This window comes from Brachionichthys hirsutus, chromosome 10 (assembly GCF_040956055.1).
Source record: "Brachionichthys hirsutus isolate HB-005 chromosome 10, CSIRO-AGI_Bhir_v1, whole genome shotgun sequence".
NCBI classification, from domain to species: Eukaryota; Metazoa; Chordata; class Actinopteri; order Lophiiformes; family Brachionichthyidae; genus Brachionichthys; species Brachionichthys hirsutus.
In genome coordinates this window covers 1,573,057-1,629,521 of record NC_090906.1, presented here as the reverse complement: position 1 = coordinate 1,629,521, position 56,465 = coordinate 1,573,057, and the positions used below count along the sequence as shown (strand labels likewise).

Sequence of the window (56,465 nt, the reverse complement as noted above, 5' to 3'; positions counted from 1 at the left end):
CGAGTCCGACATGCGAATTAATGAAATAATTTAAAATAAGAGATTATTTCCGGAGGATTCGACGCTGTCATCTCGCACTCACTGCCATACATTACATGACGACAGCACTCGCCTCTCTGATTGGCTGAGCGCCCTGTCAATCACAAACACGCCGTCCAATGGCAGCGAGCGGCAGGCGATACAAACAGTCAGCCGCCATGTTGCGTCTCCGGGGGGCTTGGAGCAACGTCCGCCAGTAAACGCTAGATGACGTTACCGACCGTCCGCAGGCTGCAGGAACGCGACTCCGGCTAGAAGCCATGAGCCGTCCGTCTTCAACCGGAGGTGGAGGGCTAGGGGCCGTGAAAACAGGCGGGGGGAAGCACGGCGGCTCGGGAAGCGCCGCCGCCGCGGTGGCGTCAGCCACCGGCGCGGGCTCCGTGGCCGGGCCGGGGTCCGGCGCCGCTTCCTCCGGCGCGTCCCTGACTTCCACCGGTCTGCCCGGGCAGTCCCCGGAGCTGACGGCGCTCTTCGAGTGCCCGCTATGCTTCGACTACGTCCTGCCGCCCATCCTGCAGTGCCAGGCAGGCCACCTGGTGTGCAATCCATGCCGCCAGAAGATGAGCTGCTGCCCGACCTGCCGAGGCCCGCTGACCCCGAGCATCCGGAACCTGGCCATGGAGAAGGTGGCCTCCACGCTGCCGTTCCCCTGCAAGGTAAAGCGCACCGGGACGCGCCTGTTGGCCGGTTAAAACGCGAGCTAACTGGCCCATCCAGCCTGTTTTTTGTTGTTGTTGTTGTTGTTTTTTAGACAACTTTCGAATTTCGAAAGTGGCTAACGGGAGCACGCGAGTGAGTGCGCGTGTTTCGTGACGTCACTGGGGCGCCGCAAGGTTTTGGCTGGGTGAAGCGAGGCTTCGTTGGCTTGTTTTAGGAGTCTGGCTTCCTTATCGATGGGTTGCGCTGCCCACAGGAATCGACGTGGTGACGTCACAGTTTGGTCATGTGATGAAAACACCTGGTTACTCATAAAAATGTATCCCAAAAGTGTTTTTAAAAAGCAGCTGGAGCATCCAGAACACGGAGGAAATGGCTAAACGTTTATCCGGATCAAAAGGCTCTAATAATACAATTCAGGCTGTAAATGATGACGTCAGCATCCAGCAGGCAGACAGCTGATGCGAGCAGTGATGCTGCTCTCTGTCTCTCTTTAATCTGCTTGTTTTTTTTCCTGTGATGCATTCAGGGACTCGGGATTCAGGTCTGAGTTCAGCAGTTTCTCAGACCAATTTCTTTTCTCACGGCTCTTTTCTCTATTGATGACTCAATGATACACTCCTAAATGAATGATTTGTTAAAATCAATAGGTGTGTGTGTGTGTAGATATTATATGTGTTTCTAAATACTCATGCATTTAATTATGTAGAAAGAAAATGTGTTCAAGGCTGGAAATGGTGGTTTATTTTCCTTTTTGTCCCTGGAAGGAGACGCTCAGACGTAATTTATCCGTCAGGCGGCTGAATGTTTGTCTCTGCCGACGGAGAAACCAGAACCCCTTTCCTGTTCTGCTACTCTGCTCCCGCCAGGCGTTGTTGATGGAGACGAGCTCCTCTTCCTCATTTACATTTCAAGCCTTGATCTCATCTGCGTTCGCACGGCGACCTGCAGCTGTGTGTCGGAAACTGTTTGTGTGGCGACGGCGTGTTCCGCCGGGATGCAGATGTTGCGTGTCTGTAAACAACCGAGCGCTGACTGCCACCAAATACGGGAGAGAAAAAGTCTTTCACATAAAATGCCTCACATCTGTCTGTAAGGTCAGAGCAGGACGCACGCACACGCGCACACACACACCGAGCCATTTATGTGTGATGTAAACAGCAGTGTGTTTTTCTACGCTGCTGGGAGGAGGATCACACTCTGCCGAGCGATACTCCCTTCTATTCTCTCTCTCTCGCCCAGATTTCCTTCTCCCCGCCCCCTCTGTGTGTGTGTGTGTGTGTGTGTGTGTGTGTGTGTGTGTGTGCGTGTTAGTGTGCTGCGCGGTCAGTTTGAGGCTGGATGTTGTTCTTGTTACTCGCTCAGAGAAGGGTCGAGAGACGCTTCCCGTAAGCAAAGAGAGGGAGTGTGTTTCACCTTGAGGAGTGTTTGTGTCGCTGGTCTTCACTGCCGGTGAGTCGGATGGACACACACACACACACACTCAGCAGTGTGTGTGTGTGTGTGTGTGATGGTGTTTTGGTTTTTTTTTACCATAGAAGAAGAAACCTTTTCTTTTTTTTTGCTGCTGCAGCAGGAGAGAGAGAGGGTGAGCGAGCGAGCTGCAGTTCTGCTTCATCCCTTCAGGTGTCCTGCAGAAGCTGGTATGTCTCTGTTTGGATTATTGATAATCGGTTACGAGGATTGTTGATCAGATTTTTAGGATAATTAATGGTTTATCTCAAAGTGGGCCGCCGATCCTTTTCTTGATTTGCGTCTTTCGTGTGTTGATTGGATCCAGATTATTTCTGCTCATTCGTATCGTGTCAGGAATAGTCAAGTGGTCGATCGTTGGTGCAAATCCTGTTATTAGTGTTATTATTAGAGGAGCAGCTTCGCGGGTCTGAAATGCGATCGTGCGATTAGCATTGAACACGCATCGCTCCTGATCATTTCATTGATCGGTGACTGAAGCCAGAATTTGTTTACTTCGTTTACTTTTATGTGATTCTGTTCGCTGCGTTGCTGCAAACGATGCGGTTCCTGAACTCGCCAGAAGTTCACTTTTAAATGACGATGATGATCAGATTTGACGAGTTCATTTAGGATTTATTTTTTATAGAGGCGAGTCGTCTGACTCAGAAACTGGAGCTGCTCTGGCCTTCATCTCAATCTCTCTTGCTATGTGATCCCGTCTGCCGTCTGTCTGAACAGCTGCTAACCAGCCGTCTGTCTGCCTGCTCAAAGTACGGAGGCCCGAGAGGGACAAATGTCATCGATGTCAGCCTCTGACCCGAGAGAATGGAGCAATGAATGCTTTAGTGGATGGATTTTAATATTATAACGGGACAATTGCAGAAACGACGAGAAAGTGGCAGGTTTGTGCTTTTCTAAACGACTTTACGCATGAATTTTGTATCATCATAGGTAAATAATAAATATCTTGTAGGTAAATAATAAATATCTGCGTTTGGCTCCTGTAATTAACATTTTAATCATCATCCAAACACCAAAGGTGGCCTTTTATTTCCATGCTTGTGATTGAATCACTCAACTGGTCCAGATCGCTTCATGATGTAGCTCTGAAATCTATCTGGAGGTGTTGCCGTAGCGACAGATCCTTGTACCTAAAGTTAGTTTGTTGGCTCATGGATGAGATTAAATCCATAAATAAGTCCAGTAGCGATGGTAGAACTTTCTACTGTGCTTTATTATAGGAGGACATTTATAAACCCAGACTGAGCAGATGGGAGGAAACCTTAGCTGACAGCAGTTGACTGTAAAGTAATGTGAAACGTGTGTGTGTGTGTGTGTGTGTGTGTGTGTGTGCGCGCGTGTCAGCGGTGTGGATCTGTGTTTGATGTTGTGTCCGGCCTCATGCCTGCCCCTCCTCAGGGAGCTGGCTCAGTGGCGCTGCTTGCTGGGCTGGCATCGCCGCCAAGGAGTCGGTTCGGCTAGTGCCCCGGGACCGGCCGCTAGCGCTGGGCAACAGCAGCAGGGGTCGGAGGTCAAGGGCAAAACCGGCCGACCTGTCGGGAAGACCAAGCCGCTGCCGGGCAGCCAGGTGAGTCCTGGACCTGAGCTCGTCCTGCTGGCCAGCTGCCGGCGTCCTCTGAGGGAGTCCGTCTTTGACTCGGGGTGTTTGCTGTTTCAAGTCGCTGTGATGTCACGGTGATGTCACGGTGATGTCACGGTGATGTCACGGCGACGTCACGGCGATGTCACGGCGACGTCACGGCGATGTCACGGCGACGTCTGGAGGTAGAGATGTGAACGTCGTGTTGATGCGGCGGTTTGGTCCTTTGTCCTCCGCTGACACGGCGGTTATGTGATCGCCGGCGTTTGTTTGTTTTTACGGATTCAAGAATCAGTTAAAAACACATAAACTCTGATTCACTTTTACTCTTCACGGTTGGTGTATAAAGATGGCAAGAACAATCCAGAACCTTTTGGTGCTGATCCAGATCACCGTGTGGACGGTGCAGATCCGGTCAGGAGGGGAATGAGCTGCTTGGGGGAGGATTGTGCTCTGAGTGCTTTTCTAGTTTTAGTTGCTTTATCTGAAATGCCCGATTCGTCGTTTTCTTTCTTGCGCGTTAGCGTCTCCTTCCAGCTCTCATTACTTATCTTTGATTTGATTGGTTGATTTTACACCCTCCGTCATCCTTCTCTGATTTCGTTACTGATCCGATCCAAACTGATTTCCTACCAGTTAAAGCCTAGAGACGGCGGCGTGGTGGAGGCGTGTCTCGCCTCTGACCCGTTTACCAGCCCGTCTCGCCACACGCTCCGTCTCTCAGATCTCTTATCCTGATTGTTATTGATCGGGGCGATGCGCTCAGTCGGGTTCAGGCACTCTATTCTTTATTCTATCAGTTCCTCTACACGAGCACACAGGTTTGTATCCATGGAAACCGCTTTGTAACACGGAGTAAGCCAGTGAGCGTGAGCATGTCCTGCTCTTCTGATTGGATACAGGTGAACAGATGTGTAAACGCGAAGCAGACTGTTGACTCTTCCTCCTCGCTAGCTCGGTTTTGGCGTCGTAACCTGATACGGGGCTCGGCTTCTCTTCTCTCGAGCTGATGAATATTTAATGAGACCAGCGCTGACCCGCCTGCTGTTTACATCACGTGATTTACCAATCATTCTGATCGATGCGGCAGTTCTCTGTCCCTCGACTTGTTAGGCTGCCCTGTCGCTGCGGTTCCTGTCCGTTCGGAGAAGGATGAGGCAGACCGCGTGTTCCTCTCGCATCTTGTTATCCGGCTGAAGCCCGTCGTTTCCAGAGGGGCGGAGGACGCCACGGAAACGGGCTGGAATTACATATTCATGAGCAGATGAAGGCATCCATCGCCGAGTTCAAACCAGTTGGTCCTCTGGTACATTCGGGTGTCGACCCCCAAATGCTTTCAACAATCTTCAAACGCGGATCCTCATTTTATTCGGGCTAATATTGCGTCTCATTTCACTGCCCGTCGCTTCACATGACGAGATGGACAGAAGAACGTAGCGCAACATGAACACAACTTTAAACGGTGTCTTTTATTTATTGTTTATTTATTCAGTTATTATCAGAGATTCTTCCAGCAGAAAGTAAAAATGTATTTGTTGATTTTAAATGGTTAGAAAACATAGAATATAATCCTGTGTCTTTGCAGAGTAGAATATTGTCGGCACATAAGACTTTTATTTATGTTTTATTATCAAATGCATCCTTTTATTCATCTTCTGGAATATCTTCTCTCCCCTCGTGGTTATGGATGCTCTCTCTCTCTCCGTCTGTCTCTCTCATTCCCTCTCTCTGTCCCTCTGCTCCTTTGCTGCCCCACAACTTGTAATAAAGTTATTAAATGTTTATTACACCAATATCTACCGTACTCAAGCACATTTGTTGGAGTTGTGGTCTCAATAATTGTCCTCGTTTGCCCTTCATGTTGACCTTTTTTCATTCATTTAAATTCCAAGTTCTTGTCTTTTAATCCAGAGTTCTTGATGTTTGTTTTGAAGCGGAATTGAAGGCTTCATTGCCTGGTTTTCTAGCTTATGTATTATATTATGCAGAGAGGACTTGGTGCATGAGTCACCCATAGATGAACCCGTGTTTTAAGCATGACTCCTGGTGTTGTCTCTTACAAGAAGCGTTATTTTCTTGGAGGTCGTCGACTCCTCTTCTGTTGGTCTTTTACAAAGAAGCCCTTCAAAGACGTTTGTTCTTTACTCAACTTCGCGAGTTTACGGCTTTATTTTTTTTGACTGACGTATCACGTGATCAAGAAGATTCACAGCTGGCTGTTGCACCAGTTAGAATCTAATAATCAATACAGAGGAAATTATGTAAAATAATGCATTTCCGTGTGGCCCGGTGGTAGACTGCATAGTGTGCATACTTGTTTGTGTACTATATATACATTTGAGCTGATCTGAGTCCTTACGAAGGTCAAAGCTACCAAATACCGTGTATACTGTACAGAAGAGCTTCAGGCGTCAGGGAGGCGCTGGAAGAACTGTTTGCTCTGCCCTGTTGACCCGCCCTGGACCTGCGGACTGTGTTTAACACTCGGCCCGTGTCCGTGTCCTCCCTCCAGTACACGCTGGCTGGATGTCTGCTGACTCTTCACCACACAGAGAAGCCTGACCACGAGGAGGTGTGCGAGTTCAGGCCTTACACCTGCCCGTGTCCCGGAGCCACCTGCAAGTGGCACGGCTCGCTGGAGGCCGTCATGCCTCACCTGATGCACGCCCACAAGTCCATCACCACGCTGCAGGTCGGCAACGCCGCTTTCAGATTACAATGCTGGGCTATAGCGAACGCCAGGGTGTTTGCGTCGTCACTGTTAATAGCTCGTCTGCTCCACAAGCGTTGTGGAAGCGGTTCGACTGATGAAAGCTACATCTGTCTCGTCGTTTCTCTTTTCCCCCAGGGGGAGGACATCGTCTTCCTCGCGACGGACATCAACCTGCCGGGGGCGGTGGACTGGGTGATGATGCAGTCCTGCTTCAGCCACCACTTCATGCTGGTTCTGGAGAAGCAGGAGAAGTACGAAGGCCACCAGCAGTTCTTCGCCGTCGTGCTGCTCATCGGGACCCGCAAGCAGGCCGAGAACTTTGCCTACCGGTTGGAGCTCAATGGCAACCGACGGCGGCTCACCTGGGAGGCCACGCCGCGCTCCATTCACGACGGGGTGGCGGCCGCCATCATGAACAGTGACTGCCTTGTGTTCGACACCTCCATCGCCCACCTGTTTGCGGACAATGGCAACCTGGGGATCAATGTCACCATCTCCATGTGCTGACCGTGGGGGAGTCGGCCGCCTGTTCTTTCTGTGGTTACACTGTAAATGTTCCGAGGCTACGTCGGTACAGCTGGAGGTTCATTCCACTTTGTGTTCGCCCTAATTATTCACAATATCCTAATCTCTGCCAGAAGTTCCGGTGCTTTCTGTCAGGGGTCTAGTTTGTGGCCTTCACTATGAGAATCCATCGAGGTTTTCATTAGCGAGATTAAGTTGCCTTGTTTCAGGCGTAAGAGAAAAGATGTAGAAACTCCAAACCCGGTTTTAGTCGAGCTCGTAGTTTTCACCCAACTTTCTTCGTTAATCATATTTTCCACCAGTAGCTGGACCTGGTTTCTGGTACATCTGCCGGATTCAACCGAACGGTTTGGAGAATACAGATTTCTCAGGAAATAAAACGAAACGCTGTGATTTAACTCTCGAGGCCTTTGAGTGTCACTTGATAAAGGCTACAGGAAGTAAAACGGAATAATGTGAACACACCTGATCAATAATTCCATGTTTTACTGAACGGAGCATTAGGATGTGTGTGCGTGTGGCCGAGTGGAGGGTTGCAGGTTCCAATCCCTGCAGCAGCGTCTAAGCCTGGAAAGCGACTGACGGCATGTTGATGTAGGCTTCTCTCCCGTTTTGGAGGTCGGTCTTTGACCTCTACGGGGACCGGCAGCACCGTGGAATCCAGTAAAGCCTCAGACCTTAAATTGAAGATAAAAGCAGTAAAATGTAGGAATAATCCTCAGATCCTTCGTCCTGCAGTCTGCTTAGCCGCCAGCGCCTTAATTTTCTACCGGCAACCTCCTCCTCTTCTTGATGAAACTTTCTGAGGGAGTCGTGGTGCTGATGTTCTTTATTTGCTTTTAGTTTTCACTGGAAAAACCTCCCAGGGAAATACAAATTCATGTTTTTTGCAGAACTGATATTAAAAAAATAAAAAATATTTTAAAAACTTAACGCCAGAGTGACGTGATGGAATGTCATCTTCGTGTGGCATTATGGGTAAAACATTCCTTGTCTTTGAGCATTTGTAGCATACGACGAAGTTCACCAGATACCTCTACAACACAAACACCGGAGCCACGTTGAAGAATTTTGTCAAAAATAAATACTTGACAGTCTTTTCTTAACCATTATAGAAACTACTGTTAGCAGCTAAAGCTATGCTAACATAAACTGGCATTAATTACTTTAAAATATGAGCAAGCTGTTTCTGAACTGCTAGTAAGCTAACCAAGCCAGCCTGAAAATGACAACACTGCATATGTTGCACAAACTCAACAGCTAGTTAACAAGCTAAAGACAGGAAATTATAAATTATAAATCCAACAGTTGCAATTAAACTTCCACACAACCACAATATATGCTTCTTTTACGATGACGTTTAATTGTGTTGAACAGGAAACGGCTGCAGAATTCACGAGTGATCATTAGATTCTATCCAGATTATCAGTCTCTGTTCCGCTTTGGGACACATTTTAATCACTTCCATGATAACTTGGGAAGAAACATTTCTTTAATCGTTAGCAAAGAAGTTTAGATGGAGCCTGTCCATTGATCCAGGTTTAATGGAGTCTATTCTGATCTAAAAGCCGTTTGAAATGCTTCGCCAGTTTTAGTGTGCTTCTTTAGCGCTCCTGTTTTTTTTCCGTAAATCGGCCATTCTGAATTGTGATCGGTGGAGTTTCGTGGCGGCACATCGTTATTTTAATCACTGAATAATAGACACGGAGGAAAAGCTGCTCTGATTCTCACTTCCACTTAACTCGGTGACTTTTTTAACTGTTTGAAAATATTGTAAATGAAGTTAACAATATATTTTTTTTAAACTAAAGATTGTAGCATTTATTCTGTTTCAACATGTAACTGTGTTGCCGTTTGTTCAGCTGTACGGAAATTTTGAAAGGAATTTTCTAATGTTTCCATTATCTGATGTTAAAACGTCAGATAATGGACCGGAGGAAACTTTCCTCCCCGAGTAATCAATAAAGAAGTTTGAAAAAAAATGTCTTTGCTTCTTTGATTTTAAAACCTCTGCGCATAAAGAAACAAACATCAACAGTCCAATATTCCTGTTTGTTAATTGGATGTTTTACTTGCAAATTACTTTTTCAGCTAATGCTATGGAGCTAGAAATGCTAGCATCCTGACACAACTATATCTTATCGAACAGTACGTTCACACGACCACAAAGCACATTTTTCATGCATGTTTTCAGATTAAGTTCGTGCAAAGCCGTGAGTAGATGCTAGATTGTCCTGGCCAAAGCGTCCAACTGAAATGACGTGAAGACTTGTTTGTTATTTTTGTCTTTGAGGTGAACATTTTCAGCTTTGTAACAATGCTGATCGCAATTAATTTCAATCACTTGATTGAAACACAGCTGAAAACATCTGTTTTTGGATTACAAGACTTATTCATTCAATACAAACATTTCTCATTTCTGGATCGTAAAGGACCACGAGCAAAATGGAAATACAACATCCAAGTTCAAGAGAACCTCCAATTAGCAGAATAAATCCTGTCACGGATAAACATTTAAACAACATTAATATTTCACTAATGGGAAGCATCAAATTAACACAATCTGAGTTCTGGACTAACCCAACCCTTTACTCAGCGCCGTCTGCTGTCCACTCAGAATAAAATCCGTCTGTATGTAATAACCACTGCAGCCTTTCGAGGGCGCCATTACGAGTAACTCATCATTAATCTGGAGAATTAGGTCAAATCAGTTTTTCCATGATGATCTAGCGGCTGAGATTTCAGCAGGTGGTCTCAGCGCTTAGAGTAACGCTCTCGGTCGGCCGCCTCTCTTCTTCTATCGTCCCTTTCCCAGTCATCTTCTCTTTTCTCTCCATCTCTATCTCTCCTTCTATCACTGTCTCTCTCCCTATCTGCCTCTCTTCTTCTGTCGTTATCGCTGTCCATCTCTCTTCTTCTATCATTGTCTCTGTCCATCACTCTTCTTCTATCATCTATGTCCACCTCTCTTCTATCGCTGTCTCTCTCCGTCTCTCTCCTCCTGCCTCCCTCTCTTTCACCATCTCTGTCACTCCTCCGCTCTCGATGGCCCCTCCTGTCTTCCTCCTTCTCCCTGTCTACTTCTCTACTCCTCCCCTCCTCCCCTCGGAGTCTCTCGTTCTCCCTTTCTCTTCCTCCATTCTGTTGTCCCGCTGGTGGTGCCCCCCTGTGGTGGTACTTGTCATAGGCTACGTCCTCCTCCTCCTCTTTGACTTTGACGACAGGAGGAGGAGATGAGGAGGAAGATGAGTGCGGTGCTCGGCTCCTCTCCTTCTTCTTCTTTGCCTTCTTTTCTTTCTTCTTTTTCTTCTTCTCTTTCTTGTCTGAAGCAGAGAGAATTTAAGATGATTGCAATGTTACTTTGTGAAATAAACTGTTTGGACCCGACATGCTCTCTGCCCTACGTTTCAAAAAAAGCACGACTGACTTTAGAGTTGGATGAAATCAATGTTACCGGTGTTGAAACTTGGAACCTTGCTTATCGAACAACTCGGTAGTCAAACAAAAAATAAACAAACTGAACATAGAGTTCAAACCCACGAGTGGAGCCGAGGCGAACCGAAGAAACGCAAACGAAGGCGGAGTCTACCCGAGCAGGTTCCGTTTGAGCCGACCTGCCAGAGGAGAAAGACTGTGCTAATTTTTTTGCTTTGTGTGCAAGCCTTACGGGTAGCACAGGTACTGCGGTTAGCAGGAGCTAACGTAGCATTGCCAGTTTCTCCCGTGTGCCGGTCTCAAGCCCGGATTAACGCAGAGGATTGCATCAGGAATGGCATCCGGCGTAAAAGTTTGCCACGATAAATTATGCAGATCAACGTAAATAAGAAAGACATACCGAATCGGTCGAGTCCCGGGTTAACAACAACCGCCAGAAGTGGCTTTATTTAGCTTTACAAAGCTTTTTTATTGTGGAATACCCGATGCGGCCCGACCTCACCCAGACTCTGCTTCCTGACCCCCCCCCCCCCCCAAGTAATTTGAGTGTGAGACCCCTTTAAAGTCTGCCAGAAGGTAAGGATCCAATTCATGACAACAGAAGCTGGCCGCACCTCTTTTGGGCTTCTTCACGGGAATGGCGTACTGCTCGTCTTCCTCGGAGGAGGGTGCAACCTCAGCGGCTTTGGGAGCGCAGCCCTCCTCCCTCAGGTGTTTGGTGACATCGTCGATATCCTCCGTGTCTTTGGGAGGACGATAGTTTTTGACGTGATCCACGCGAAGGGTCCGACCTTTGATCTGGTAGCGGGCAAAACACACAAACAATAACTCTATGATGATGATGAATGATGAATATATTTATGAGATAGAATGTTAGAGTACAAGTACAGTCACACAGTAGCATGTATTACAGTACAAGTACAGTCAAACGTCCTGTCTAAGAGGAGCATTTCAAAAAAGCCCTTGCGGTCTTGTTTCCGTTGAAAGTCCTTCGTACATAAATCATCCACAATTAACAATACAAATAAAAATAAAACCAATATTCAGTTACTCAATTGATGCAACGTAACATTAGAAAAATAAAATAATTTTACACCACCGATGCAAACTAACAATAAATTTAAACTAAATTACACCACTGATGAAACCATACCGCCCGATCAGCAGAAAAACAACTGGATGGATGACAGAATGCATCTCGCTCGGGCTGGGCAGATGCAGAAAACGTTTTTACTTGCGTAATTTGCTTCTCACCTTGATGCCGTTGAAGTTGTCCACAGCGAGGATGGTGCTCCTCTGGTCCTCGTAGCAGATGAAGCAGAAACCTTTGGACTTCCCCGTCTTCTTGTCCCGCACCAGGTTGATGTTAACAATCTCTCCATACCTGAGAGCATTGTTTGGAGAAAAGGAAAGTCACTTTGACAGTTCTCGGACCGCTTCCATCACTGCCGAGCGGTTTCGCGGTGACTGAAAGGAACTTACTGAGAGAAGACACAGATGATGTCGCCTTCACTCAGATCAAACGGAAATCCTCCTGCAGGAAAACACACAAGCAGAGCGCTCAGGGCTCGTCTCGCTGTCCATCGTGATATTAGTCACGAAGAACGCAGCGTCTCACCGACAAATATCCAGGCGCTGTCTTTGTACTCCGTGTGCCAGGAGGCCGACTCCTTCATCCCAAGTTTGGCCTCACGCTCATTGAGTTCATTGATCAGCTTTACCTTTGTGAGTGGACTGGAAATAGAGAAAACGGTTTGAAGACGGATCAGCCATTTATCAACACCGGGAACAATATGGAAGAGTCCCCTCAGTCTTGTTGAGATCCAACATTTTGATTCAACATTCTGCAATTTTAGAGCAGCTGCCTGATAGTTCGAGAAATTATTGAGGCGAGTTTGAACACAACATTGTTTTGCATACATGAAAACGTAGATTTTCATTTTGGGAAGTGACCTAGAAATGAACCCTAAACCTCTGACAACATAATTAATGTGTGAAAGGATTGTACTCGAAATTCAATCTGAATACATAAACTATGAGACGCTATTGTCATCATGGCGAGACCTTAACGCTCGTGTCCTCTCAGATTAAGTCCAATTTTATGATTCCCATTTAACCGGAAGTGGAGCCGAGAACCACACAGCTACATTTCGCTAACTGTGCAGTCGATGGAGCTTCAAATGTTGTTCCGCAATATTTCGGCTGATTATTGACCGATGTTTATGGAATTTGACACAGTCGTGTAGGGTGGGGGGGGGGGGGGGGGTGTCCATCTCACCACCGAATTTCTTCCGGATCGGACCCAGGATGGAGTAAGTAAAAAAAGTATACATTTTAACATTGAAAACCGCATCTACGGATTCAAAAATCAGGTACAAATACACATAAACTCCGATTCACTTTGACTTTTCATGGTTGGTGTATAAAGATACCAAGAACAATTAAGAACCTTTTGGTGCTGATCCAGATCACCGTGTGGACGGTGTAGATCCAGTTAGGAGGGGAATGAGCTGCTTGGTGGAGGTTTACACGCTCCGAGTGATTTTCTAGCTGGAATCTAGTTTGATTTGTCATTTAATGGTGGTTAAATTGTGAGCAAACAGATTGTATCGTGGGTGGAGGCGAAGTTCAGCTAACAGCGCTAGCTGTAAACACAATTAGCATAAATTGTACGTGTTATGCCCAACCAGTAAAGTGAGACAGACGACCGTAGATAATTATTTTTGATGTAAAATGTTTACTTACTTCATGGTAGCGAAATGCACCACAAGCTCTCGCTCCGGCGGAAATAATCGTCCTTCAAAACATGAGCAGCTTCCGTCTCTACTGCCATCTACTGATCGGATGACTTCACTACACGATTTGTTTACGTGACCAAAAATGATGATTGTTCTATTCCCTTCAGATTCTATATATATATATATATATATATATATATATAAATCATAAAAAAAACATGAAACAAACAATAATAATAGGACCAGTTTTTCATTTTTAAGCATTTGCCCAGCTATTCATTTTACCTACTGGTATTTCTTTAACAACATGCAATTCCCCTCCTGTACAACAGGGGCCGCTGTGGCGCTCTGCCTAAACGTCAATCCCGTTTGTAAACAAGCTCCCGTCGCGGGGCCGACGGCGAACGCCATTCATTTAAATTAGAGTTTAGTGAACGCTCGACTGCTTCCCAGCGGCTCCGTTTGTGTCGACATGTTACCCGCTTTGATGAAGGAGCCACGGACGGCCAGTCTTTTATTGTGTCGTGCTAGCTGAATAGTCCTTTGGGCGAGTAAGGCTAGCTTCCATTTAGCTAATATATTAGTGTCAGTGAGACCAAAATATTTTAAGTGCTTTTCGCTACTTCTCTTTTTCTTCAAGCTATCTACGGGTAAGTAAATATCCAATCGCTGGACTGAGGAGACGTAAGCAGCTACTTTTAGCATGTTGCATCATATTTGTTAGCTCAACACTTTCAGTCAATTTAATGTCTTGACAGAGCTTTATTATCTTTCTATGATTTATTTCCGTGTCGGGGATTTTTTTTTTTTTTTTTTTACATCGAATTTATTTACAAGTTGGAATCAGAAATTTTGCTTTGTTCGCCATTTGTCTTATTTAGTCGATTATTCGTGTCTATAGAAGGACACGTGGCAGATAAAATATCTACAGTAATTATCTGCGTTTTTAAATGAATTATATAAATATGTTTCAAAATTATGTTCAATTATCAGAAGCTAGTTTTACTATCAATTACCACCTGCAGGGGGAGCTGCTGAATTCCTGCTGTTGGACTGTAATCTGGAGATAAAACTCGTGTTGTTGTGGTTTTTTAATCACTTTGAGCTTCGGCTGATTCTTTCACTTGTTTGCTCTCTGCCAGTCAGGAGGATGATCTCTCAGATCTTCATCTTGTCTTCAAAGGGTGATCACCTCATCTACAAAGACTGTATCCTCACCTCTAGACCCTCACTTGAAAATAACTGAAGTTAAAGTGATTAAAATGTTTGTCCCAACTACTTTCCTACCCAACTGCATATCTCCACACATTTTTTTAAAGTGCTGCGTGTATATACTACATTACTACATAATTTTAAATGTAGTTGCTCGTTACATTTTTATTTTATTTATCTGTTTTCTGCTGTCAGTGTTTTGAAATAGTTGAGAAAACAAGACATGTTTCCCTGTTGCTGTGGCTTGATGTTAAAATTAAATAGTTCCCTTAGTGGGGATAATCTGAGCATCTGATCAACGAACATGAATCAACAATGAAGCTTCTTGTTTTGGATTCTGTTCATCATGCCCTTAACGTCACCATCAGTCCGTGGAGAAGCAGGGAGTGACGTCCAAAGTATTTTCTATGAGAAGGTTACAGCTCTAGCTGGAGACCAGCCTCCGGTTGTCATGGTAACGTCTTGCCTCGTGTGTGCAGAGGGACTTTTTAGAGTCATTGATTGATTTTCAGAGGTTCTACAGCTACAGATTAAATTAAAAATCTTCAGTAAACGCGTCTGCTGTTTGGATCAGGCGTTTAAACAACAACTAAAAAACATGTAACAACATCCTGTGTTTTTTTATTTATTCTGCAGAGTCACAAAGATCTTCACTTTATCCACGTCAGGCATGGAGGATTGTACTGGGTCGTCACGACTACAGCTGACGCGTCCCCTTTTACCATCATTGATTTCCTCAACAGGTAAAGCCGCATTTATCTGCGCCGAGGCAGTCTGTTAGCAACGGTCTGCTAGCAACGGTCTGCTAGCAAGATATCTCAAAGGTTCTGGATGAATCTTGATGATATTTTCAGGAGGTGTTGGGAATGTTAGCAGGAATAGATGCTAAAATTTTGGTGATGATCCCGAATAGATCCTGGATTATGGATCACTTTGAAATCTCCGTTAACATTGCAGTCAATGGGAAAATATATATTTAATTTTAACATCAAAACCCATTTATGGATTCACTTTTACTTTTCATGGTTGGTGTATAAAGATACCAAAAACAAGTTAGAACCTTTTGGTGATGATCCAGATCACCATGTGGACGGTGTAGATCCAGTTAGGAGGGGAATGAGCTGCTCGGTGGAGGTCTGTGCTCTCTGAGTGCTTTTCTAGTTTCAAATATTATTATATCTTCCATGTGACATACTGGAACCTGAAGGAAATACAGAATACAAACTTTCAATATTTGGATTTAAAAGTCAACACAAGATTAAAAAGCTTCTGGAGGAATCCAAAGTGTTGAGTTGATTGAAGGAGTGAAAATAATTACCGTAAATTCTGGACTATAAGCCACAACTTTTTTCCCATTCTATGAACCTTGCGGATTGTGGATTTTTCCCGTTTTCACTAAACCAATAAAATTGCCGAACGGGTCGAGTGAAACAACGTAACTTTTTAGTTTACAGTTCAGGTTAAATCGACTTAAACAACCAAAACAGTCAGACTGTAAGACGGGCGATGCTCTCCAAGTTGAGCTTTTCTCGTGTCCGTAAATCTTTTGGCTTTATTCACTATGAATCGTACCCTTAGCAAGTTGTTTTTGGCACTTGATGTGATGTTAGTCAATAAACATTTTTTTTACTGTTTACCATATTTTTTTTATTTTTGTTACAAACATCTGTCTGTCTCTCAGGGTAGCAGCGCTGGTGAAAGATTACTGCGGCAGTCTGTCGGAGAAGTCGGTGCAGATGAACTTTGCCCTCATCTACGAGCTGCTGGACGAGGTGGTGGTGAGTCTGCTTCTCTGGAGTCCTCCTGCTTACAGGCTCCCACTCGGGTTCACGTCACAGCCATGTTGTCAGCGGGACTCTCGAGATGTGCTGCCCTCTGCACCGGGCAGCGATAACAGCTGGACCACAGATAAAAGTGTGAAACGTCTGTGTGTGTCAGGACTACGGTTACATCCAGACGACGTCCTCGGATGTCCTGAAGAACTTCATCCAGACCGAAGCCGTCTCCTCCAAACCGTTCAGCCTGTTTGACCTCAGCAATGTCGGTTTGGTACGTTCACACCAGCGGCACCGGACGGTTCCTGACAAAATGCACCTAAATGTGAATCTGCGCAGTGTGTGGGGCTGTTACCATGGTTTCTGGGGTAACGACAGAGGGGACCGCTCGAGAGGAAGCATCATTTGGAGGTCTCTGAGCTTTGATTGGTCAGGCAGAGGGAGCCCCTCCCATTACATATAAGTTAAATCTTTCTATGATCTAGTTGTGTGTGTAAATCTCAGCTGTCACACAGGAAGTGTTACGTATTTAATGAGAATGTGCGTGTGTTGATATTTTTGCTGCAGTTTGGAGCGGAGACCCAACAGAGCAAAGTGGCCCCGAGCTCTGCGGCCACCAGACCCATCCAGTCCAGCAGAGAGCAGGTGCAGGATCTCTTACCTGTCGACCTCATCGCCATGACAGCAGCCTTCTTAACTTTAACGCAGCTGCTCAGGAAACCTTTTTCGGATTTTCATTTTGCCATTCATTGTGTGTTTTTCGAGGGAGGGAAGAGCGAGATCTTCGTGGATGTGATTGAGAGGATGTCCGTCATCATCGGCTCCAACGTGAGTAACGTTGCTCCAGACGCCGGGGTCTTTGTCCCGCTCACGTTCTGATCTGTCGTCTCCGCTGGCCGATGCTTTGCGCTGCAGGGAGTTCTGATGAACGCCGACGTCGAGGGAGAGATCAAAGTGAAATGCTACATGCCGAGCTGCTCAGGTGAGTTTCATCTCAGGAACGTCACCATCGTTAGCCTCGTGTCGCTAGAACCTGAGAGGAGGTGCATTCGTTCTCCTCACAGGTTGTCGGAGTAATGCTTTATAAAAGGGTTTGAAACAAGTCAGAATCTCTGACATAAAAATGAGTGATAATTTCTCATAGATTTCATTTTTTGACGGGATGTAACTTTTAAATTGAACACGATGTCTTTGACAGAAATGCGAATCGGTTTGAACGAAGAATTCAGCATCGGCAAGTCACAGCTCAGAGGTAACACGCACGCACGCACGCACGCACGCACGCACAAACACTTGGAGGCCCTGATAGAGAAGAGAAGTACGGTGGCCAGGCATGTAGTAGCTGCGGGTAACAGGCAGGGGGCGCAGCATGGACTGTAAATGAGCTGAACCGATGATCTCAACTTGCTCTTGTGATGCAGCCGGAGGCCTCAAGCTGCTTCTGCTCCCTGACCTGCAGCGCTTCTCATATTCAGGTTACGGGGCCGCCGTCCGCGTCGACACGTGCAGCTTCAACCAGGCGGTTCGACTGGACGAGTTTGAGAGCCACCGCATCCTTCGACTGTGTCCCAGCCAGGGAGAGGTGACGGCGTTCATCCCGCTTCACACGTAGATTATTGATCTGAAACACAAACGGACCACGTCATGCAAAGATGGAGAGAGGGAAGGAGGAAAATGAGATGAGACTGTTATCCGGAGAGGAGAGGAGAGGAGAGGAGAGGAGAGGAGAGGAGAGGAGAGGAGAGGAGAGGAGAGGAGAGGAGAGGCCACATCAGCATTATGGTTGCCCTCAAAGGGCCAGTTGTAAATGTAATGTAAATAAAATGTAACTACTCCTTAACATGCTGCTAAATAACTGTATTTACTACTACATACTTAATAAAATTATAAATATTACATATAGTTCTAAAAATATATCGATACCTTACTGCTGTAAAAATATCCGTCGAGGTTATGTAATCGCCGGCGTCTGTCTGTAATTTGTTCTTCAATATCTCCATTGATTATTGACCGATATTTAGGGAATTTAACACAGTCATGTAGGGTGGGGGGGGGGGGGGGGGGGGGCTCTATCTCACCACTGAATATCGTCTGGGTCGGATCCAGACCCCGGGCCTTGAGTTTGACACACATGTCCTACAGCATCTAAACGTCCCCTCTTCCTCCTGTTGCAGCAAACAGTGATGCAGTACCAGCTGAGCGACGATCTCCCATCAGCTCCTCCTTTCCGTCTTTTCCCAACCGTTGAGAGAGACTCCGGAGGAAGGTTCGAGTCCCTCACAGTTGAATGATTTGGAAAATCAGGTTGTTGTTTTCATGTTTGCCATAACACTCTTTTGTTTCATCTGTCCTGAATTGCTTTGACGATTGAGGATGATTGATGGAGCATTTCTGTACTGTGGTCAGTCGCTAGGCAACAATCTGAGACTCCAGGAAGTTACAACTTCTGGTTGAGCTTTTAGTAAAATATTAGTTATTTCCTTTTAATACTTAAAGTACAGTTTGTTTGAAACTTGTCGTTAATAACATTAACATGTAATGTGTTGCTTTTACACTCTTTTTTTAAACGAATCTGCAGTGTCAGATATTTATGAATGAATGAATGTCAGTTACATTCAAGACAAAAGTGTTAACTAAGTTCATTTTACCATTGACCCCTTCGTAAATATTGGCATTTTGGATTGCGGTGTCTTTAACCAGTAGTTAGTCAGGAAGGACAGACTTGTCAGAGCCGGAGGCTGAAGTAACCATAGCAACGGAGTAGGCTACCTCGCGTAGCTTGATGGCGGCGGCTATGGCGTCAGAGCGTTGACTGTTTTTGTAATTACATTTACTGCCACGAGAGGGAGACAAACACGAAACACTGCAGGCTCGCGCTGAAGCCCGTCCTGTCTGCACTGAGGCTCAGCAGCGTCACATGAAAACCAGATTGGACCGTTTCTATCAGACCAGTAACGTAAGAACTGCTGCTTCTGAGTTGAACGTCAGTTCAGACCCAACGCGGCGTCTCTGGTGTGGATGTTTTTCCCACTGTTTGAGGGACGAAACCTGTTTGTTCCATAAAATCCGAGATGAAACGCCACAAAACCAATTAGAAATAGGGAGTATTTAATTATCCGTCTGTGCACACAGCATCAGCCTTTCTTTGCCTGTTTGCACAGACGATAAAGTGTTAAATCTTCTGACACGGGCAGAACCTGATTATTAGTAACGAGGCCAGAGAATCAGAATCAGGATACTTTAATAATCCCAGAGGGAAATTCTACCAGCAGCATTGCTCCACTCAACAAAATCAGAGATATGGAATTGACAGTATGCACATAGTGCATTAATAGAAATAGAAAACAATAATATGAAGAAGTATTATAAAAGCAATAGAAGGTTAAATTGATGCATTGCATAATTTAACTGCCACAAGCTTTGAAACCTGTTGTCATGTTGATGTTTCTCCTCCGCAGGCTCGTCTTGTACCTGAAGCTCCGTTGTGATTTGCCACCAAAGAGGTCTGCGATCATTTCATCCTGCAGTGTCTTGTCCAGCAAGCTAATATCTCAGCTAGCTAATGTCTCAGCAAGCTAATATCTCAACTAGCTAATTTCAAACAGACTAAACAATGCAGCTAGATTTCAAATTGGGACGACTGTGTGAAATTTAAATTTGAACAGTGTGCTACTATTTGCCAATCAATAAAAGCGTATACCATATGTTAGTGAAAGTAGCACAAAGACAACATATCACATGTGGGGAAAGAGATGTCATTGTTTAAAAAAATATGATGAGCCCATTTTGAATGAATAAATATCTTCACAATACAGTATCAATGAACAATTTGACTGCGGTGATGATGATGATGATGATGATGATATCATTGTTTTTGCAGCGCTGCCATCAACCTCTGTGCCACCATCCCTGTTCCCAACGGCTCAGTGAGGTGAGACGCGCCCATTCAAATGGAAACTGATGTTTGTTATGGAAAGCAGCCGGATGCAAAACTCGTCCAGCTGCAGCCCGACGGCCTCCCAGCACCTCAGTGGACTCGCTGTGGCGGTCGTGTTTGTGATCCACATACCGGAGTGATGATGAAGAGGCCTGTTCTGTCCAGGCACAGAAAGTCACTGGAGTTCAGACGCTTTAAACGGTGACTCATTTGGTATTTAAAGTTATGTAAAGGCGGATGACTGGTTCTACGACTGTCCTTTCTTCTTGTCCCGTCAGTGGCCACCATGGCAAATCAGCCTTCTCCACTTCACCCTGTCCTTTGCATCGTCCTCCCCAACACCAGCCACTCTCATGTCCTCCCTCACTACGTCCATGTCTCTTCTTCTGGGTCGTTCTCTACTCCTGTTCCCTGGCAGTTCCATCCTCAGCATCCTTCTACCGATATAGTCCCTGTCTCTCCTCTGGACATGTCCAAACCATCAAAGTCTGGTCTCTGACCTTATCTCCAAAACGTCTAACCTTCACTGTCCCTTTTATTGTCTCATTTCGAATCCTGTCCAACCTGGTCACTCCCAAGGAGAACCTCATCACCTTCATCTCCTCCACTTCTAGCTCCGCCTCCTGTCTTTTCCTGAGCGCCACTGTCTCTCAGCCGTCCATCATGGCTGTCCTCACCACTGTCTCTAAGCCGTCCATCATGGCTGTCCTCACCACTGTCTTGCAGACCTTTCTCTTGCACCTTGGTGGTTTCAGCCCTTTCTTTGTTTTCTGCTCCAACAGGAGAATAAGTATCTCTACCAGTCATTTAGAACTGGATTAGCCGCTTGGCTGAGAGGTGAAACGTCTTCACTCAAACTTGAACCAGTCCAGTTGGTGCTTTTTCTTTGCTATTTGTGATTTACCATGACCCGGATGATTGAGAACCTTCACATACAGATTTGAGATGTCTTTTTATTGCGCTAAAATCGTCACTTCCCCGTTAATCCAGTCCTCGTTAGCGGCGAAAATATTGAGCGGAACTCACTCCACTTTGTTTTAAAAGTGCGAAAATGATTAATCTGAACTGAAGTGGATCAGCGTCGATGATTTCCATCAAGCGAGAGCCCTCAGTGGGATTATCTATCAAATCATCTCTGAAAGCCTTTCTGCCCCCGCCCCCGCTGCATCACCTCACCGACTCCCTCTGAAGCGTCTCGGGGCTCGCTACAGCCGCTAAACGGCTCGAGGCCTCGCCGTTGGGGCGTCGGGAGAACCAAACGTATGAACTGCTGTCTTTTCAGTTTGTCGCAGGAGCTCAGCCACACCAGCTCGGCAGAGATGAAGCAGCAGAGCAGAGCCATCGAGTGGAAGATCCCTCACTTCTCAGGAGGAACGCAGCAGTCTGCCCTGTTCACGGTGAGCACGCACACACGCACACACACACACACACACACACACACACACGCACACACACACACACACACACACACACACGCCTCACTGGGTGAGCTGGTGATGGCTTCATGGGTACAGATTTAAGAACTGTCCTCTTTAGATTAAATGGGGCTTGCAGCAGTTTGTGGTTTTTGACTTTGCTGCTAATTGATCCTTGATGAGGCTCATTAGAAAGCGGTATTCCTCCCCAGATAAACAATCTGTGGTTCTAAAGGTTAATTTAATGCTCCGCTTATCGCAGCTGGAAGCGCTACAAGACGATGTCACACAAAAAAGTGACGGTCAGACGACAAATAACATAGAAATAGATGTGAAATGTGTTTCATCCGGAGGTTTATTACGAATTACCGGTAGTGGAAGGAATTCCAAGGCAACATTTTAAAGCATACAGCATCAAAATCTACACGACGCAGTGACATCACCCTCAGCTGGGCTTTGTCTTCATTGATAATAATTAGCATGGACATGAAACGGAAACCGGCGGATAAAGGAAGGTGCACCGTAGTACTGAACACAACCGAATACCACAACAAGTTGCTCAGTGGCACAGCTACTCATGAGACCCTGAAGCGGGACGCGACCAGCAGCTACAAGGAGAGAACCATCAGCCTCATACAACAGCTGGAGAAAGAGAAAGGCATTAACAGAACTCTTTACAGTGCAGAGAAAACTGGATCTCTGTCTGACCACCGGCTACTCCCAGTACAGAGAAAACTGGATCTCTGTCTGACCACCAGCTCCTCCCAGTACAGAGAAAACTACTACAGGCAGAAACATGGTTGTGCCATCGGTTCACCGGTATCTCCGATAGTAGCCAACTTGTACATGGAAGAGGTGGAAAGCAAGACTTCTTTAGCAGGGACGGCACCCAGCCATTGGTTCAGGCATGTGGAGGACACCTGGGTAAAAATCAGGACCCAATGAGTGGAGGCCTTCGCAGACCACATCGACACGGTGGATCAAGTTCACCCATGATGCTCAGGACCGCGCCCTGCCTTTCTTGGACTGTGCTGTACACCTTGAAATGGATGAAAACATCAACGTCGAGGTGTAGAGAAAACCCAGCCACACCGACCAGTTGATTCCCACTACCCACTGCACCACTAAGTTAGGGGTCATCAGAACCCTGGACCACCGGGCCCAAAACATCCCCACAGGAGTGGAAGGAAAGGCCAAAGAGCAGAAACGCACTCGGAAAGTTGTCGTCCCCTAAACTGACGCGGTTTCTTAGAAACTCAAGAAATCCGAAAGGCAAACCGCCCCGAGACAGATGCTGGTCCACCCGAAAGACAAAACGCCCCGAGACAGATGCTGGTCCACCCGAAAGACAAAACGCCCCGAGACAGACGCTGGTCCACCCAAAAGACAAAACGCCCCGAGACAGATGCTGGTCCACCCGAAAGACAAAACGCCCCGAGACAGATGCTGGTCCACCCGAAAGACAAAACGCCCCGAGACAGATGCTGGTCCACCCAAAAGACAAACCACCCAGAGACAGATGCTGGTCCACCTGGTTCAGTTTTTTTTCTCTTTGTGAAATTAAAATTAATTGCAATCTGAAATAATGTGAAAACTATTTATTTTGAACTTGCAATATAATACTGCCATACAGTTAAAGCCTCTTCCTCCTCCTCCTCCTCCTCCTTTAGCTGGAGGTCCCCGGCCTCAGCTCCGCCTCTCTGTTGGAGGTCGGTCCAGTCGCTCTGAACTTCGAGCTGCCAAAGTTCACCGTCACTGGGCTACAGATCCGCTTCCTCCGGCTGTCCCCCGTCCAGCCCGGCCCGTCTCAGCGCTGGGTCCGATACGTCACCCACTCCGACTCCTACACCATCAGGGTTTAGCTTCTCGGATCTTCATCAGTTTCACGATGAAGAGGAAGCCGAGCGATTTGTTTCTTGTAAATCTTCTTTCAAAATAAAATGTACAGATGTGGGAATCAGCAGCTTATACATGCGTTGAGTTTTATTGTTTGTTTTTTTCCTCTGATCACACGTTGGTATGCTCTTCGTCTCAGATGAGCTCAAAACTGGCATTTAAATTATTTTTGTACACATCTATGTACCGGAGAGGCACAGTTCATTTTGATACTTGAGGAATCTGGAACAGGCTTCGGTCTGATTGAGAATGTTACTTTTTCCTCGTCTAATTAGGAAGAACGTCTTTGGTTCTTTGATGAAATTCACCTGTCGGGGTGAGAACCTTGAGTTAATCTGCTTTTAAACCCGAGTTTGAGTCGTGCTTTTTAACATCATATTCAACGGGATTGGCGCCGTCTGGTCAAGCGTCTGCCTCCGGAATTGAGGGAACGCCGCCTCATGTCCACCCAGACAGACGCAGGTCGTCTGTAGTTTGTCATGTCTGTTCCTTCACGTCCACCTCCAAAGCAATTTCCTTTTTTTGTTGATGCCTTTTTATTCTGGCCTTTGTTCTGTAATACAAGGCAGCCATTTATTGACACGAACGGCATCGAACAGACAGATCCACTGGACAAATAGTAAATATAATCTTTTAAATCAACATGAAGCTTTAAACACTGAAGGCTCAGGTTTTACCTGATTGAATACAGTGATTCTGTTCAGTGATCGGTTTCACTTCACTTTCAGAACTTATGTTTGGTAAATCTGACCTTTTTGTGGTTTGTTTGGTTTGCAAAACACTTTTTAAGTTGAGTTGCATGCTGTAAAATTGTTGGGATGCCTCTGACGTCACATTTAAACGGATTCAATGACAAACTGACATGTAAAAACATCTGACATTAAGGATTTGTTTTAGAATTAGCTTTTAATCTAATTTATAAATCACAGGATATTATGGACTGAAAGAGATGAAATGAAAATGAAATAAATTAAAGAGAGGAATGTACCAGCCATGTCAATTTCACGTTTACAAATTGGAAAAGTCAGGAGATAAACATCTAAAAATAAAAACCCCGCAGACACCCCCCCCCCCCCCCCCCCCCAGCAGAGTCCCATAATTCAATCAAGCCTGACCGAGAATCAAACTCATGACACTCCCCTATAATTAGAACCACATGAAATCAAACAGAGCGAAACGGACGCGCATCGAGCCATAAAGGTGACGGCTGATGGAAATGTCCACTGATTAAATCACCAGGTGACCGTGATTTAGTTTGTTGTCGTGTTTCTGGGGCTGCGTAGCGTTTTCTGCAGCCGCTGCGCAAAACGCGCGCACGACCGCGCAGGGATCCTAACCTTTGCGGAAGCCCGGAGCAGTCGAGGCGGCGCTAAATGGAATTAGCATACTAACTAGCTAGCTGTGCGCCAATGTGGACGGACGGGTGAGCGCAGCTTCCTGAGCAAACGCGCAGCTTCTGTCGGGTCGAGACGAGACGCCAACGACTCCGGGCTCATTTTGAAGGGATCCTGCTACCGTCCGCCTGCCGAGGAGATGGGGGACAAGGCGGGCACCAGGTAGGACGCCTAACGCTAGCGGCTAGTTAGCATCCGTTCCCACGCACTTTGCTATCGCTAGCCGAGCTGCTGTTGGCCCGAGCGGGGGGGGGGGGGGGGCATTTCCTCAACTACGTGTAGCGGGGATTTATCAGGTTCATAGAAGTAGAACCTCCGCGGAAGGACCGGGTCCGTCTCCCGGTGGTGAACCTGTAGTGTTGTGACCTCGGTCGTAGGAGGCGAAAGCCCCGCAGCAGGGTGGGGTTAGCTAACCGCCATCCGCGTCCAACGGAGAGGACAGCCCGCCGACCGGAAAGCTGTCAAATCTCAATATGTCGCTGCTGAAACTGTTAAATAAAAACAACGGACGGCTAACGCCGCCGGTTTCCTCTGGAGCACCGGGGATACGTGCATAAATGCTCTCCCGTCAATAGCAGGTTAATTTTAGTGTCGTGCACCAGAATTCCCACGGTGGTTCTCGCACAAAAAGCAGCAGCAGTGGGCGGAATCGAACCAGGAAAATCTGGTTAAATGCTTAGTTTAACGAATTAAAATGGTTGCTGTCAATGCCGATTTTAATAAAAGGCCAAAGTGCTTCACAGGACGTCTCGATTTGTTTCATAATGTTGGCTAGACATGGGATGCATGAAATAAAGAATATATTCAATGGAGTTCAGCGCGACTGCGCATACTGACGGCTGTGCGGGTTAGCCTGCTACTAATTTCCAATTGAAGATACCGCAGGCTAATGCTAATTAGCTGTAAACAGGTTTCGGAGACGATCAAAGGTTTCTTTTATGTTGCATCACCTGTTTGCTGTAGTTGAGTAGAAACGCCTCTGGAGTAGTTTGTGTTTGTTGTTCTGTTGACACTGGAGAATTACCCAAAATGTGTGGGATGGATCTATATTAAGGTAGAATAATAACAGAAACAAAAAGGGGAAGTTTGTTTAAAATAGTATGATACATGTTCGAGTTCCTCTGGCTAAATATTCCCACAGTTTTACCCCGTTGGGTTTATTTATTAAAAAAAATTATACACCTGTTCACTTAAACCCATATAAATAAGTTGAGTAACCTCAATGTGTGATAGTAGTGTGGATATTTCAATATTATATAGTGTATACATTATCGGTGCAGCATTACGATGAATTCATAGTAATTTAAAGGTAATACTTGCATATTTTGCCCCAGAATAACGTTCGGTTTATAGTTGAGATTTGTTTTACTATGGAAGAAGTTCATCTTGGTTTCTTCTCACTACAGAGCAGAATATAATCCGAGTATGAGGAGATTGTACTTTATTGTAATGAACTTTGGTACAAGATGCCGCTTCAGGTTGCATCATGGTTTTAATACGTTTTGTTTTTGTGCTTAGTACACACTAAATACTGCGATCCATTGTTATTCCTCTGTACGTTTCATCCCTAATTCAAAGTGTCTGACCCAGATCGGTATGAGAGGCGTCTGTGTTTGAGCTAATCCTGAAGAGGTTTTTAACTCTCGTCCAGGCCAGGTTGTCGGTGTGGTTTCCTGTGTTCACTGCAGACGAGTGTTTTGTCTATATTTGCAATAGTCACACTGGTTTTTAATAAATGATGCCTGTGGTTAAAATGCTGACAGTCAGGTTTAATCTGTTGACATCCTGCGTGTTTGTTGTGCAGACACGGGGCGGCTTATTTTCCAGCCTCAAATATTCTGTTTTCACTCGGTTCACACGCAGCTGCTTTGTGACAGAGAATATCTTTCTATTCCTTTTCATTGTTTTCCGATCGGCCTATTTAGACTCTTGATCTTTGTCTGTAACATACGCTGCTATTTGCTCCCAGCGCTGCCCAGTCCCGTGGTAACTTTCCTGTCTTTCTTACCACCCTAATCTCCCGGTCACTTCCTGTTAGGAAGAAGGTGGGAAGCAGGGAGGGGAGGAAAGACGAGCTTTTTTTGCAAACAGTGGCAACTTTTGGAGAACCGCTGATGTGCCCCTCCGACACATTATCGTACAGGAAGCCGGCGGCGTCACGCTCGGCTGTAGATGACAGCGTGTTGACCCCCGGCTGACAGCTGGCGGGCGTTTTGAGTGTCTACTAGGACGGTTTGGTTTGGTTTGGAGGTTGTCAGTCGCACATTAAACTCTGAACATCGGGTTTCTGCGCTAAAACATCCGCAACCGGCAGCAAAACGGACCGATCGGGCTGGTGGTGAAAACCACAAGGCAACAAACAAATGGTGATGGGATCGTATTTTAAGAGGAATTATCAGGGCCACGAACTAATGACTGTTTCCAGACTAAAAGAAGATCAAAGTGACTGTTTTCCAGTTCTTCTTTTGCTCAACCGAATTCTAAGCCTTGATTTGCTGTCCGTGCAGCTGAAAACAGAAACGCTTTACGTTCTTGCTAGAAGTGAACAACAAACGATGATCAGAAATGGCTGCTGACTCCTTTCCTGTCTGGGGGTGGGCAGTAGATGGAGTTGGGCGTGTCGGCCATAAATGTGTTAGCGTTAAGTGTCTGCAGCATTCCGAGTATTTTTACCATTTTACTGAGCAGCCGGACCGGATTGCTCAACTGCTTTGTGTTCTTGTGTGACTTTGTCGTAAGTCGATGGACATGAACTGTGTCCACCCGGTCGGTGTGTGTCCTCGTCATGCCGTCCTTGTGTGTGTGTGTTGCGCTGTACACATCATTTACATCCTGTGTTCCGACCGGTCAGTTGTGTTCAAACATGGCAGCGGTGCGCGTGAGGAAGTAGCTAATTTCCTGTTGCTTTGCTTTCTTCACAAGCGCAGAGTGGGGAAATTCTGAATACGACATCTGATCAGCAGATGAAGTAGGAACTGTCCTGTGTGAAGTAACGCGGGGGCGTCTGGGAGCCATCCGAGGTCACTGTAGGTCCGCGGGTGACACCGGGCTGTGAACCCAGGGCGCTTTGAGGAGGACGATGTTCAAGTCAGGGAGGCGGTGAAGTAATAATGGAAGCGGGGATCTTGTTGAATATGTATTTGAACAATAAGTTTAAATGAAAGGAAGTCGGAGCTGGTTTCTGTTCTGCAGACGTGTCGTTTATTTTATGTAAATACTTCTATTAATGTTTCCCTGAAATGGTTCTGCTGCTCCTTCACTGATCCGCAGGGTCATTAGTTCATTAGTCCTAACAATTATGTAACGGGATCATTTCTAACAATCGCCTCCCTGTCCTCATGAGCCGCTCAGGTAATGTGGAAACCCGTGTGCCGCCTGGCACGACGCCGAGTGGCGTCGTTACAGCCGCCGGCCTTTAGTCTGCTGAGGCAAATGTCATCCGGACAGAAGCAACAAAAAATAGAAACTAGAAAGACAATCAGAGATTGCAGACCCTCGCCTCCAAAAGACTATTGGATCTTGTGAGACAGTAAACAGGGCTTCCGGGTCAGAGGGGCCAAACCTGCTCTAGCTTGCGGCTCCGGAACAGGAAAAGATACAACTACAACCGTGACATATATGAAACTAGAATGAACTGTGAGTGTGCACGCCAAATCTGAAGTCTCTAGCTGCAAAATTGAGGTCAGGATGGACTCCTGAAAAATGCATATTTTAGAACGAAAATTAGTTCTCAGATCCGGATTGTGATCCGGATCCGGCCGAAATTAGGGATGGTCATAGACGTTTAAGGAATACTTATGTGTGATTTTCTTCAGATCCATACCGCCATGCATTTTGAAGAAATTAAGAAAAATGTCAAAAAGTGCCCTATCTCGCAATGTTAAAGAATCCTTTAAAAAATTATAGAATCTGGATCCAGATCCAAATCAACTCCATTTTTGGGGAGGACCGAGCCACGGATAGAACCTTGCTTGTGTCACAATTTCAAGTCGATTGGGTTACTAATTTTTGAGTTATGCGCTCGGACAAACAAACAGACAAACAAACAGACCCAATTGCAATACCATCGCCTCCCCTTCGGCGAGGGTAATTAATGGACCCAGGTTCTGAGGCGAGGGAATGTTCTGCACTCTGTTTGGGTTTGGTTTCCATTTCTCTTCTGTTGCGTCGGAGCTTCTAAGAAGCAGCACGATGCGTGACCCGGCGGCGTTCGGTCGGCGGTGGCGAGTGTGAAGAGCTCTCCAGTGTATTCGTGCGAAAGGAAGTCCCAGTGAACACGAGGAAGTGCTGTCAGCTGCAGGTGAGGCAGAAACGGAGCGAGCGTCGGAGCGTTTGAGTCACGGCGCTCTGAATGTGACGTTCACCCCGGCGGCTAATGAGTAGCCCCGTTTCTGGGTCAGTTCGGTGTTCAAACGGCTGAATCGGCATCAGACCGTCCGGCTGGAGATCGGTGAATTCTCACTCGGAGACGGTTTCCTGAGAGATCTGCCATTTCCTGTCGTTGGTCTGCCTCTAACGTGCAGGCGGCCGGTCGGCGCACACAGGTGCCGTGCCGGGTCGGAGGTTCTATATTTACCTTTGGCTCCAGTTCTAAAGTCGGGTAATGAAGTTCCAACACGGAGGACGTTGGCCTCTGGGTGCAAGAAACCATCTCGGATAACAGTTGTGTCCGAACGTTACTAAATGAAGCGGTCAAACGGTTCAGGTGCGTCACTGACGCCGTCAGAACCCAAACATGTGGCGTGAAGCCGGATCAGACCGGATCTCTTCCTGTCACACGTACGTGTTTCTGACGGATCCTTTAAATGCCTGATCTGACAGCAGGCAACTTATTAGACTCTAAACCGATTTGCAACCTGACATTATCTTTAATTTACTGCATAATCGCTCAATAATACCGGCACTCGGCTTTAACCACTTCCTGTCCATAAAGCGAAGGAGAATCACAGGAATGTGAACGAGCAACAAACGGGGTCGACCTCAACGCCTGATTTGTTTGTTGATCCGCTCTTAAGCTTCCTGTGGCTGCTGCTGGAAGCTGCTTGTTGTTTATCTTGTTTAGTCCATTAGCTGCGGCTAACGTAGCAACAACAAGAAGAACCTTATTCCTCATAGTGTTTACCGAAGCTAGCACAATGTCAGCGGTAGCACGGGCTGGTTTTGGGGCAGGATTGTTGTGACGGTTTCACCATCAACAAAAGGGATGATGTAACGAGAGTCCGGCCCGGCGCCGGAGACTCGGCAGGTCGTGTTCGGGCACGAAGCGGTGACGCAGTCTGCCGTCGCCGGGGACGCCGTCTCTGCGGGCTGTTTATCCGAGTCTCCGTCCCGGCAGGACAGTTTTGGAAGCATCGAAGCGCGTTTTACACGCAACCACCGGTTCTCTTCCGGAGCTTGTTCCCGTGGCGGCGGCGGCGGCCATCAGAGTGTTGTAGTGGAAAATGAACGCAACAAAAGCAGATTGTCTGCAGCTCAAGATAAACATCTGACGTCAGGAATCCAAAAACAGAATCACATTTCAGACCAGTCGTCTGCGCCTTTAGCTTCTGACCACGGTTCAGCAACGGATGATATCTCTCTTGATGTTTATCTTTGGTTTATCCACGCCGCCTCCTTCAGAGGGGAGGATGAGGTTGGTGCGTTGCGTCCTGGTAGCCGGTAACCTGCATGCTAACAGCTACACCCCCCCCCCCCAACTCGGCTGCAGCCGCTACAGTCCTGTTGTGATGAACACGCCTGCAGACAGGAAACGGTTTGTTGCCCGACGGTCGCCCTGAATTCACTCCGTTGATTGGATGGACACGCCCCCTCTGGAAACCGTCGAGTTCAGTTTGAACCTGATGCAGCCACGTTTAGATCTTAGAACTGACCAATCCCAACTAAAAGGTCGTCTGGACGGGCTGCTGGGGGCGTTTGTTTTACACTTTGAGTCCTTTAACTCGGTCGGAGTGTTTTTATATTCTACCGATGAAGAGGAGAAACGGTGAAGCTCGTCGGTCTGACTATAACTTCCTCTACTTGTTCTCGTAGATTCAGCAGAATGAGACAGAATTTAAGGGCTGGGGGCGGGGTTTGGTGGGGGCTTCTACTGCCCCCCCCCCCTCTGCAGTTGGAGTTTCTCCCTCGAGGCACTTCCTTCCTGCTGAGTAGAACTAGACGGCGGCTTCGTTTCAAACCGACGTTCCCTCGTCTGGTTCTCCGGGCCTCAGTCGGCACTTTGAAGCGTCGCCTGGAGGGTTCCTCTTCGCTCTTCATGGGTCGAGATCAATCGAAATAAATGACAAACGTCTTTGTCTTCCTCTGTCTCCCTTCCCTTCCCTTCCCTCCTCTTCCTCAGAGTTTTCAAGAAGTCGAGCCCCAACTGTAAGGTGAGTCATCGGGGGAAATGTTTACTAACGGAACCGACGGTCGGACAACCGTCCTAAAGACGGCCGCTGTGATTGGGCCCTGCAGGTGACGGTGTACCTGGGAAAGAGGGACTTTGTGGATCACCTGGACCACGTGGACCCAGTGGGTGAGTCGTCTCCGTCCGGACGCTCGCGTGCGTTTAGCGGGAGACGGTTTGACTGATGATCCCTTCCTGCTCGCAGACGGCGTGATCCTCGTCGACCCCGAGTATCTGAAGGACAGGAAAGGTAGGACGGCGTCCTCTCTGGCTCACGGCAGCTCGGTGTTTGGAGACGGGCTCACTGGGAGCTCTGGGAATGGCTTCTGGCTGCTGGTTCCACTTGGGTGGATGTACTGAGAAACGTTCTGTGTGAAATGGAGACTGGACTCCGTGTCTCTCGAGAGGACAAGCGATGCGGGTTGTCCTATGATGAAGACGGTCTCTGAATCCTCCTCCTCCTCCTCTCTTTAGTCTTCGTCACACTGACGTGTGCTTTTCGCTACGGCCGTGAGGACCTGGACGTCCTCGGCCTGTCCTTCAGGAAGGATCTCTACATCTCCACCTTCCAGGTCAGAGTTCTAAAAGCTTTAATATGATCCGGTTCTGGTTCTGAAAGAAGCTTCGTCCCGTAGTTCAGGGACAGACAAAGTCATTTCTGAGTGACTGCTTTTTATTATGCCGATGAAAACCCGAAGCGTTTTTTTCCTTCGGGTATCGGCGTGATTGTTTCGCGACGGCTCTGCACCGCTCGTCCGTCTGTCCGTCCAACAGGCCTTCCCTCCGGTGCCGGAGGAGAGGAAGCCCAACAGCCGGCTGCAGGAGAGGCTGCTGAAGAAGCTGGGGCAGCATGCACACCCCTTCTACTTCACTGTGAGTCGCAGGTCTCTGAGGAGCGACGGGTTCTAAGCTCCGCCTCCTCGGGCTACGTCTGCGGCGTCGGCGACGAGTTCAGGGACAGACTTGTGTTTTTGTTTCTCTGCTCCTTCAGATTCCTCAGAACCTCCCGTGTTCAGTCACTTTACAGCCTGGCCCGGAAGACACTGGGAAGGTAGCGCACGCACACACACACACACACACACACACACTAACCACTGATCCCTAAATCCAGCTCCCAATTGAACTTTCCTTAGAACACGCCCACGTGACTCAGTAAGCCAATCACGATGCTACAAGTAATGTCTGGTCGACGCGTGCCTCAGACAAACCTACCTACTGGCGCATTGGTTAGTGCATCATGCAAAAAATGGTGCAAAGTTGCAGTCACGTTACACCCCCCCCCTGGCGGGGGGGGTGTCCGTTTTATTCCCTTAAACTATGAGAAATGTCTGCGCTGGATCAAACTAGACGAACGCGACCAGCTGGATCCATCGAGGAAGTGAGACGAAGAACAAAAATAAAAACTGTCAACGCAGAAATAATGAACAACTCCTAAAGTGACAGAGGATCTGTGTACAATAGTTTAATGTACACAACCATAGTTTTAGGCTAGCCTCTAAGAGATATTTCCAAGTACAGTTATTCTGTGTTCTCAGTTATCACGGGAGGTCGTCGGCTTACGACCTCGGTTGGTTCCGAGGGTTTTGTCGTATGCCGATTGGGTCGTAAGTCGGCCCGTGTCAAATTACCGTTAGTATATTATGCTGTTTTGTGATTCTGGAGCAGAAAGAGTCAATTTCCTCTCTAAACTGTCGTTCGCTCGCTTTCCAGTATGTCATAAAGTCGATGAGCCTCCATTAACGGTTTCCTCAGCAGGCCGTTCACCCTTCGTCTTCGTCTCTCGCCGCGTCCCGTCAGGCGTCGCCACAGCGACTCAACCTTCTAGTCCATTGCCTGCTGAACTCTGGCTAGTTTTACGCCGGATGCCGTTCCTGCTCAACCCTCTGCATTTATCCGGGAATAAACTGGAATAAATAATCATCTGGAATAAACGTAGTCTAGCCCTGCTTGACAAGAGGAGTCCATCGATTCTGTTGCTTCTGATATCAAGTTGAAGTGACGCTTGCTTTATCGGTTCCTTGGTGAAAAAGACATAAAACCTGAGCTAGAAACGTCTCCCTTTGAAGTATCCGAATCCCTTCCGTCGGCTCCTCGGCTAAATATCGGTGTCCTTGAAAAACGTGACGGAGAAATCTCCGTGAAGTTCTGTCGGCTTCCCGTCGTACCAAACGGGTTTTCCTCCGGGTCGCTGGGAGGTCAACTTTATTTTGACCTTTAGCTGGTCTAAAGTGTCAAATGTTCCAGACACGGTTCATAAAGTCTCTCATAAAGTGGAAACGCCATTTAGATTCGGACCGGAGGTGTGTTTTCATTTCCTGCTTCTCTCCGTCGTTTTATTGTTCGAGCTCAGGTCGTTCCTTTGGGTCTCGCGTTGATCGAGGCGCGCCGATCAGAACGAGGGCTCGGCGACGGCGTTCGGTGGTGCTGAAGTCGTTTCTCTTCGCAGGCCTGCGGCGTCGACTTCGAGATCCGAGCTTTCTGTGCCAAGTCGATAGAAGAGAAGATTCACAAGCGGTGAGTTGAGACCAGCAGGAAGCGGCGTTCCACGGGAGGCCCGAAAACGTGTCGGAGGGGAAACCGAGCGTTTAAGTCTGTCCCCTCCTCAGCAGAGACCACTTCCTGCAGCAGGTTTCTGTTGGGAGCCAATCCGTCGGCCTCAAACATCGTGTGTCTGTCAGTGGAGGCGTGTCCCAGCTGCCGGTGACTTGTGTGCCGATGGACTCGGACATGTTGAATCTGTCTCCAGGAATTCTGTGCGTCTGGTGATCCGGAAGGTTCAGTACGCCCCGGAGAAGCCGGGTCCGCAGCCGATGGTGGAAACGACCCGCAGCTTCCTGATGTCTGACCGGTCCCTCCACCTGGAAGCCTCCCTGGACAAGGAGGTGCACGCACGCGCACACACACACACACACACAGTTCAGCTCGTCCGTTTGTAAATAGCGAGACTAATGAGGGCCTTTTTATTTTCCCATGATGCCTTGTGCAGCTGTATTACCACGGCGAGCCCATCAGCGTCAACGTTCACGTCACCAACAACTCCACCAAGACGGTGAAACGGGTGAAGATCTCGGGTACGGCGGCCTGTAGGCGTCTGGAGGTTCTCCTCCCGTTGAAGGCTAAGGTAAAGGTGCTTCCATGCTGCTAACGCTGGACCCCCCCACCCCCCCCCCCCCTCTCCTCTCTGCAGTGCGCCAGTACGCCGACATCTGCCTCTTCAGTACTGCCCAGTATAAATGCCCAGTGGCCCAGCAGGAGGCAGAGTAAGTCCCAGTTTGCTGTCTCGAACCGTTTCATCCAAACGATGGAACGGCTCCGATTGAAATGAGGATCAAACGATTACTGAGTTCAGAAGCTGTCGCCGTGACGACCGCAACTTTCCCTGGAGACGAACTCGCATGTTGTTATTAAAGCTACTTTTAGTTTGGTCAATGGAATCTGAAGAAAATGATCTCGCAAAGACGTGAAACCTGGTCTGAGATGAGCTCAGATTAAATGAGATGAACTCCCTTCTGGTTTAAATCCAATTTAAACGGGATTTAAAGAGCTCGACTGAGCTGTTTACATTTGGTTCCAACCGGTTTGACGAACCAGTTTGACTCTGTGTAAAGTGACTTGGTGGTGATGATGGAGGCGTTGAAATGGGATCGACGGTAAATTGTGCTCTGATCCGAGGTCGGCCCGTGCTGAGGGGGCGGGGCTTAACTGGTAACGCCGTTTCCCCAGTGACCAGGTGTCGTCCAGCTCCACCTTCTGCAAGGTGTACACTCTGACCCCGACGCTCGACAAGAACCGAGAGAAGAGGGGACTCGCTCTGGACGGCAAGCTGAAGCACGAAGACACCAACCTGGCCTCCTCCACCATGTAACGCACGCGCACGCACACACACACGCCATGTAACACGCACACACATTGTAGAGGTGCTGCACAGGTGTGTGTCTGCAGTCACGTGACCATGGCGCGCCGTGTGTTTCAGCGTGAAGGACGTCACCAACAAGGAGGTTCTGGGGATCCTGGTTTCGTACAGAGTCAAAGTCAAGCTGGTGGTCTCGCGTGGCGGGTGAGACACGCCCTCATGACATCACTTCCTCTCCTCAGACCCCGAACCCACCGTTCATCCTCCAAGCGTGTCAATGCCATAAAAGAAAAATACGATCGGTGCCGATAAAATCAGGCCAGACCTCGTGTCTCGAGTCATAAAACGATCTGACCCACATTTTAATTAGCAACAAACTTCCAAATAGATCAAACAAACATTTTGTTCACCAGAAGATGGGATGAATCCATTTGTCAAAGAAGATAAAAGAGAAATGAAACTCTGACTGTCGGTGTTTGTGTTTCAGAGACGTGTCGGTCGAGCTGCCCTTCATCCTGATGCATCCCAAACCGGTGGAGCCGCCGGTGTCCCGCCCACAGTCAGGTGACCAACATTCAACCCTTAAGAACCCGTTTCCGTGGGAACGACGGTATGCTAACGTGCGTGTGCTCCTGTGTGTTGCAGCTGTGCCAGAGATGGACCCGCCCATCGACACCAATTTGATAGAATTCGACACAAAGTGAGCATCAAGTTGTTTTTTTATTTTTATAAAATAATTTTCTTCCCTTCTTTTCTCCAGAAACCTTCCTAGAATCTCTGAATCCGTCGTTTTCGGGACCGTCGGCCGTTTGCTTGACCGTTCTGTCCGCCTGTCTGTCCTCGCAGCAGCATCTCCCAGGACGACGACTTCGTCTTCGAGGACTTCGCCCGCTTGCGGCTCAAAGGCGCCGTGGACGACAAGGACGAGGACTGCTAGAAGCTCGCCAACACCTTCATACGCTCGCTTTGACCCCCCCCCCCCCCCCCCCCCACACACACACACACAGTCTCTATGTTGCATTCCCTGGTTGGAGGGGACGGATGCGCGCCGGATGGAGGCCACTCGGGGGCGTCGGGGGTTCTTCCCCTCTCGCTTCAGCCATTCGTCGCGCCGCCGTTCGTTCTTCCCGTCTTCTGTTTCTCTTTTCTCCGAAGGTTGCGACGTTAAAGTTCCCGCGGGACACGGCGCCGCCGTGGGACGAGTGTCAGCCGCTCGTTGTTTCTGTGCAGTCGGGAGTGGGCGGAGCCTGTGAGGTTAGCGCAATGATCAGATGTGAAATGAACGATGTAGGAAGTTGCAGCAGCGTTTCTCCTTCGACTTTAAAACCGGAACATCGAGATTTGAAACAAACGAAATTAGGTTTATGCTCGTCTTCCCCTCCAGCGGCGTCTGAAGTAAACGACAACGATAAACGACAACACGCCGTCACGAATGTTCCGACTGTTCCGTTCCACCAGCATCCTCGCTCACCGCGCCCCGAACCCGTCGGCCGTTTGTTCGTTCCGTTTCCTCCTCAGGACGAGCCGCCTCGGCGTTTTAGCACTTCTCTTTCATCTCAATCGGTTTTCGTGTAGAATGCAGCGCGTCGCTGTGTTTTACGGCTCCTGATGTCGTCATTCTGGCTCTGGAAGTTACCGCGTCCCCGAGGAAAGGCCGAAAAGCCGTTTCCTAAAATAACGGCCGTCTGACGGGAGGAAATGATGCGTTTCTGAACTTCAGGCAAAATGAGCTTCGGCCAAGGAGAACAGTTTGAGGTCAAACGTCAGAAGCGTTGAGAATAAACAAAACTGTTTCCAAATTGGTCTTTGAAATGGATCAAGCCCAGAGAGCAGGCGTTCCGTGGTTTGATTCAGACTGAAACCGGTTCAAGTCGAGCTGTTTCTGAGTCTTTTTGGGATGTGGATCACATGACCTCTAACCTGCTGCTATAGTTGATTGGAGCCGTCACCTCCTATCTGAACGGGGGGGGGTTGTTTGTGTCGCCGTGACCCGGCGGCTGCTCGTCAAAGAGAAATAAGGATTGATTGTTGGGTTTGGATCCGGAACGTCGCCGGGCTTTTCTCTGAGGTCAGAAATGCGTTGGTAGAAAGCCGAGCAACGCCGGGTTCGGGCCTCAAACCCTTCAGACCGGTCAGAGGGAAACACTGCTGTTCTTCGTCTTCATCATCGCCTCTCACCCAAAGACGTGGTGTTCAGGACCAGGCGGCATCCGTAGGATCCCCTGGCGCCGTTTAGTCTCTGGCCAATAGGAGTCCAGCTTCTCAACGGCCGTCCCTGACCGTCGTAGCCAAAAGAATCTTTACCAGCAGCGACACGGTTTGACTTTTGGACAGACTCACTAATAAGGGGGGGGGGGGGGGATTCTAGAGTCGTACTTAACGTCGTCTCCAACTGATCTTTGCTGATACTTGAACGACTCAAGTTTTTGTTTATTTTGTGTAATTAGGTCTTCCTCCAGTCCACATAATTTCAAATGCAATGATTTGTGATCATTATCCTCTGTGCCCCGAGTTCTGCCTGACAGGTGGAAAATCCTCCAGAACAACGAAGCCGGATGTCATGTTGCCAGTCTCTTTAGGTTAAAAAAAAGCGTTGATCGATGAAACAATCGGTCGTATGTGTTCAATTAACTTTATTTGTTCATTGTCAAATGCAATAAAACTGACTTCATAATTCAGACCTTTTTTTTTTTTAGATTAAATTACGATTTAAATATTTGCCAAAAGCCTTTCTTTTAAGACTTGATTTATCAATGTGCAATTATCAAAGTAAAATTTAGCAATCTATTTCCTCGCTGCGGTTCCGGTTTTGGTCGGTTCTTTAATGCCTTCAAGGCCAATGGGGAGGAAGACGTGCTTAAAATAGATCAAAGGACACCAGTGTTTCCCTTCGGATCCACGTGAACTGCACCAACATCCGTTTAAAGCTTGGTTTCAAACTCCTCCATCGCCTTCAGACCATTCATGCATTCATTCATTCATTCATTCCCCCCTCACAAAGCTGCACGGATCAACATTTCACGACGCGCACCGCACTTTCACCAACCCGCCGAGCTGCAGACGTGACTTCAGCTTGAGCGTTGATCCTTTGCCGCATTATCATTTTTCAAAATCGCGTTTCGCGGCTTCGCACAAACCGACAATTGTTTGATTTTCGTGTAAGCGCTGCCAACACCCCCCCCCCCCCCCCCCCCCCAACGCTCTTTGGAGCTGCGACCGTCACCCAGAAGGGAAGGAGCATGTTTTTAATTATAAAACTTATTTTTTGAGCAGTGCTGTGAATCGTACGAGCTGTGATTCTGTCCTTACTTTGTACTTTGTCGTGCATTTGTGGGGTAACTTTGCTAAGTGTGAAAATATTTTTGACAAGTGCCACGCCCCGTGATTCCTGGTGGACGAACACCAGAAAAGCTCGACTTATGATTATGCTTCTGATTATTATGGTGACTATTACTTCTACTGTATCTTCATTGCGACCATGATTATTCTCATAATCATTTTAAGAGTCTATTATTTTGCCATGTATTTGTTATTTTGAGATTTTTATTTGTTTTCTTTTTATTAAAGGCAAAATGAACTAACAGATCCTGCTGCTTGTTGGACTTTGTTCTGCGTGAAGGTCTGAAACAATTTCTTTATTCAAATCTGATTTTAGAAAATGTATTATTCATTGATGTTTGTTTTTTACTCAAACTCCCTCTCTGTTACTGAATACGGTTTAGAATCTATCGTTTAAATATTCGTCAAGACTTTTGAAATAATTTCAATTTGAGTGAAACGGCAGGCGATCGTCTCACCTGCAAGAAAATGGATAATTTAATTTAGAAAAACATTCAAAGCCGGTAAATCACAGCTCAGGATGAGAGAACTTGTTGCACCAGTGGTGACTCCTCCCACAAATGATGTCCTTTTGATCTCGACGGCTACATTTCAGGTTGTTTGAAGGAGCAACGAACTGAGCTGACTTTTGATGCAGTTTATTGTGAATTAGAGAAACATCACAGCTGGTTTTTTCTGCTCCAGTTCTAACATGAAATACGAGACCTCCCAGTAAGCTGCTGGTACTGGTCGTCAGCCGGCGTGACCAGGCCAAAAAAAGAGTTCTGAATGATTCAGTTTCCTTAGAACGAAAAAGCGCAAAGCGCCGTCATAAAGCGTCGTAGTCTTCGTCGTCTTCGTGCTTCCTCTTCAGCGACTCCCCGGCGGAGTTCTGCGACACCATGTTGGTGGTGATGAGGATGTTCTTGGAGCCAATCAGAGAAGGGTTGATGAGGACGTTGGACACGGCGGGCGTGGACGGCGTGACTGTTGGGACGAGGAGAAGAAGAGCGAGGGTTACCCTTCATCATTTGAACACTGATATCAGACCCAATGACTGATTCTTACTGGTTTTAGCCACGGCGGCTGCCTGAGGCGGCGGCGGGATCTGAACCGTGAACCTCTGACCCGTCAAAGACACCGGAGTCCCAACTTTCGTGGTGACGGACTGGACTAACGGCGTCCCTGGACAGAACCAATCATAGCCAGGATCAGTCGACCAATCAGGACTCTGGTCGCACCTGAACTGTCTCGGTTTTATTTGGGCTTGAGGGGTTAGTGTTGAAATGTGACGTTTCCAAGGACGTGTTACGTGTAAAGGAAGCGCTTCTACGTCACACGACCTCAAACTAACCCAAGGTCGGCGTGCTCGGCCTGCTGGAGACGGCGCCGACGCTGAGGCGAGGCACCGAAATCCTACTGGAAGACGACATCACCTGGGAGGAGGAGAAGGGTTGCTCCCGTCACGCGATCGCTACGACCTTGAAGGTGAACGTCGAGGACTCTTACCTTCCTCTGCACCGACTTGAGCTTGTAGTTGGGCGCCGTCAGACAGTAGCGGTCCGGGGGGAGTCGGGGGCCGGTGTAGGGCTTGATCAGGGGGAGGGGAGTCTGGTTCTTCTGCCTCGCAACCTCCAGGAGGAACTGACAGAAACATCCAGAATTGCCTCAGTGAGCGGTTTTTATCGGTTTTCACAAGGTGCTCCAGAAAAACAGAGCAAAAGAGAAGAGATGAGCTCGTCTCTAGGGCGGAGCCTCACGTCGCGAGGCGGCGGCGACGTGAACGACTGGTCCATGCGGCACTGGATGGCGAGTTTGATGTCGTCAGCGTCAACGGTGGACTTCTTGGCGTGCGTGGCGTAGATTTTGGCGTCCTCGATGATGGTGGTCACATATCCTGTGAACAGAGGGAACCCTCAGAGACGCTGAAAACCAACGGGCCGAGTCCGGTCCCCCCCAAAAATCACTCGTTCACTCACTGTATGTGAACTCCAGCATCTGGTTGATGACCCTGGGTTCATACTCGGTGATCCCCATGTCCTTCAGGATCTGGATCATCACCTGATACAGGAACAGATTAGTAACAACCAAACCAAATGTGGAAACGATTAGAGACAGAACGTGTGAGTTTTAGCCTGAAACATTCATGATCGCTAACCAGTTACGACTTAGCTAGTTTATGAACAAATACAGGTACAGCTCGCTTTAACGAGCTCTAATGAGCTTTAATGAGCTGTAATGAGCCTTAATGAGCTCTAATGAGCCTTAATGAGCTTTAATGAGCTGTACTAGCAGCTTCTAGCTTTCCTGGAAACCTTTTACGGTGAAACTGGGCGGAAGGTCGAGGCGCCCAGAATAATTAATCAGATGTTGTAGTCTGGCATTCATTTCCCGAACAGAATCCAGAATCACTGAGCGGAGTAGCAAACAGCTAACTCCTGTTTACGCTCACCCATTACCGGCTAAGCTAACTGGCTAGCTGGCGCCGTTAGCCTGAATTGTAATTCAAAGCTAATGTTAGCAGAGAAGCTACCGAACGTTTGCAGCTTTCGAGAAATGAACACAAACGCGTCGCTTATAAATGCATTTATAATTGTGATTTAAAAATCACGGATTATCTCGTTAAAACGCGCGGCTTTAATTGCGTTACCTGAGCATCTTTGGGAATGGTTTTCGGAGCAGACATTTCGTTTACGGAATATCGTTTCTTCTTCTACTATTTCCTGCTCCGCTACTTCTTCTACGGGGAAAACTGCATTTTTACAGCGACGCCTTCTGGTCAGAGTGAGAAATCCTAAAGTTTAAAAACAGACCAGGCAAAAATCACACAATAGTCTCTGTTGATCGCTAGAAAATGAACTCCTCAGAATAAACTCAATGAAAATAACTATTGATATTAATGTTAATATATATTTACCTCTATCTATGTGTTGATTTGTCTGCAGGATTAAAGAAAAAACACAGATTTCCATGAAACCTGGGCAAAGGATGGGTTTAAATAGACTCCGGGTGCAGCTAAAGATAAGATCCGTGATTTTTATTTTATTTTGGGTCTCCACAGCAAGTCAACCTTCCAGATTGCCTGCTTAATTCTGATATAGTTTTACGCCCGAACCCTCAAGGGAGACGCTTCCCGTGCTGCCCTATAGGCTGCATTGTTTGAGTGCAAAACAGTTTTAGCAACAAAAGGCCTGCAGGGGGCGCCACAGCGTAATGCATTACGCTGTGGCGCCCCCTCGTCGTTCTATTTTGATCATCCTCTTCCTCCTCCCTCATTGTCTGCTTTTTTAAAAATATTTATATACTGAAACACTAAAGAATAATGAAAAATAATAATAATAATTTGTTTTGGATTTGGGGGGATTAAATAAAACAGCTATTAATTTTCTTTCACAATATTAATGATTTTAATCACACATTTTTACTCAAAAAGAAGGAATAACAAGCAAAATTCAGATGAGCATTTTCTTTTTAATCTCTAAAATGAATTTCAGGATTTATCACTCAAAAAACTCAGAATAAAAGTTTGTTTCATATTTATATTTCTATTTTTCCAAATTCAGATTTTTATAAAGAAATTGTTTCCTCTTTTTTTTATTCCTCTCCTATAAATATAATCAAAGACCAGAATCTGACACACGTGTTTTATTCACTCCTCTTGGTGGAGGGATGAAGGATCGTTCGTCTTCATCGAGTCTCGCTCTTCTTCCTCAATCAAGCCTGTCTGGGTCATTGAAAGCAGCTGCAGAGCTTTGGACCGGGTCCACCAGGGAGGCTGTCCTGATACCTGATGCATCCTTTACTGAAGACCTGCAGACAGAACTCAGGGCGAAGAAGCCCTTCAGATCCTCTGAGGGTTTTTCAGGCGTTGAACTCATTGAACTTGTTTTATTAGTTTATTCATAATTCCTCAGATAAAGATAAAGTTATCTAAACTTGATCAGCAGCAGATTAAACGACATAAATACACTTAAAGATACGGAACCGTTATTTTTTTATTTTAATAATTCTTTGCTGAAAACATTAAAGATTAAAGATGAAACCCTCAGAGCACGCTGCAGGTTTCCAGATGGATAAAAACCTTTATTTAAAGGCGATGATGGATGAACGGGTTTCAGATAGAAGTGTTGACTCACAGAATCTGCTTCAGGCTGGACATTTAGAATTTACAATATGAATGCGCTTGTTTCTCTCTCTGGCGCACCTTTCAAACATTTGTTGACAAACACATTAATAAACACATGTTTACAAACATTTTTAATTCGTCTGAACATGATTCCTTATTGTGTCCTGTCAACAACAGCAAAACGCACAGAAATGTTGCGCTGTCATGAATGTTTGTGATAACCTGATTGATTATTGATTTAAAATTTATGTGTTCTCAATATTTTAGAAAATCTAATAGAAAAAATGGTTTTACTGTCTATAAAACTAAAACAAAACATGCAACTTAGTTCCAGGTCGTTATTGAAAAAGAAAATTAATTCTTAATTTACTTATACCTGAATAAAGGTGAAATATATATATATATATATATATAAAGTATTTAAAATGAGCTCAGCCTCAAACGCATTAAAATGCAGCATCACACATTAATGTACTGGTATTAGTACTTCTACTGAAGTACCGGAGTACTTCTGACAGAAATTGAAATCGCCGAGTTGGTGACGTCACTACGAACGGTCCGACTGTTGGATGAGACCAAGCTGCTGCTGACCATCAGGTGACCTCAGCCGCCACGGTAGTGTGTGTGTGTGCGTGTGTGTGTGCGTGTGTGTGTGCGTGTGTGTGTGAGTGTGTGTGTGAGTGTGTGTGTGAGTGTGTTTTAAATTGATAATCGTTCAACATCATTTTAGGTGTTAATTAAAATATAGAAAAACAAAATCTCAGCAGAAAACAAGGATTTTTTTTATTTCGTTTTTAAAATACAGTATTAATGTTTTTACTTTTGTTAAAATAAACTACTTTGATCAGGCCATAATTTTAATTGCATTATTTTCTCATCAGTCAGTTTTATAAATAAATAATAATAACACATTTAACATGCATGTATTTTAAAAAACTGGATTTTAATTTTTGACTTTTGAATTTTTCTGACAATTATGTGACAGAATCAGTAAAATGAGTGAAGTCGATTCAAAAAGCCAGACCTGACTCTGATGTTATTAATTCAACAATTTAAACCTATTTTCTGAAGCATAAAATATTCATAAAGCTTGTTGGGCTGGAGAGTTTAGATCTGACTGATAAACTGTTTTTACAGTGAATGAAGGGATGAAGGTTATTTCGTTCCTGTTTAACATTAATAACAACATAAATGATTTTATTATTATGTTCGATTCATGCAGGAACGTTTTGAGGGAATGAATGAATGAATGACCTGCCGTCATTTGTCGGGTTGGCCATGTTCTTTGATGGCGGCCTTTGAAATGCTGAAGTGCCGTCAGTCATGCTAATTGTGGGGTGGGGGTGGGGGGGGGGGCGACTTACGAGGGGTCAAAGGGAGTAACCTGCCGCCCTGCTGCAGAGTCGACTGTCCTATTTGAACTGAGGGTTGAAGCGTTTTGGAAACTTGTTCTAGTGACACCTGTGAGGATGAAGAGGATGGAGAGGAGCTGGGAGGCAGAGAGAGGATGAGTGAGAGAGAGAGGGAGAGTGAGAGCGAGAGAGAGAGAGAGATGGGGGAGGAAGCGAGATAAGAGCAATAAAAGTGGCCATGTGACTGCCGCAGTTTTTAACGGGCAGCTGATGGACAGACCGCACAGAACGACAGAACAGGTGGAGGTGTGTGTGTGTGAGAGAGAGAGAGAGAGCGCACGGTGAAGCTCACTTTACCTGTAGATCAGGTGCGAGAGGCAGGCTGGATCCGCACTATGCTGAGGGTGTCCCCTCACCTGGAAAGATGTACGTCAGCTACCTGCAGCTGGACAAGGACCCCGCCATGTACCCGCACCAGAACCCGGTGTCCCGCCACCCGGGCCTCAGCCTCAGCCCGCAGAACTTTGCGGTCGCGGCCCCCCCGCAGTACTCCGACTTCGGCTACCACCACCACCACCACCACGGCCTCAACAACGAGCTGCACCCGCCTCAGCAGGCCGGGCCGGGCGCGGGTGGCTGGAGCTCGGCGTACCCCCCGCCGCCGCCGCCCCCGCGGGACGACTGGTCGTCCCATCACTACGCCGCGGCGGCGGCGGCGGCCGCGGCCGGCGGCCCCTCCGCAGCGCCCCCCATCCCCGGAGTGGTGGGCCCCGCCCTGGGATTCAGCCCTGCAGAGTTCACCGGGCAGCCCCCCGTGCTGCTGCCCCCGTCCTTGAACTCCTCAGCGGGGCAGCTGTCCCCCGGATCCCCGCAGAGGAGGAACCCGTACGAGTGGATCCGACGCAGCTCGGCGCCGCCCAGTAACCCCAGTAAGACGAGACCAGTTAACGAATGAATCCGGTTAATATGTTCCGGTTACAGATAAAGCGGTGGAAAGAAAATGGAACTACACAGCGCAGCTTTAATATTATTTTTATGAAAGATGGATAAATTCTTATTTTAGATTAATTCTGTCAAATTAATTTCGACTCTTAATATTGTTTGTTTGTTTAAACGTGAACAAGCGAAGAAAGAAAATAAATATTAAATTATATTTATGGACTATTGTTGTTTCAATAATGTAATAATAATAACAATAATAATAATAATCGATTGAATCTTGTAAATATCGTGACATGTATTTGATATTTTCTATTTCAGCCGAACATTTCGTTTTTCCACTTTCACTCTCTCACATATTTCTTTGAATTTATTGCTGAATTTATTTTTCATTTTTCTTATTCTCCCATCATTACATTTTATTTTATTTTTAGTTCAGCCTCTGTAAATAATTTCGTTTATTTCCCATCCCTGTCGCTGCTCCGAATGATCTGCATCTCCAACCGAAAGAAATATAAAGTAAAGTACAGCCGATACTCTCGGGGAAATATTCCCACCGCGTCTTCCTGTCTCGGATCAAACACGTGAAGCCGGATTGAAGCCTTTGTGATGTAAACGCGCCCGCTGGATGTGATTTGGGGGCGGCTCAGGTCGGCTTTTGTCCTCCGAGTTGTCTCCGGGCGGAGTTTACAAGACGGTTCCCACTTTGAAGTGTGAAGTGGGACCCGTCTGATTTTAACGTGGGTCTGTGTCACAAGGTGCAGCAGGGACAGAAGAAGCACCTCAAGTAAAAAAAGAGAAAGAAAAAAAAAGTCCTGCAGACAATTTTAATAAAAGTAAATGTGTTTAAAAGAGCAAATTAAAGTTCTCATCTCTGGCTGATGGAAAGTAGTTTTTAATGCATTTAACTGCAGCAAAACAAGCATAATCACAAACAACTGAAGCATGATTGGGACTTGTTTTATCAAACAAACAACACTTTGAACATAAACACACAGATGACATCATATGACATGCAATTCTAAATGTCAAAAAGTCCAAAGGCCTTGAATTGATTTGACTTTTTTTTTGTTTTGTATTAATGCTCTTCTTTCAGATAAAATGTTAGCCTCTATGCTAACAGCATTAGCATGCACCCTGTCTGATACGGAGCTGATTTAAATAATGAACTGAGAAATTTTAGACAGATTTAAACAGCTGCTTTCAGATTTGAGCCGGCTTAAAAATAAAATAAAATAGTTGATTTAAAAAAATGAGAGGCGAGAAAAAAAAATCACTGGGCAGGAAGCAAATGCTGACAGATAAACACAATCCAGTTTAAATGAGAACCCATGCAGGAGAACAGATGAATTCACAGCTGAAAATCCCCCCAAAAATCTATTTCACCACGATGATCAGACTTCACCTGTTGTCTTCAGTAATCTAATAACATTTTGTGATTTAGGAATTATTTAAGCAATTTGAAAGCAACATTTCAAGATGATTTTACATCTGGTGCAGCATTTTATCTTTTGTTACCTTGAGAATCTGAACTTTGACTCGTTTGTTTGACGCCAAGTCAGAAGACTTTCAGGAAGATCTGGTTGACTTCTTGGAAAATGTCAGTCAAAGAAACTTTCAAGTAACGGGAAGTAAAGCAGGAAGTTTACCAGCTGAAAGGATTCATTCTGTCAATTATTAATATCTTTGTAGATCAGGATTTTCAGTCATTGGTTCATTTTCTTCCGCTGTTCCACTTTGCGGGTCACAGGAGTTGCTGGAGCCTATCCCAGCTCGCTATGGGCGAGAGGCGGGGCTACACCCCGGACACTTGCCTGCACAGCGAAAGACAACACCTTCATACACTATGGACAATTTGGAGTAATCAATTCACCTAAATTGAATCTCTTTGGATAACATTGTTTTGACAAGCTTGTAAGAGTATATGTTATAATTAAGCAATGAAAAAATTAGGTTGCCTTACAAAAAATTTCATTTATTCAGTTACATTTTTCATAACGATGGTAAAATAAATGTGAACGTTTTTCCCATTTGTGACTCATATTAGTGAACATTTTCAGTCACATTCACTCTAAAACACATTTTGAGTTTAATATACTGTTGGAAAGTTGTGCGAAGGTTCTTAGCATCCTAAAGACATCACAGATACATCATACTGAACTGTCACTGAATGCAGTTTTAGTCCATGCATGAGGTAAAAACAGAAAATGTGTTTATTTTGTAATTTCCTATTAACCTTCCACAGGCCGGTCAGAGTCAACCGAAGGGCCGTATGTGGCCCTGGGGCCGTACAATGCCCAGGTCTGATCTACACCATGCTGTCTTTACTGCTGCTATTAACACTCCTGCAGTACAAGTACAACAGTACAGATGTTCAGTATTCACTGTTTTAAAAGATCATTGGATGAAACAGAAGGAGCTTGATCAGCTGTTGTTAGCTTAACTAAGCTTAGCTTTTCCTAGCTCAGAAACCTAAAGTAGAGTGAGCTACAAACTTGAAGTCATCTTTAAGTGTGTATGTTAACTGTGTGTGTGTGTGTGTGTGTGTGTGTGAACACTTCTGCGGTTTACACTCCTTCATCTGCGCCTCCTCTCTCCTCTTTCATCTCTTTATTCGCTGGTGGAGAATCAAACTGTTGGTTTATAAATCCTGAGCGGCGGAGCAGAAACTGGACGGTTCTCACAGATGTTCTCTCCAAATTAAAATGTTTGAGTTTGACCCCCCTCCTACCCCCCCACCCTCCAGTGACGGGCTGGAGGACAGAGTGTGTTTAAAGAAGGGAGACGTCCCTGATTTAACGGGTGTGTGTTCAGTGTTAATATTGAATCGGAGCGTGTTAAAGAGTGCTGAAGGCCTTTTAATTAACCAACCTGTCTGGGTCGAAGCTGAAGCTTTGCTAAGTGATTTAAAGAAAGGTTTTAATCGTCTTGTTTTTTCTGTCTCACTGCATCCAGGCTGGACAAAATCTGTATTCTGGCTTTAACTTGTTGGTTTTGAAATAGTGTGGTGGCTTGCAAGGGAGGCGTTTCACTAAGATGCTTCTGAAATCATTTAAGGAACCAAATAAACGATGAACAGGATCACAGAGTAAACTAACGGATCGCCGAGGCCGTCGGGAATTTTGCTAGAAAGCCAGGAAAAGATTCCTGGAACCTCACAGATCAAGCTTTCAGTTGATATTTCTGTGTCTTACAGATGGAAAAACGAGGACGAAAGATAAATACCGGGTGGTTTACACCGACCACCAGCGGCTGGAGCTGGAGAAAGAGTTCCACTACAGCAAATACATCACCATCAGGAGGAAGGCGGAGCTCGCCACAACACTCAGCCTATCGGAGAGACAGGTACACCAACACGGAGCACCTGGATCAGCCCTGACTGAATGATTTAGAGGTTTAAACCGTTGATGCTGATGTTCATCTAGGTCACAAAAACATGTATTACATGAATATTTGGCATCGTCAGTTGGATGGATCATTATGAACTCTACTGGTATTAGCATGTAGCATTGACAGTGACTTGCAGCTCCTCTAAAAAGCATTAAGTGGGGGGGAGAAGTTAGCTTAAAACAGGCTAAAGTCTGATGCTAAAGTGGTTGTGCTAAAAGAAGTCGACATTCACTGAATCTAGTTGGTCTGAAAACGCCTCCTCTTCCTCCAGGTGAAGATCTGGTTCCAGAACCGCCGGGCCAAAGAGCGCAAAATCAACAAGAAGAAGCTCCAGCAGCCCGCCTCCTCCACGACCACGCCCACCCCTCCCACCAGCATAGGAGCAGGAAGCGTCCTCCACGGTAGCGGCGGGAGCAGCGTTGCCATGGTGACAAGCAGCAGCGGGAGTAATGGGCTGGCATCGCCATCGTCCCTGTCGTTGAGCATCAAGGAGGAGTACTGAGGAGGAGGAGGAGGAGGAGGAGAAGAGGGAGAGGAAGAGAAGTGTTTTACTGGACGCTGATGTCGGGATGTCGACTCGCAATGATCTCATACAAACTAAGAAAACTTTTTACACCCCACCCACCCTCTTGGAGCTAATGCTTGCTAATAGTTTGAGAAAAGTTGAATGGTGAGGTCACCAGCCACATCGTCCCGCCTACCATCAGACCATCAGACCAATCGTTCCTGTGATTAGATGTTCGCTTGCTGGGATGCTGCCAGGAAGCGCTCCTGAGCGCTCGGGATAATCTTTTTTTTCCACCTCCTGAACTTTAATTCAGCTTCTGTCGGATCCACATTGACCCAGACTGTCTTAAAACATGAAAGCAACATGTTTGAAATTCTAACAGGATTTTTCAAAGATACTAAAATTATGTAGATGTCATGTTGAATAATTCCATTTGATGGAATGATGCAGCATCATAACATGCCTTCAGTTGAATATTCAACTAGGTGAAACATCGTAGGAGATTATACAGAATATTTACTGTCAAACAGTTTGAAAAATGTTCCTTAAAGCTACTTAAAATGAGAGATGTTCAGGGTGAATCCATTTTCCAGATCATAGAAATGTTTCTCAGCTTATAGCAGAAAATAAAATCTTGTGATGGTAGCAGAATCCATGTTTATGTGTGTGATCTGTTCCAAACATGTGACCAGGAACAAACAGGATAAATAACATCACAGTTACTATATTTATCCAAAACCACAAACATTGTTGGTGTCTATAGGAGACATTCTTAGATTTTGACTTCCTGATCCAGGGGGGGTGCTCTAAAAATCTCCCCCACCCTAGGAACTGTCCAGAACCAGGTCACTGGCTGAAAACCCGTGGAAAAGAAAAAAATATCTGCTGCAGCAAGAATTTACCTGTGAAATGTGTCCTGGGAGAATAATTCACAACCTTCAACTCGGCTTTAGGTGTCAAAAGTAAAAATGATGTGTCCATTATTTTCTATATTTTTTAATGCATGAACCTGTAAGGGAAAAAAAGTGCTTTTTAGTGCTGATGCTGGTTGGGATTGGTGGATTAATCTAGAGCACATCAAACAAACTGACAAACATTAATTATAAGTAAAGTGTTTCAGGTAAATCTGTTTGCAGTAATTTCCTCCTGTGTTCAAAATGCTTTTCTGCTTTGTATTTATTGTTGTGCCTTAATTGTGCTGAGAAAATGATCTGAAACGAAGCTAGGCTAGCTATTCTGTAAATACACCAATATAATGAGTTAAAATAGCATCAGCTGTGAATTACAGTACTGGGAAGCACCTGAAACTCCAGACTGGATCCACTGGTTTGTTCTCTTTTGTGCTTCACGATTATTCCAATTTCACCCATCAGACTTCCTCACATATATATTTTCAGATGTATAAAACATTTTAAGATGCTTCAGCTTTGAAATGGGACTTTTGTTCACAGTTGTTGAAATGTAAAAAAACCTGGTTGAGTTAAATAAAACTTGAGATTTTATGTCGAACCTGCAAACGGTCATGTTCTGAATTGAATTGTTAATTTGACAATTGAATAAATGAGCAGGAGAATTTTAACTTTATTAGTCTCACATGTTTTTTTTAATGGGAAGAATCCAGGAAGAGAAGCATCAATATTATATTATATTTACAACATGATTGTAAATAAAATGTAACCAGATGCAAAACTAAGGATACACAGAATTAAAATATGGAATCATTTGTTAAAATGACAAAAATATGTTTTTATTTTTTATTTGTTGTAATTTCTAAGATCTGTAAAGCCAGATGTGAAAATCGTAATTATTATTTTAAGTTCAAGTCGCTTGACAATAATAATAAAATTCTAATATATACATTAATTTAATGATAATTCATTCTTGCTTAATGTGCAATCAAACAGTTCTATTATAAACTCAAATAAAATGTATCCATATTTTAATCAATTAAATTTTTGTGCATAAATTCAACCCGAAGGTCAAATTTCTGTGAATAAAAAAAAAACCCTTGACTGACTTATTATCAGAACCACTCATGTAAAATGCATTACTTTTATGTCACCGTGATAAAAACTTGAATAACTGCAGGAGGCTTCTGATTAGACTCACATTAATTGAACTTAATTAGTCCGTGTGTTTATTCGGACACACGACGAGCACACATTCATGAAGGCGCTCACACACAAACCCACACCTACAGAAACGTATTTGCTGTTTGATGCAGTGGTTGAGGCGCGGCGTCCAAAGGGCGAAGAGGAACACGGGCAAACAGAGCACAGGATCCTGCTATCTGCCACGGCGTGTGATGCGTGGAGGTGTGTGTGTGTGTGTGTGTGTGTGTGTGTCCTCACTCAGACCTTTGCCCTTCTGGGCCCATTCTGCCTCCACCAATAGTCCGACTGATAGAAGTGGATTCACCAATTTGAACTTGAGGCCTGAAGCAGATGTTATTTCAAACTCGTAACTATTTAAACAATAGATAAAGTGACATATTCAATGCAATCAGAACTCTTTCTGTTAATACATTTTTTGGGGGGGATTTTGAAACCACCTTCTATATAAAAAAAATGTAAGGAAGTGATGAACTCATCACGAATCTCGTTTAGCATATACATTAGCTTCTTAATGTTGTACACTCCTCTGCCATACAGCTAGCAATAATAAGCTGTCTTTACCTGGACTGGGAGAATCCCAGTAACGATCGTTAGATCAGAACCAGTACAGCCTCTGAGCCCAAAACACTACTACTAGCTAGTAGCGAACTGAGTTAGCTAGCTAATTTCAGTTGAGGTAGCAACAGTTAGCAGTGATTAGAACTTTCCCCGTAGACTGAGATACCTTTTTACTAAGGACTTTCCTACGTGCTGGAAAAATTTAGCTAAATATCAACTCAAACAAGTCCAAGGTTTGAGCCTTGGGGGACACCACACATAATGTTGGTTCTTCATGATTCACAGTAAAGCTGATATGTTTTAGTTTTCCTTTATGTTACGCCAAACGTTAGTTCACTGTCAGTAACATCTTTGTGAACATTGACAGCAATGTGGAAACTGAGGAGCAGAGATAAGGTAGTAAAATATAAAGAAAAGAAGTATTGGCGTGTATCTGCTGTTTACCCCATGATGCCGCGTAAGATAAAATGTAACCTCTCACCATAATCTCTTAGAGTTGCATAATCCTCAACAGATAGTAGACACTCCCATTTTGTTTCACTGTTGATAAACTGCAATCCCTACAAATAAGAACAAATGGAACTCTGCCAAAAATCATAAAATAAGATGAAACCATGACGTGAACTGAAAGCACCTCGGTGCCGAGTACAAAACGCCATCTTGTACGTTAACCTTAAGCAAAGTGAGTCTCAGTTCAGGCTCTGAATGAAGTCAGCCCAACCCAGTATTTCCTCTTTGCCTTACTTCTTTGTGCATTTAGCATGGAACAGTTCCCTTCATTCAGCAATAGAGAATAAAAGTACAGGTAAATATTTTACTCGTTACTCAGTGCAATAAAAGTGTTTTTATACTACGAAACATTTTAAATGATTTGGCAAAACAGATTTGGTTTAATCGGTATCCTGATGCAGAACTGTCTGTGTTTGTGCTGATTGGTCTGCTTCAACAGGTTTGTACTATATGTAGTCTCTGCTTCAATTCTTCTGATGGACTCAGATTGAAACCAGGTGTTAAGGCTAATCGGTGGATCCACATCCTGAGTAGCAACGGCTCATTTTTTGGGTAAACAGAGCGTAATGAGAGCAGAGCTGCTCCATCTTGGCCTCTTCACCGCCATAAAGTTTATTGAGGGTGGCTGCAGTAAAAATGGTTTCACCACAGAGACGTAGAAATGTTTGCTGTGGAGGCGTGGCCAGCGGTGGAGGAGGATCTGCCGGCAGTGTTGGACGTGGAGATACGGAGGTGTCTACCAGGTTTATGAGCTGGTCTGAGCGCTGCAGTGAATCCTGTTCTCCACCGTCATCAGTTTTCTGGTAAAGAAAGGACTAGACTCCTGTTATTACTGGTGTTATTACTGGTGTTATTACTGGTGGCTCTGGTGGCGTCCGTGTTAATGTGGAATCTTATCACGGAGGACGAATCTTCAGCTGGCAGCCAATAAACAGCCAGATTCAACGACAGAAAATTCACAAAACAATTGAGCGTTTAGGTAGCTCTTAATGTTAAGGTAGCTCTTAATATTTAGGTAGCTCTTAATATTTAGGTAACTCTTAATATCAAGGTAGCTCTTAAAGTCAAGGTAGCTCTTAATATTTAAGTAGCTCTTAAAGTTAAGGTAGCTCTTAATATTTAAGTAGCTCTTAAAGTTAAGGTATCTCTTAATATTTAGGTAAATCTCAGTATCATCATACTTTTTATGAGGTTGTCATTCCAGCATCTTTGTCAGTTTTTCTGATCAATCAGATCTTCCTGGGAATAACCGAGAGGAGACTCCAAACGCTGACGACGTCAGGACGGGGGCGGCGGCCATTTCAGGAGACCGTTCATCCATACAATACAAAATGGTTGACACCACATTGCCTTAACAACGCCACAACACTCAAAACCCTCAGGACTCAGGCAGTCGCTGAAGTTACACCTTTATGTAATATATTTACGACAGACAGCGTTCTTGTTCAGGTCTTTTGTGTGACGTCGCTTTAAATGCCTCTGCTATGCTAAAGCACTCGGAGATGTTTACAGCATCATCTCTGTAAACATCCAATAATTGGAGCAAATAAAAGGAAAAGAAAATAAAGTAAGCAAATAACTCTCACCTCTCGCCGGCGTCCATAAACACCCGGAGAATCAGCAGCTTGTCCAGGCTTATACAGCCGCATGTTTATGGGCCATTTTACCATAAACTTTCATTTACAATATACTTACTGCCCCTAATACACCCCTGAATTGGCCACATTGATTGTGAATAAACAGTAGCGTTGTAAAGACGCAGTGATGGAAGGGTAGTACGCTGTAAAGATCAGATAGGAGTGAAGACACGGGGACTACTGGTATTCCCCCAAAACCGCCGCCATTGATGATGTCATTGATGTTGCAGCAAGACGCATGAATCCAGACAAATACAGAGTGTTTGAAATTTCTAGTCATTTATAATGCAACATTAAATTCATATTTAGAGAATAGTATTTGAAATAATTAATAATATATATATATATAGGTTGAAAATTATGTATTATAAATTTTGAATAGACATCAAATATGATATCAATAAACAATCTAAATAAATAATTAGATGCATAATAATATTAATATCCATTATATTATTTATATTTATATTTTATTTCTAATACATTTATTTATATGAATAAAATATTGGAAATAGCCCATTTATTATAAAATGGAACATTTTATTTAAAAAAATCAAGGTCACATTGGAAAATCAATATAAATAAATGCATAAATTTAGAAATTAATTGTAAAAACACAATCAATTTCTTTTAAAAATAGTATTTTTTTAGATATTTATTTATTTATAATAAAAGAAAGAAAAGCTCTTAAAATATTTAAGAATTCAAATAATTTATATGAACTGCATTCCACTTAAATAACAATAAATGTACATTTTTCATTTGAAATAATTTTAAACATCAGATTTTCTGCAGGTTTTATTTTTTTAACAGCACAAAGGGGGGAGTTTTATGAACAGTTGATTGTCGTCTATTAGTCTGACTGATTGTCTCCAATGTCATCATACAGTAAATGGCTGCAGCCCCATTAACCTACATCTGATAAACATACACACATGAGTTATGATTTTACTGCTGTTAATGTGAGCCTGTCGATAGATTTATTGATCCATCATCACAGATCTTATATCATTTTTAAAAGCCTTCTAGACCGACAGGACATGGGGCCACTGTGCGATTGCACTTTTTATTTTATTTGTTTTTATGGAAGATATCTGACAACATGCTGTGGGTTCGTATCTGGATCACCATGACAACATCAGCATTTATCATTTTTTATTATTATCTCATAATAACAGACATATTCTATTCTATTTCATTCTATTCTATCCTATTATATTACATTACTGTACATTACTTTTTTATTTTTTTTTATTAAATGTATTATTTTATTTATTTATTACATTACATTTCATTATATACCCCGCTCACCTCAAAAACTTTTATTTTAACCTTTTTAGTGTAAAAAAACCCCAAACAAACTGTTTCTTATAAGAAAAATGATGGAAATACTAAAATATTAAAGAACTCACATAAAATTTCAACAACAAGCCTTTGATATGAACGACCAATTTCCTCTCTTTGTTACTGAATACACAAATACAAGCAATAAAACGTGCACGTCAGGAACATTACTCTGACATTTTTTTATTTTGTTTTTCAGGAATCAGCTTTTCTGAGTTTGGTTCCACTGTTGCCATGGAGACAAGGTCAGAGGAATGAACGACACTCCAGCTATGAATTCACGAACCAAACAAGAACCACAGTTCCACTGAGTGAATCCGCCTCTAAATGCAAACTGGTTAAACTGCTCATCGGATGATTCTCTCTGAAATGCACCATGGGAGCTGTAGTTGCCTTTTCTCCTTTTATGTCACAGGCTACTTTCAGGTGTTGATCAGAGGGTATCTGGTACATTATTGCACCAATAATTGCTTCAATAGATTCAATGTGATGCAAATATTTGGCATCGCATTCAGTCACTTTCTGACCGTATGTAGAATAAAAACAGGTTTAACCGCAGGCACAGTGTGTGTGTGTGTGTGTGTGTGTGTCTCTGCCTGACCTTTCCCCCCCCATTAACCTTTGTCCCGGTGATAGCGTCGAGGTTTCGACACATTGCAAAGCACTGATTCCTCTCCAAGTTCACGTTTAGCAGCAGCAGACGCAGCGATTGGCTCATCTACGTTTCCCTTCCTGTAGAATCACAACACATAGATCCTCAAATACATTGCCGTGCGATGAGAAGCCCGCACCTTTACTTTTTGACATGACTGAAAGCACATCACATGATTTCTTATCTTTATTAATTAAACTTTTGCTTCTTTATTTCACTTGAATATGACATTTTACATGCTTTTTGAAGCCTAAACCATTCTTGCACTTCTAATTGCTTCGGTTCTGTCTTCCTCTGTGAGCCCGGAAAGATCTTAAAAGGAATCAATAGTTAACCAATGAAAAAATAGAAGGAAGTCGCAGCACGCCATCGCCTCGGTTATCGTTTTAGGTTAATGAGGACGCTCTGTCCTCATTATGACCCCCGTCAGGCCACGGCTTTGTATCACAGAGATACACACAGAAGCAGAAAATCTGTTTGAATGAAATAGAGATTTTGGTTCAGTTCCTTTTTAATTACTTCATTGGCCCGTTTACATTTTTGTGTCTTGCAAAAGTTCAGCATTGACATGACAACACCCGATACACAACTCTCTGGTATTGCTCGCTCCGCTGCAGTTTGCACTCCAGGACAGTAGTAGGCATACTTTTTTTAATCCACACTACCAATCAGACACTAAACTCCACAGAGTCCGATGGAAAAGCAAAACCAAAGCCTGACTTTGTTACTTTATTCCTGTTCTTTCCCTGTAGGTAAATAAACCCTAGACAGCATCAATTTCAAAGGAGCTGTACTTTGCCACTTGTTGTGCCGATACTTTATGCCACCGTTTGCTTATCGTTCCATTTCTCGGGTATGAAAGATCAATAAAAAATACATTTAATGATTGGAACGTCACACAAGAAGAACCTCGTTAAAATAAACAGAACCGGTTTATTTTCCTCTGATGCTCAGGTTTGATGCTTAGAAGTGACCGATCCCAGAGCGT

At 45.2% G+C, this 56,465-nt stretch overlaps 6 protein-coding genes and 1 long non-coding RNA gene across 7 annotated transcripts; 5 read left to right on the top strand and 2 right to left on the bottom strand.

Annotated features, from left to right (window-relative positions):
- Nucleotides 1-299: 299 nt before the first annotated feature.
- siah2l (seven in absentia homolog 2 (Drosophila)-like) lies at nucleotides 300-6,971 on the top strand. The gene is made up of 3 exons (XM_068744093.1): nucleotides 300-695; nucleotides 6,264-6,443; nucleotides 6,600-6,971. Exons 1-3 carry the CDS (start codon nucleotides 300-302, stop codon nucleotides 6,969-6,971), a joined length of 948 nt encoding a protein of 315 aa, XP_068600194.1.
- LOC137900048 (uncharacterized) lies at nucleotides 2,206-3,703 on the top strand. The gene is made up of 3 exons (XR_011105669.1): nucleotides 2,206-2,339; nucleotides 2,890-3,053; nucleotides 3,517-3,703. It is a non-coding gene; the product is annotated as an uncharacterized lncRNA (long non-coding RNA).
- Nucleotides 6,972-9,743: 2,772 nt separating the features above from the next.
- rbmx2 (RNA binding motif protein X-linked 2) lies at nucleotides 9,744-13,195 on the bottom strand. Its single transcript, XM_068744092.1, has 6 exons — nucleotides 13,170-13,195; nucleotides 12,043-12,158; nucleotides 11,907-11,958; nucleotides 11,679-11,808; nucleotides 11,039-11,222; nucleotides 9,744-10,312 (listed from the first exon to the last, which is right to left on the bottom strand). Exons 1-6 carry the CDS (start codon nucleotides 13,172-13,174, stop codon nucleotides 9,744-9,746), a joined length of 1,056 nt encoding a protein of 351 aa, XP_068600193.1. The 5' UTR covers nucleotides 13,175-13,195.
- Nucleotides 13,196-13,541: 346 nt separating this feature from the next.
- On the top strand, nucleotides 13,542-23,469 carry ap4m1 (adaptor related protein complex 4 subunit mu 1). The gene is made up of 16 exons (XM_068744607.1): nucleotides 13,542-13,812; nucleotides 14,309-14,370; nucleotides 14,743-14,828; nucleotides 15,011-15,117; nucleotides 16,056-16,152; nucleotides 16,313-16,423; nucleotides 16,717-16,794; nucleotides 16,915-16,977; nucleotides 17,065-17,131; nucleotides 17,348-17,401; nucleotides 17,625-17,731; nucleotides 18,324-18,415; nucleotides 19,608-19,652; nucleotides 20,030-20,080; nucleotides 21,369-21,483; nucleotides 23,172-23,469. The coding sequence occupies exons 2-16, from the start codon at nucleotides 14,313-14,315 to the stop codon at nucleotides 23,361-23,363; spliced, it is 1,323 nt and encodes a 440-aa protein (XP_068600708.1). The 5' UTR covers nucleotides 13,542-13,812; nucleotides 14,309-14,312; the 3' UTR covers nucleotides 23,364-23,469.
- Nucleotides 23,470-24,816: 1,347 nt separating this feature from the next.
- LOC137900872 (arrestin red cell) lies at nucleotides 24,817-35,992 on the top strand. Its single transcript, XM_068745017.1, has 16 exons — nucleotides 24,817-24,953; nucleotides 31,129-31,159; nucleotides 31,245-31,305; nucleotides 31,382-31,426; nucleotides 31,651-31,748; nucleotides 31,951-32,049; nucleotides 32,168-32,227; nucleotides 33,623-33,690; nucleotides 33,923-34,058; nucleotides 34,163-34,247; nucleotides 34,364-34,436; nucleotides 34,900-35,037; nucleotides 35,150-35,233; nucleotides 35,517-35,593; nucleotides 35,684-35,729; nucleotides 35,879-35,992. The coding sequence occupies exons 1-16, from the start codon at nucleotides 24,931-24,933 to the stop codon at nucleotides 35,964-35,966; spliced, it is 1,212 nt and encodes a 403-aa protein (XP_068601118.1). The 5' UTR covers nucleotides 24,817-24,930; the 3' UTR covers nucleotides 35,967-35,992.
- Nucleotides 35,993-39,038: 3,046 nt separating this feature from the next.
- Nucleotides 39,039-41,085, bottom strand: taf9 (TAF9 RNA polymerase II, TATA box binding protein (TBP)-associated factor). Its single transcript, XM_068744792.1, has 7 exons — nucleotides 40,998-41,085; nucleotides 40,327-40,408; nucleotides 40,108-40,244; nucleotides 39,857-39,991; nucleotides 39,702-39,783; nucleotides 39,416-39,532; nucleotides 39,039-39,334 (listed from the first exon to the last, which is right to left on the bottom strand). Exons 1-7 carry the CDS (start codon nucleotides 41,031-41,033, stop codon nucleotides 39,177-39,179), a joined length of 747 nt encoding a protein of 248 aa, XP_068600893.1. The 5' UTR covers nucleotides 41,034-41,085; the 3' UTR covers nucleotides 39,039-39,176.
- A 3,164-nt stretch (nucleotides 41,086-44,249) lies between these two features.
- On the top strand, nucleotides 44,250-48,656 carry cdx1b (caudal type homeobox 1 b). The gene is made up of 3 exons (XM_068744985.1): nucleotides 44,250-44,754; nucleotides 47,961-48,109; nucleotides 48,426-48,656. Exons 1-3 carry the CDS (start codon nucleotides 44,250-44,252, stop codon nucleotides 48,654-48,656), a joined length of 885 nt encoding a protein of 294 aa, XP_068601086.1.
- The last annotated feature ends 7,809 nt before the right edge of the window (nucleotides 48,657-56,465 follow it).

Excerpts from the sequence above, each read along its gene's own strand:
- taf9 (XM_068744792.1), bottom strand. The coding sequence starts at position 41,033 with ATGTCTGCTCCGAAAACCATTCCCAAAGATGCTCAG. Across the intron at positions 39,784-39,856 it reads TCAAGTCGGTGCAGAGGAAG|GTGATGTCGTCTTCCAGTAG; the intron begins GTAAGAGTCCTC and ends TCCTCCTCCCAG. Across the intron at positions 39,335-39,415 it reads AGCCGCCGTGGCTAAAACCA|TCACGCCGTCCACGCCCGCC; the intron begins GTAAGAATCAGT and ends TCGTCCCAACAG.
- ap4m1 (XM_068744607.1), top strand. The coding sequence starts at position 14,313 with ATGATCTCTCAGATCTTCATCTTGTCTTCAAAGGGTGATCACCTCATC. Across the intron at positions 14,829-15,010 it reads ACCAGCCTCCGGTTGTCATG|AGTCACAAAGATCTTCACTT; the intron begins GTAACGTCTTGC and ends TTTATTCTGCAG. Across the intron at positions 17,402-17,624 it reads CGGCAAGTCACAGCTCAGAG|GTTACGGGGCCGCCGTCCGC; the intron begins GTAACACGCACG and ends TCTCATATTCAG.
- siah2l (XM_068744093.1), top strand. The coding sequence starts at position 300 with ATGAGCCGTCCGTCTTCAACCGGAGGTGGAGGGCTAGGGGCCGTGAAA. Across the intron at positions 696-6,263 it reads CGCTGCCGTTCCCCTGCAAG|TACACGCTGGCTGGATGTCT; the intron begins GTAAAGCGCACC and ends TCCTCCCTCCAG. Across the intron at positions 6,444-6,599 it reads AGTCCATCACCACGCTGCAG|GGGGAGGACATCGTCTTCCT; the intron begins GTCGGCAACGCC and ends CTTTTCCCCCAG.
- LOC137900872 (XM_068745017.1), top strand. The coding sequence starts at position 24,931 with ATGGGGGACAAGGCGGGCACCAG. Across the intron at positions 32,050-32,167 it reads CACACCCCTTCTACTTCACT|ATTCCTCAGAACCTCCCGTG; the intron begins GTGAGTCGCAGG and ends CTGCTCCTTCAG. Across the intron at positions 33,691-33,922 it reads GAAGAGAAGATTCACAAGCG|GAATTCTGTGCGTCTGGTGA; the intron begins GTGAGTTGAGAC and ends ATCTGTCTCCAG.
- cdx1b (XM_068744985.1), top strand. The coding sequence starts at position 44,250 with ATGTACGTCAGCTACCTGCAGCTGGACAAGGACCCCGCCATGTACCCG. Across the intron at positions 44,755-47,960 it reads GGCGCCGCCCAGTAACCCCA|ATGGAAAAACGAGGACGAAA; the intron begins GTAAGACGAGAC and ends TGTGTCTTACAG. Across the intron at positions 48,110-48,425 it reads TCAGCCTATCGGAGAGACAG|GTGAAGATCTGGTTCCAGAA; the intron begins GTACACCAACAC and ends CTCTTCCTCCAG.
- rbmx2 (XM_068744092.1), bottom strand. Across the intron at positions 11,809-11,906 it reads ATCATCTGTGTCTTCTCTCA|GTATGGAGAGATTGTTAACA; the intron begins GTAAGTTCCTTT and ends CAATGCTCTCAG. Across the intron at positions 11,223-11,678 it reads ACAACTTCAACGGCATCAAG|ATCAAAGGTCGGACCCTTCG; the intron begins GTGAGAAGCAAA and ends GCCCGCTACCAG.